General features: G+C 42.1%; 1 long non-coding RNA gene across 1 annotated transcript; it reads right to left on the reverse strand.

Annotated features, from left to right (window-relative positions):
- Positions 1-24,318: 24,318 nt before the first annotated feature.
- On the reverse strand, positions 24,319-32,967 carry LOC149983999 (uncharacterized). The gene is made up of 2 exons (XR_016495233.1): positions 32,710-32,967; positions 24,319-27,419 (listed from the first exon to the last, which is right to left on the reverse strand). It is a non-coding gene; the product is annotated as an uncharacterized LOC149983999 (long non-coding RNA).
- Positions 32,968-72,089: the final 39,122 nt, after the last annotated feature.

Below are 72,089 nucleotides of genomic sequence, written 5' to 3' on the forward strand. Positions count from 1 at the left end.
AGCATCAAAACAGACTGACTATCACGACTCAGGCACAGGCACAGGGAAAAACCCTCTCTCTTCTCTCTGTCTTTGTCTCTCTCACACTCATACTCCCACACACTGAGCCAATATGTGAGAAAGTTGCTTGTTAAAAAGGAACTGTTTTAACTTCTGGTGCCATCAACCTGCCAGAGAGAGTGTTTCCCGGACAATGCTGTCACAGCATGAGATGGCTCCCAACTCTACTTTTCTCTCTCAAATACACACACATACGCATCCTTGATTAAAGATGAGACTGTAAAAAAATAAATAATACAAATACTGAGCTATATTTTATGCAAAAAATATAAACATACTTTGTTAAGCAAGTAATACTTAACTTTTTCACTTTTTTTGGAACAGAGCCTTTTTCTCAAAATGTTTTATGGAGTTTGGAGAACACATTGGGAGGGATCTTAGACCATACAGAATCTTTCCTGGTCCTAGATATCCCTCGTTTGCACTTATAGACTGCCCTCTACAATTCAAACGACAGGTTTTCTATTGGGGTCTGGAGACTGAGATGGCCGTTGCAAAATGTTGATTTTGTAAGCATTTCTTTGTGGATTTTGATGTGTGCTTGGAAGATCCCATTTCGGCCAGGTTTAAGCCTCCTATTGGGTAAACAATGTGATGTCAGGAAAATAATATTCTTGTAAGCGGTGTCTTGCATAGTTTATTAGGTACACCACTCCATTCTAGAAAATTGTTTTCTCCTACAGACATTGAGTCACGTGGCCGTGGTTTGCTATATAAAGCAGGCAGACAGGCATTGGGGAATTCAGTTACTATTCGATTGAACCTTAGAATATGCAAAGAGTGACCCAAGCAACTTTGAGAGTGGTATGATCGCCGGTGCTAGGTGCGCCGGTTCCAGTATCTCAAACGTCCGGCCTCCTGGGCTGTTCACGTGTCTAGCTCGTTGATGAGAGATCGAAGGATAATGGCAAGAAATGTTCAAGCCAACAGGCGGGCCACAAACAGGCAGTACAACAGTGGTGTCCCGAACGACATCTCGGAATGCACAACTCGTCAGCCCTTGTCACGGATGGGCCATTGCAGCAGATGACCACAACGGGTTCCACTCCTATCGGATAAAAACAAGAAGAAGCTGCTCCAGTGGGCACGCTATCACCAACACTGGACAATTGAGGAGCGGAAAAACCTTGCCTGGTCCGAATCCCGGTTACTGTTATGTCATGCTGATGGCAGAATCAGGATTTGTCATAAGCAGCATGAGTCCATGGCCCTATCCTGCCTGGTGTCAACGGTGCAGGCGGGTGGCGGTGGTGTAATGGTGTGGGGAATGTTTTCCTGGCAGAAATTAGGTCCCTTGACACCAATTGCGCAACGTTTCCAAGCCCTGAAGAATTTAGGCTGTTCTGGAGACAAAGAGGGGTCCGACCCAGCACTAGATGGGTATACCTAATAAACTAGTCACTGAGTGTATGTATATCAACTCACTGCCTTCCTGAAGACTAACAATGTATACAAAATGCTTCAGTCTGGTTTTAGACCCCATCATTGCACTGAGACTGCACTCGTGAAGATGGTAAATTACCTTTTAATGGTGTCAGACCAATGCTCTGCATTTGTCCTCGTGCTCCGAGACCTTCGTGCTGCTTTTGATACCATCGATGACCATATTCTTTTGGAAAGATTGGAAACCCAAATTAGTCTACATGGACAAGTTCTGGCCTGGATCAGATCTTATCTGTCTGAAAGATATCAGTTTGTCTCTGTGGATGGTTTGTCCTCTGACAAATCAACTGCAAATGTCGGTGTTCCTCAAGGTTCCGTTTCAGGACCTCTATTGTTTTCACTATATATTTTACCTCTTGGTGATGTCATTCGGAAACATAATGTTAACTTTCACTGCTATGCGGACAATACACAGCTGTACATTTCGATTGAAACATGGTGAAGCCCCAAAATTGCCCTCCCTGGAAGGCTGTGTTTCAGACATAAGGAAGTGGATGGCGGCAGTTTTTTTTACTTTTAAACTCAGGCCAAAACAGAGATGCTAGTTCTAGGCCCCAAGAAACAAAGAGATCTTCTGTTGGATCTGACGATTAATCTTAATGGTTGTACAGTCATATCAAATAAAACTGTAAAGGACCTCAGCGTTACTCTGGACCCTTATCTCTCTTTTGACAAACATATCAAGACTGTTTCAAGGACAGTTTTTTTCCATCTACGCAACATTGCAAAAATCAGAAACTTTCTGTCCAAAAATGTGGCAGCAAAATATATCCATGCTTTTGTCAATTCCGATTAGACAACTGCAATGCTCAACTTTCCGGCTACCCGGATACTTCAGTAAGTGCTAAACACTGCTGACTTGAACCCAAAAATGTGATCATAATACTCCAGTGCTAGCCTCCTGGCTTACTGTTAAGGCTAGGGCTGTCAAGGTTTTACTGCTAACTTACAAAAGCATTACATGGGCTTGCTGCCATCTATCTTTCCTATTTGGTCCTGCCATACATACCTACATGTACGCTATGGTCACAAGACACAGGCTTCCTTATTGTCCCTAAAATTTCTAAGCAAACAGCTGGAGGCAGGGCTTTCTCCTATAGAGCTCCATTTTTATGGAATGGTCTGCCTCTCAATGTGAGAGACGCAGACTTGGTCTTGACCTTTAAGTCTTTATTGAAGATTCATCTATTCAGTAGGTCCTATGATTGAGTGTAGTCTGGCTCAGGGGTGTGAAGGTGAACGGAAAGGCACAGGAGCGACGAACCACCCTTGCTGTCTCTGCCTGGCCGGTTCCCCTCTCTCCACTGGGATTCTCTGCCTCTAACCCTATTACGGGGGCTGCGTCGCTGACTTACTGGTGCTCTTCCATGTCATCCATAGGAGGGATGCGTCACTTGAGTGGGTTGAGTCTGTGACGTGATCTTCCTGTCCGGGTTGACGCCACCCTCGGATTCGTGCCGTGGGGGAGTTCTTCGTGGGCTATACTCGGCCTTGTCTCAGGGTAGTAAATTGGTGGTTGAAGATATCCCTCTAGTGGCGTGGGGGCTGTACTTTGGAAAAGTGGGTGGGGTTATATCCTGCCTGGTTGGCCCTGTCTGGGAGTATAGTCGGATGGTGCCACAGTGTCTCCCGACCCCTCCTGTCCAGGCCTCCAATAATTCTGCTGCAATAGTTTGTGTCAGGGGGCTAGGGTCAGTCTGTTTTATCTGAAGTATTTCTCCAGTCTTATCCGGTGTCCTGTATGATTTGAAGTATGCACCCTCTAATTCTCTCTCGTTCTCTTCTCTCGGGGGACCTGAGCCCTAGGACCATGCCTCAGGACTACCTGGCCTGTTGACTCCTTGCTGTCCCCAGTCCACCTGTTTGTGCTGCTGCTTCAGTTTCAACTGTTGTGCCTGCAGCTATGGAACCCTGACCTGTTCACTGGACGTGCTACCTTGTTCCGGACCTGCTATTTTCAACCCTCTCTCTCTACCGCACCTATATGCTATGTAACATGAGAACATATGAAAGCTGGTGGCTCCTTTTAACATGAGTCTTCAATATTCCCAGGTAAGAAGTTTTAGGTTGTAGTTATTATAGGAATTATAGGACTATTTCCCTCTATACCATTTGTATTTCATTAACCTTTGACTATTAGATGTTCTTATAGGCACTTTAGTATTGCCAGTGTAACAGTATAGCTTCCGTCTCTCTCCTCGCTCCTCCCTGGGCTCAAACCAGCAACACAACGACAACAGTCACCATCGAAGCAGCGTCACCCATGCAGAGCAAGGGGAACAACTAATAGAAGGCTCAGAGCAAGTGACGTTTGAAACGCTATTAGCGCGCGCTAACTAGCTAGCCATTTCACTTCGGTTACACCAGCCTCATCTCGGGAGTTGATAGGCTTGAAGTCATAAACAGCGCAATGCTTGAATCACAACAAAGAGCTGCTGGCAAAACGCACGAAAGTGCTTCTGCCTACCACCGCTCAGTCAGATACTTAGATACTTGTATGCTTGTATGCTCAGTCAGATTATATGCAATGCAGGACACGCTAGATAATATCTAGTAATATCATCAACCATGTGTAGTTAACTAGTGATTATGATTGATTGTTTTTTATAAAGATAAGTTTAATGCTAGCTAGCAACTTACCTTGGCTTACTGCATTCGCGTAACAGGCAGTCTCCTTGTGGAGTGCAACGAGAGAGAGGTAGGTCGTTATTGTGTTGGACTAGTTAACTGTAAGGTTGCAAGATTGGATCCCCCGAGCTGACAAGGTGAACATCTGTCATTCTTCCCCTGAACGAGGCAGTTAACCCACCGTTCCTAGGCCATCATTGAAAATAAGAATGTGTTCTTAACTGACTTGCCTAGTTAAATAAAGGTATAAAAACATATATTTTTTTAAAATTTCATTTTAAAAATCTGCAAATCGGAGCCCAAAAATACCGATTTCCGATTGTTATGAAAACTTGAAATCAGCCCTAATTAATCGTCCATTCCGATTAATCGGTCGACCTCTAGTTTCTGTATAGCACTTTGTGACATTGATTGATGTAAAAAAGGGCTATATAAATTTATTTGATTGATTTAAATAAATTAGATTGAATGTTAGAGAATAGTTTGTGGTGATCTAATGAGGCTTTATCTGATCCATAACTATGTATTCTCTGTGTACACACCCACAGTCATGCATACACGCACATGCACAGACACAAATACAATTGCAGATACAGGTCCCTGGACATTGTATGTCATAACAGCATTATCATCTCTCTGCTCTGGGCAGCTGCGAACACCTAATTAATGCTAGTAGAACTATTCTGGACAAGGTGCACTGTCGGCGTGTGAGTGGCAGTGGTTTAAAGTACTTAAGTAGTTCTTTGGGGTATCTGTACTTTACATATTTTTTACAAGTTTTACTTTTACTTCACTAAATTCCTAAAGAACATGTTGTACTTTTTACTCCATACATTTCCATGACAACCAAACGTACTTGTTACTTAAGTATCAAAGGTTAATGTAATGGCTAAAATATACTTAAGTATATTTAAAACCATGCACTTTTAGCCTTTTACTCAAGTAGTATTTTACTGTTTGACTTGCACATTTAGTTGAGTAACTTTCTATGAAGGTATCTATGCTTTTACTCAAGTCTGACAATTGGGTACTTTTCCACCACTGGTGAGTGAGTGAGTGAGTGAGTGAGTGAGTGAGTGTGCATGTGGTGTGCGTGTGCGTGTGTGTGTGATGAATTACTCAGAGCACTGCGGGCAGGGGCAATGGCAGTGCGGGTCTGAATGAATGAAGACATAATGCTTATGTTATGTTCTGGCTTGTAGCACTGTACTTAAATGGGCTCATTCTTTATAGATAATCCAGCTACACCGCATACCCATCATCCCTTAGGGACAACACTATTGCACACTGAGCAAAAGCGATAACATTAACCACACCACCTGACAACACACACACACAGTCAGTACCCTCAGGAAATGCCACTGTGCAGGCCAATGCTGTAACACTCTCTAAGGTATTCAGTATGAGAAACAACGTTGTTTATCTCAAAGTGAATTTAAACACAGAAACACCATTGACAGCATTTAAGTTGCAAACACTGAACATAAATCCAATCCCTGTTTCCCCAAGTTGAAGCTTAAACTCCTAAACTCCTCTTTTTACCCACTACTAATACTTTCTTTGCAACAGCACTATTTCAACTTCAAGCTACTGCTCATACATTTTTTGGATTACTGTAAATTTAAAAAATTACTGGTAGATAGTTAGATCAGCCTTACCATCCAGTGATCGTGAAGTGCTGTAAATTACCCATGGTGTGAGCTCAGGCTAGATTCTATTTAAAGTATCCACATGAAAAAAATACTACAGTATAATTACTATAGAATACTACAGTACGTACTCTAGAATTCTGTAGTATACTGTTGAATACTACATTACACTGTAGGATCCCTCGATCATGTGTAGTACTTACTATAGAATGTTTTAGTAAATGGTATAGTATTATTAGAAAAAAAACACTGTAGTAAATACTACAGTAATGTTAGCAAAAACACTACAGTCCGCAAAAACACAACACTTTTTAACTGTAGTAAATACTCCAGTATTTAATTTGCACATACCCTGCCCATTCCCCTCCCCCATATCACAGTTTGTGCCACCCATACGTGAGAAACCTGCATGCCAAGTACATGTAATATTGTGTATTCCCTACAGATCATACTAAAGTGAAAAAGTGTTGAAGTATTCATTCAATCCCCAGTTCTACTTTCAAACAACTTATGGAAAATTTGCGGTTTTAGTATTTTTTCAGTAGGTTTTCTGAAGGAGAGAGCCTCCGCTTGTCAAAGATAACAAAAGAAAAACACCACAGGAAATACTACAGTCTGCAAAAACTGCAGTGAGTACTACAGTCTGCAAAAAACACTACAGTAAACACTACAGTATAATAGTCTGCAAAATCACTAATGTAAATACTACAAGTTTTCTTTAACTACAGTGTTTATACTATATGTAATTGTAAATACTACAGTATACTACAATGAACACTACAGAAACAATGACAGTGAATACTACAGTAAAGTCCACAAAAACACAAAACCTCATATAGTATTTATACCATAGTATACTATAGTATTTTTGCATGTGGGTACTTTGATTTCAAAGCTGGCAAAGTGTGAATCTAATAACACACTTTTACACTCCTCTGATCTTCCACACTCATGTAAATACTCTGGATTACAGCCTTCCTGAGCAACACACGCACACACACATATTCCAAGTGGGTGCTTTGACTACGTAGCGATTTGTTCAGGTATCTGGGTTCTCTCATGAGTGAGGTAGAGTGGTAAAGTAGGGGAACAGAAGGAGGTCTGGAAGCGGCTGCAAAAGGATGGAGGAGAGAATCAGAGAAGCAGAGATAAGCTAAATAGGAAAGTTAATACATGCAGTAGGCCTTCCCCATGCAATGGAAGAGAGCTTGAGCTGCGTATCATGGGCTTTTACTTGGGCTGAGAGCTTTGGGCCTAGACCATAAGCCATAGACCATACAAACACACACCATAGTGTGGGTAAAAGCTACCTAAGTATGGTTCCCAATCAGTATGGTTCCCAATCAGAGACAACGATAGACAGCTGTCCCTGATTGAGAACCATACCCGGCCAAAACAAAGAAATACAAAAACATAGAAAAAATAACATAGAATGCCCACCCAAATCACACCCTGACCAAACCAAAATAGAGACCTAAAAAGCTCTAAGGTCAAGGTGTGACTTATACTGTAAATCAGGTCTACCATTGTCAGGAGACACGAAACAAAACTATTGACATGAAATATTTGTTAAGTTATTACACTAAGTTTATGGATCTATACATGGCTTATTCCCCCTGAAATAACAAAATATTTTACAGTCAAGATCACTGATTTAAACACATGTAAAGGCTAATGGATAATGATAAAATCATCTGTAAGAGCATTATGGATATACTTGATCAAATATATCCATAACCCAACTGAACTTCCATTTAAAGAAAAATAAAATCAGCTGTGATTTTTTCCATTCGTCACAAATGTGACAATAAGATATTTCATATACCACGAGCATCATGGATTCAATGTATTGAAAATGAAGGGACATATGTTAACTAGACCCTTTAATTTGTTTTATTTTTATTTCACATTTATTTAACTAGGCGAGTCAGTTAAAAACAAATTCTTATTTACAATGACAGCCTACCAAAAGGCAAAAGGCCTCCTGCAGGGACGGGGGCCTGGGATTAAATAAATCAATACAATATAAATATAGAAAAAAAACACACATCACAACAAGAGAGACACACAACACTACATAAAGAGAGACCTAAGACAACAACAGAACAAGGCAGCAACACATAACACAGCATGGTAGCAACACAACATTGTAGCAGCACAAAAACATGGTAGAAACATTATTGGGCAAAGTCAGCAGCACAAAGGTCAAGAAGGTAGAGACAGCAATAACTCATACAAAGCAGCCATAACTGTCAGAAAGAGTGTCCATGATTGAGTCTTTGAATGAAGAGATTGAGATAAAACTGTCCAGTTTGAGTGTTTGTTGCAGCTCGTTCCAGTCGCTAGCTGCAGCAAACTGAAAAGAGAAGCAACCCAGGGATGTGTGTGCTTTGGGGACCTTTAACAGAATGTGACTGGCAGAACGGGTGTTGTATGTGGAGGATGAGGGCTGCAGTATAAATCTCAGATAGCGGAGAATGAGGCCTAAGAGGATTTTATAAATAAGCATCAACCAGTGGCTCTTGCGATGGGTATACAGAGATGACCAGTTTACAGGGGTGTATAGAGTGCAGTGATGTGTACTATAAGGAGCATTGGTGAAGAATCTGATGGATGAATGGTAAAGAACATCTAGCCGCTCGAGAGTACCCTTACCTGCCAATCTATAATTTTTGTCTCTGTAATCTAGCATGGGTAGGATGGTCATCTGAATCAGGGTTAGTTTGGCAGCTGGGGTGAAAGAGGTGCAATTACAATAGCAGAAACCAAATCTAGATTTAACTTTAGCCTGCAGCTTTGATATGTGCTGAGAGAAGGACAGTGCACTGTCTAGCCATACTCCCAAGTACGTGTATGAGGTGACTACCTCAAGCTCTAAACCCTCAGAGGTAGTAATAACACCTGTGGGAAGAGGGGCATTCGTCTTACCAAACCACATGACCTTTGTTTTGGAGGTGTTCAGAACAAGGTTAAGGGTAGAGAAAGCTTGTTGGACACTAAGAAAGCTTTGTTGTAGAGCATTTAACACAAAATCCAGGGAGGGGTCAGCTGAGTAATAGACTGTGTCATCTGCATATAAATGGATGAGAGAGCTTCCTACTGCCTGAGCTATGTTGTTGATGTAAATTGAGAAGAGTGTGTTGCCTAGGATTGAGCCTGGGGTAATCCCTTGGTGACAGTCAGTGGCTGAGACAGCAGATTCTGACTTTATACACTGCACTCTTTGAGAAAGGTAGTTTGCAAACCAGGCCAAAGACCCCTCAGAGACACCAATACTTCTTAGCTGGCCCACGAGAATGGTATGGTCTACCGTATCAAAAGCTTTGGCCTAGTCAATCAAAATAGAAGCACAATATTGCTTAGAATCAAGGGCAATAGTGACGTCATTGAGGGCCTTTCAGGTTGCCATCCATAACCTGAGCAGAAACCAGATTGCATACCCAAGAGAATACTATAGACCTCAAGACAGCCAGTGAGTTGATTATTGACAAGTATTTCAAACACTTTTGATAAACAGGGCAAAATAGAAATAGGCCTATAACAGTTAGGATCAGCTTGATCGACCCCTTTAAATAAAGGACCAACTGTGGCTGCCTTCCAAGCAATGGGAACCTCCCCAGAAAGGAGAGAGGTTAAAAAGGTTGGCAATAGGCTTTTTAATTTCAGCAATGTATTTGTTGCTGTTGAATACAGACTTCTGTTGTCAAATTAATCTGTAAAAGTACACTTGAGATTTATTCTTGTGGTTTTGTGACTGTAATATTGAGATTATATGAAACTTCTCTGAATCATACTAGACACCATAATAATACATAATATTTGACACATTTGTTTTTACAAGTACAACTTTAACTTCTTTAGCCTGTGAAGTACAAAAGTGTTTTTTCTCACTATTGTGACTGATGGGATTAAATGGGTTAACCATCAATTGGTTTATATTGACTTTCATGCTGTGATCCATAGGTTATGTTCAGGAGGCGTGGCTTACTAGGGGTGAGGCATTAAGATATGTCTTTTTTGTCACCCGAGAGAGTAAACATCAGTCTTGTTCATCATTTTTAGTTGGTACAATGGAAATGTCAATTTTCATTAAATATGTTTGCACATTACATACCAATGTTATTATTATATCAGACTACTACATATTTCAAAGAAACTTACCCAAAACAGCAAATCAGAACACCCCAAAATGTACTTTTAGAAATGGCAAAGCTCTCAGTATAATGATGTACGTCTTTAGATGTTTTACACATGAAGTGGAGTCATTCCATCATTCCAAACTTAATCATCAATGTCGTATTAACTTTTGCGCAACTCGAGCCATCTCGAGTGGTTCCATTTTCCATGTAGCCTGCTGCTACAATTAACTGCCAAAATAAATGAAACACCAACAAATGGTGTCTGAATAGGGCATTGGGCCACCACAAACCGCCAGAACAGCTTCAATGTGCCTTGGCATAGATTCTACAAGTGTCTGGAACTTCCTGTGTGAAAGCACCCCATGCTTTCAATATATACTTACAAAATATAAATGCAACATGTAAAGTGTTGGTCCCACGTTTCATTAGCAGAAATAAACGATCCCAGAAATGTTCCATATGCACGTTAAGCTTATTTCTCTCAAATATTTGTTGGCAAATGCGTTAACATTCTTGTTAGTGAGCATTTCTGCTTTGCCAAGTTAATCCATCGACCTGACAGGTGTGGCATATCAATAAGCTGATTAAACAGCATGATCATTACGCAAGTGCACCTTTTGCTGGGGACAATAAAAGGCCACTCCAAAATGTGCAGTTTTGTCACACAATACAGTGCCACAGATGACTCAAGTTGAGGGAGCATGCAATTGGCATTCTGACTGCAGGAATGTCCACTAGAGCTGTTGCCAGAGAATTGAATGTTCATTTATCTACCATAAGGCCCCTCCAACATCGTTTCAGAGAATTTGGCAGTACGTCCAACCGGCCTCATAACTGCAGACCATGTTTAACTACACCAGCCCAGGACCTCCTCATCCAACTTCTTCACCTGCAGGAGCGTCTGAAACTATCCACCCCGGACAGCCGATGAAACTGTGGGTTCATAGAACCAAAGAATTTATGCACAACGTGTCAGAAACTGTCTCAGGGAAGCTCATCTGTGTGCTCTTGGTCCTCACAAGGGTCTTGATCTGACTGCAGTTCGGCATCAATACTCACCTTTGATACCCACTGGCAGGCTGGAGAAGTGTCCTCTTCATGGATGAATCCCGGTTTCAACTGTACCGGGCAGATGGCAGATAACGTGTTTGGCTTCATGTGTGTGAGTGGTTTCCTGATGTCAACATTGTGAACAGAGTTCCCCAGGGTGGCCGTGGGGTTATGGTATGGGCTGGCATAAGCTAAGGACAATGAACACAATTGCATTTTATAGATGGCAATTTGAATGCACAAAGATACCTTGACAAGACCCTGAGGCCCATTGTCGTGCCATTCATCCTCCGCCATCACCTCATCTTTCAGCGTGATGAGGATCTGTACACAATTCCTGGAAGCTGAAAATGTCCCAGTTCTTGCATGGCCTGCATACTCACCAGACATGTCACCCATTGACATGTTTGGGATGCTTTGGATTGACGTGTATGACAAGGTGTTCCAGTTCCCGCAAATATCTAGCAGCTTCGCATTGAAGAGGAGTTTGACAACCTTCCACAGGCCACAATCAGCAGCCTGATCAACTCTATGGAAAGGAGATGTGTCGCGCTGCTTGAGGCAAATGGTGTGCACACCAGATACTGAACAGTTTTCTGTTATTTTTTTTTAATGTATCTGCTACCAGCATATCTGTATTCCCAGTCATGTGAAATCCATAGATTAGGGCCTAATGGATTCATTTAATTGACTGATTTCCTTATTTGAACTGTAACTCAGTTAAATCTTTGATATTGTTGCATGTTGCGTTGATATTTTTGTTCAGTGTACTTTGTAGCCTTCCTTTACTTAAAACTTCTTAGGGCTGAAATCCCGTTAACGGGATCGATATGACAACAGCCAGTGAAAGTGCAGGGCGCCAATTTCAAAACATCAAAAATCTCATAATTAAAATTCCTCAAACATACTGTACATGTATTTTATACCATTTTAAAGGTTCTTGTTGTTAATCCCACCACAGTGTCCGATTTCAACTATTCTTTACAGCAAAAGCACCACAAACGATTATGTTAGGTCACCACCAACAATAAACACAGCCATTTTTTCCAGACAAAGAGAGCAGTCACAAAAAGCACAAATAGAGATAAAATGAATCACTAACCTTTGATGATCTTCATCAGATGACACTCATAGGACTTCATGTTACACAACACATGTATGTTTTGTTCGATATAGTTCATATTTATATCAAAATATGAGTTTACATTGGCGCGTTACATTCCCTAGTTCCAAAAACATCAGTGATTTTGCATAGCCACATCATTCAACAGAAATACTCATCATAAATGTAGATGATAATACAAGTTAAACACATGGAATTATAGATATACCTCTCCTTAATGCAAAACTTTAAAGAATAAGCTAACCATGCAATAATCTGAGACGGCGCTCAGAAAAATAGTAAAAATAGCCGCCATGTTGGCGTCAACATAAACAAGAAATTACATGATAAATATTCCCTTACCTTTGATGATCTACATCAGAAAGCACTCCAGGAATCTCAGGTCCACAATAAATGTTTGTTTTGTTCGATAATGTCCGTTATTTATGTCCAAATACCTCCTTTTGTTAGCGCGTTTGGTATACATATCCAAACGCTCATTCTGGTCAGCGTTACGTCGGACAAAAACTTCAAAATGTTTTATTACAGGTCGAAGAAACATTTCAAACTAAGTACAGAATCAATCGTTCAGATGTTTTTAACATTTAGCTTCAATAAAGTTCCAACCGGAGTATTTCTTTGTGTCTTGATGAGCAATGGAATGCAAGTGGATACCATGAGGAATGCGCGTGATCAGAAAATGTCTGACTGCCAGTCACCTGATAGATTCCCACAACACAGTAGAAGTGTAATTCAAATTTCTATAGACGGTGGACATCTAGTGGAAGCCCTAGGAAGTGCAACATCATTAATATCTCAAGGGGATTTCAATGGGAACTGTGGTGATTACATACCAAGCTCAGATTTCTCAGTTCCTGTTTTGATTTCTCCTCAGGATTTTGCCTGCTATATGAGTTCTGTTGTACTCACAGACATCATTCAAACAGTTTTAGAAACTTTAGAGTGTTTTCTATCCAATACTAATAATAATATGCATATATTAGCAACTGAGACTGAGGAGCAGGCCTTTTACTTTGGGAAACTTATTAATCCAAGCTACTCAATACTGCCCCCCAGCCATAAGAAGTTAAGTGTTTCCTTTATTTTGGCAGTTACCTGTAAAATGGATGGAGAGGTATCGCTCAAGTCACAACGAAATGGAATATAACATTGAGGATAAAGTTTGGAATGACACAATTTCACGTGTACAACATCTAAAGACCTGTATCACTATACCTTTGCTGTTTTTAAAATGATCTATTTGGGTGTTTTTGGAGCCTTTGTTCATGTTTTTTCAGGGCCCCCATACTACACAATGAGGATGAGGAAGTGACTTGCTGATTAGGGTAAGTTTCTCTAAAACATGAATTCACAAAAAAACGTGTCTGGACCCTTCTACAATATTCTATTTGCAGTACATCACGTTTTTATTTTAGTTGTGCTTCTGATTAAATCTCCATTGGAGCCTACCAGAGATGAGGACATTCATTTTTTCTCTCATATCTTAATATGAGGGTGGTAGGTTACTAGTGTTGGACTAGTAACCGGAAGGTTGCAAAATCAAATCCCTGAGCTGACAAGGTAAACAAAACTCTGTTGTTCTGCCCCTGAACAAGGCAGTGAACCCACTGTTTGTAGGCTGTCATTGAAAATAATAATTTGTTCTTTATTGATTTTCCTAGTTAAATAAAAAGGTAAAAAAAACAACAACCTCATCATCAACAACCCAACCATGCTCTTTTTAAAGAAAACAACTCAACTAAGTGATCCAACACCTGCAACCCAGTCTTCTAAATAACCAAGCATTTTTTTGTGTACGCCCTCTCCTTCCCAAATACATACTTCCTTATTCCTTCTCCCCAAGAGAAACCTGAAGAAATTAACCAAACATACAAAATATTCAAATGCATGCATACGGTAACAGCTTTTGCTTATAAAGACAGCTTTAAATATGCTAATAGTGTTGGGTGTTAGAAGCATGAAACAGAGAGCCTGGAGAAGAGAAAAGAGCAGATTTACTCTCACACTCTACATCCAACCCATACAGTACATAGCTGGATGGGCCTGTATGTGTGTGTGTGCGCGTGCGCGTGTGTGTTGACATGTGCGAGTGCTTGTGTATGTGCCTGCAAGCATGTGTTCATGTGTGTTGCTCTTACCCTATGGTATACCAAAGTGGCACGAAGGCAGGATTTGAGCTTCTCCCTGCATGATTATAAATAATCAATTACCACGGGAGTTCAATATTTTCATCTCTGTGAGACCTATAGAATAGTGTAAGTCCCAAATGGCACCCTGTTCCCCATATAGTGCACTACCTTTGACTAGGGCCCATAGGGTGCCGTTTGGGGGACACAGCCTTGACTCCTCAACTGATTGAGACGTAGGAGACGTTATTAAACATAGTGATTGGCATTTCCAAATGTTAGCATGCCCTTAATAATGTATAACCTAATATATGTGCTACGTGGGACTGTGAAACGACACTCATATCCAATTATATTAGAGACAGTATTTCCTACGCCTCAAATCAACCTGAATCACAGCTAATAAATGCCTTGACTGATGAGAGCTTAATCTCGTTAATAATAAGAGGTACACTGTAAATCCCAATGTCTTGTTATTAATCAAAACTTTTGAAGAAACCCATTGCACTTAATGCATCTGAGCACAGTTACTTAGTGATTTTGTAGTCATTGCTCAAACCGAGAGTCACTGTGACATTTTTGAGTAGCTCCTCCCACTAAACCACGCCTCCAATATCATTTCTCAGTGTTCCTTGCCTTTGAGTGAATTGTAGAGTTACCACCCACAACTGTATTTGTTAGTGAAAGGATTGTTGAACTTGGTTTCAAGTCAATTCCTACAGAAGGTGAATTTTATAATTCTAATTAAAGTCTTTATAACCTGTAAAGCCCGGGGTGTAGTGGAGGAAGAAGTCAGGCGCAGGAAGCAGAGTTCAGGGTAGCGCTACTTTCAATACACCACGACGCCAACCAAAAACAAACGCCCCAAACACGGGGAACTTACACAGTTCAGCAAAATACACACACACTGACAACCGTGACCTACAGTCGTATACAACCGTACACTGAAAATAATCCCGCACAACCAGCAGGCGGGCCGGCTGGTAAATAAAGCCCAAACAATTATCCTACCTAAACACAGGTGCAACTAATAAACAGAAAGATTGGAAAAGGGATCAGTGGCAGCTAGTAGGCCGGGGACGACGACCGCCGAGCGCCACCTGATCAGGAATGGGAGCCACCTTCGGTAGGAGTCGTAACATAACCCTACATTACATATCTCATGAGGCCTTGCTTTAACACTCCTGTTGTGTTCTGGTCAAATTGGACTGATTACAAGTTCTCTCTGAAAAATTGAATTTATTTAATCTGATTGTCATAATGTTCCATGGCATTGTCCACACAGGGCATCTGAACACACATTTAGATGATTTATTAAATTCATTTTTATTTAACTTTTGTTCACCTGTGGTGTTCCCGGTCAAAAACTACCGGTCATTACAAATTAATGGGGTGAGACTACAATTAGTGTATAAAATTCAGTTCAAGAAAATGCCCATTCATCAGATGGACACACTTCCTCCCCCAGACCCCCACATGCATGTGTGTTTGAGCACACACACACACCTCACTCCCCTTCTTGGCTTCCATGGCAACCCCCATGGGAACCTTTCCCCAATATAATATTTTCCCCACGGGAACCACACCTGTTGGCATTCTCACAAACAATCGCAACAGATAATGCTTATTTGGTTAAAACAGCCTTTCCACAGCAGGGGTATAGTAAGTGATCCTGTAAGAGGCCATTACATGGGCTCTTTACCTGCTACAGGTTGTTAGTGTATGTTTACAGAGGGTCTTTACCTGCTTGATGTGAGGCAGTCTGGCAGTCAGATGTTTCTTTAAGGACTGCCCGGAAGATAAACAAAGAAGAAAACCTTCTTTCTGGGAACAGAGAATAAATGAAAAGGGCAAATCGCTGGAAACACGCTGCAATTGAATTTGATATTGAAGTGGGGAAACAATTTTTGCCTCGATACCAATGTTACACATTGTGGTGGCACACACGGTGCTCCACAGTAGGTTGGAAGAGTTTTGATTCTGTGTGCTGTGATATTTGATGTAACAAGAGCACTTCTTGGTGAGGGAGATGAGGAAGGAAGCAGAGCAGGGGAGAGAGAATGAGAGAAACATCAATAAACGACAGAGTGAGATTTCACAAAAAAGCACTTTCACTAGGACCAGAACACAGTCAGACTGTCAGTGACAACAACACACAGCATCAACACTGACGAGCATTCGAAGAGGGGTGGATGCTACTGTGTGTGTGTGTGTGTGTGTGTGTGTGTTTCTGTTTCTGTTTGTGCAGGGGTGTTGGGGAGGGGGGGTTCTCATGTTTCCTGTAATCGCAATAACTCACTGTAACTTACTGTGACTATATGTCGCTCTCTCTCCGTCTCTCTTTCTCGCTGAATCTCTGACTGTGTATGTGTGTATACAAGGTTGTGTAGGTTACTTTCTAAATGTAGTCCATTACAGTTACTAGTTACCTGGCCAACATTGTAATCAGTGATTTAACTTTTGGATTACCCAAATTTAGTTACGCACTTTAGTAACGCACAGGTGTAGACCTTGTTTGCTTGAATATTGGGTCTGAAATGCAGAAGTACACCTATTTTTGTAACTTTTGGTAACGCACTCTAAGCAAACTAAGTAACAAAGTAAAAAATCCCTATTGAAATCTGTCAGTTTAACCTTGTTTTATTGCATGGGCAGCTTCTCAGTCAAATGTTGTTTAGTTACTTGTTCCTCAACTTGTTTTTCTAACTTTATTGCAAGTCAAGCTAGCTTGCACTGCAGAACAGCTAGCTAGCTAGCTAAAAGCCACTGTAGCTAGCAACCTCCACCTAACAAATATCATCAAAAACATATGTCATTACCATCATAATAAACTTAAACGGCAGGCAACAGTCACATAATATAATTGGCTTAACAGCCAATGTGTATTATTTTGTCACGACTCCTACCGAAGGTGGCTCCCCTTCCTGTTTGAGTGGCGCTCGGCAGTCGTCGTCACCGGCCTACTAGCTGCCACTGATCTTTTTCTCCCCCTCCTTGTCTGTTTATTAGTTACACCTGTGTTTAGTTAGGTTAATTAGTTGGGCTTCATTATCCAGCCGGCCAGCCTGTTGGGTGTGCGGGATTGTTTTATGTGTGCACGCCTGTAAGTCACAGTTGTTCGTGCATGTGAGTTATTCGGAACTGTTTAGTTCCCCTGTGTTTTGGGGCATTTGTTTGAGTGGCGTCGTTTTCACCTGTGTGGTGAATAAAGAAGTAGCGCTACTCTGAACTCTCTGTTTCCTGCATCTGACTTCTTCCTCCACTACACCCCGGACATTACATATTTAACATTACCATTAAAATACTACTCACTTACAGGAATGGGTAATTGTTTAAAGTTGCTAGCTATCCCATAAAGCCATCACCGAAAACCATATATTTTCATCTTCTTCTCTGTTTTTGTAACTTCCTGTTCTTTAACAGACGCCGGCTGACTGAAGTTCAACCAAAGTCTGAACACAGTATGCAATATTCGTCTCGCAACAGAGCCTTCAACCACAAGGTGCGTTGCTTTTTCACTCAGTTGTGTACGTCTCCATGAAAGTGTAACATTTGGCGTAACATAACGCAGTGCTTATGGGTAATGTCAACGATTTTGTCAGCCTTCCACATCTGCGGTGGAAGGTGGACGAGCTACAGAGGTGTTTGGCAGACCATCAGAAATCCCGAAAATCAGTCTTCTCATGAAAATGTTTGTAGCGTCCGAACCGTTTGGGTTCAAAATAATATAACCCACTGTGGAAAGGGGAGACTTTCACGAACTCTCAGTTTTGCTCTATGAAGGCTCTCATCTAAAGGTAACCCATATAAATGAATGGAAGTATGGAGGTAATTTTGTGACAACAAAAATAAGGGGTTAAATATGTGTCCAAAAAAACACATATTTCCTGAGATTTCTAATATCTCCTAGCTATAGGACAGACACTTAAAAACCTTATTTCTTGTAATGTATTTTTTGACGGTCCTCTCCTCTTCTATCTCTGCTTTCACTTCATACTGCCCTCTCTCCAGAAATCAATGCAAAGATACTTCATTTCCATCACAAGGTGATTTACAGTGTAAGTCATACATAAAACACGGTATTCCTCCTGAGGTCCATTTAAAATGTTGGATCCAATGTGGTAAATTATTACTCTAAATGATTAACACAGCAGTTCATAAAGCTTCATTTGGAAGGGATATAAATACAGCACTAATTTAGATTTTATTAAAAAAAGGCAAGGAGGCCATCTAATGCTCTCAGTATCACCCCCTATCTTTGATAAGTACCATCTGTTGTCCTGTACGAACACTCACTTACCCAAATTGGAATATTGGACCAAAGCGGGTTTGTTAAAAAACTAATATCCTCAGATAACCTCCATCATCTATTGCACACCTTACATACATCTTAGGGCTAGGCCCCTTTTTTCTAAATTTCCGCTTGAATGACATGCCCAAAGTAATCTGCCTGTAGCTCAGGCCCTGAAGTCAGGATATGCATATAATTGGTACCATTGGAAAGAAAAGCCATTGAAGGTGGTAGGAATGTTAATTCTTATGGATCATTGGGACGCTAGCGTCTCACCTCGACAACATCCGAGGAAATTGCAGTGCGCGAAATTCAAATTACAGAAATCGTAATATGAAACATTCATGAAAATACAAGTACCATTTAACATCTTAACTTCTTGTTAAAACTTCTTAGGGATAGGGGGCAGCATTTCCACTTTTGGATAAATAGCGTGCACAATTTCAACTTCCTGCTACTCATGCCAGGAATATATTATATGCATGTGATTCATAGGTGTGGATAGAAAACAATCTGACGTTTCTAAAACTGGTTCAATCATGTCTGTGACTATAACAGAACTTACGTAGCAGGCAAAACCCAGAGGAAAAACTGTTCAGAATTATTATTTTTTTTCCTCTGACCGTTCCCTCAGTTGTCTTTGCCAAGGGGAATTTGATAGCGACCATTCTACAGTTCCTACGACTTCCACAGGATGTCACCAGTCTTTGGAATTGGGTTGAAGTTAATCATTGGTGAAACAAAGAAGAGGCACATCCTGGAACAACGTTACACTGTTGATAGTTACGCAAGAGGGAAAATGGTGCATGTTTTGTTTACTTGCTTTATTGAATACAGATTGCTACAATTTGATCGATTATTAACGTTTAAAAATACCTAAAGTTGCATTACAAAAGTAGTTTGAAATATTTTGGCAAAGTTTATAGGCTACTTTTGAAATGTTTTGTAGTGACGTTGTGTTTTGGAAAGCAGTTTTTTTCCGGAACAAACCTGCTTTATAAATTGACATTTTGGGTATACATGGACGGAATTAATCGAGAAAAAAAAAGACCAATTGTGATGTTTATGGGACACATTGGAGTGCCAACAAAGAAGCTCGTCAAAGGTAATGCATGTTTTATATTTTATTTCAGCGTTTTGTGTAGCGCCTGCTACGTTAGTTCTTTTGTTTACAACTGGTTCAGGTGGTTCGGGTGGGTGCATGCTATCAGATAATAGCTTCTCATGCTTTCGCCGAAAAACATATTTAAAATCTGACATGTTGGCTGGATTCACAACGAGTGTAGCTTTAATTGAGTACCCTGCCATGGAAGCCAAGAAGGGGAGTGAGGTTTGTGTTTTATTTGAATTTGGCGCTCTGCATTTCCCGAGGCTATTGGCCACTTGAGACGCTAGCGTCTCACTATCCCCAAGAGGGATAGTGAATCCAGCCGTTTTGTCCGATTTCAAAAAGGCTTTACGGCAAAAGCACACCGTGCAATTATCTGAGGACAGCGCCCCGCACACAAAATCATTACATACATTTTCCAACCAAGCAGCGAAGTCACGAAAGTCAGAAATAGCAATAAAATAAATCACTTACCTTTGAAGATCTTCATCTGGTTGCAATCACAAGGGTACCAGCTACATAACAAACAGTCCTTTTGTTTGATAAAAACTTTATATCCCCAAAAAACTTTATATCCCCAAAAAGTCTGTTTCATTGGCGCGCTAGACTCAGTAATCCACCGGTTTCCCTCGTTCAAAATGCATACAAATGAATCCCGTAAGTTACCAATAAACTTCTTCCAAACATATCAAACAACGTTTATAATCAATCCTCAGGTACACTAACATGTAAATAAATGATAACATTTTAGACAGAGAATACCGGAGACCATTACCGGAGATAAATAACGAAGTACGCGCACTCACCGGAACACACTACTGCCAAAATGGGAGCCACTTACTAAAACTACAAATTCTAGCTCATTTTTCAAAAGACAAGCCTGAATATCTTTCTAAAGACTGTTGACATCTAGTGGAAGCCCTAGGAACTGTAATCTGGGAGATTTTCATTTTATATTCCCATTGACAGCCATAGTAATCAAGGGTGAGCTGGAAACAAAAATTCTGGATGGATTGTCCTCGGGTTTTCACCTGCCATATCAGTTGTGTTATACTCACAGACATTATTCAGTTTTGGAAACTTTGGAGTGTTTTCTATCCAATAGTACATTATATGCATATCCTAGCTTCTGGGCCTGAGTAACAGGCAGTTTACTTTGGGCACCTCATTCATCCAAACTTCAGAATACTGCCCCCTAGCCGGAAGAAGTTTACATAATGTAGGAGAATATAACACAGTAGATATGGAAGGAGGGAATACAAAGAAAAACCAACCAGAAACCAACCATCCTCTTAGAAAAGCAAGTAAACGGTCATATTGAATATATGCGTTTAATTCCTATGGCTTCCACAGGGTGTCAGCAGTCTATGTTCAAGATTTCAGGCATGTAACTTCAAAAACTAATAAGAAATATCAGTTTTAGAAATTCGGGTATGCGTGCTCACGCCCTGACGACAGTACACACCTGTTAAAATCAGTTTCCTATTGAACACTTCTTTCCGTAAGAAATATTATAGTTTGATTACATTTCAGGGTATCTGAGGAGTAAATAGAAACGTATTTTGACTTGTTGAAACAAAGTTTAGGGGTATATTTTCGGATTCCTTTCTCTGCATGTTGAATAAGTGGATTACTCAAATTGATGGTGCCAACTGACAGACTTTTTGGGATATAAAGAAGGATTTTATCTAACAAAACCTCCTCCAGTTTCACCGGAAGTTGTCCGCTTGCGGGACGCCTATCCCTAAGAAGTCAGAAACCAAAGGTACTTGGGCAGTTCTATCTCTTGACACAGAAAAAGATTTTGATAGACTAGAATGGTCATATCTTTGGTCAGTTTTGGAACATATGGTACCAATTTCATTAATACGATTACAATACTATATGCCAATCCCTTAGCCATAGTAATACCAGGCAATACCTGCTCTGCTCCATTCAGAATAAGTAGAAGTAGCAGGAGAGGTGAACCTATTTCACCGATTGCTAGCTAGCTACAATAGTTGGCTAGCTAGCTACAGTAATTTTATTTAACTAACGTTATCTAGCTAGCCACTGTAACTGTTATTGTAGCTTTCTGTTTGTATGTAGCTTGCACTTCAATGGCATCCCTCTGAGATTTTCTTTTATCTTTTCAAGCAAGCGAGGTACTACGAAGGCACTACTTATCTCAACAAGAGTTGCAACACTCAGAGAAATTCAAAATTCAGGCTAACGTTAAGCAGTTAACTTCTATTAGATAACTGGACGGATTTAGCTACAGTTGAGGTCAGAAGTTTACATACACCTACTACATTTAAACTCCGTTTTTCACAAATCCTGGCATTTAATCCTAGTAAAAATGCCCTGTCTTAGGTCAGTTAGGATCACCACTTTATTTTAAGAATGTGGGATGTCAGAATAATAGTAGAGAGAATGATTTATTTCAGCTTTCATTTCATTCACCACATGCCCAGTGGGTCAGAAGTTTACATACACTCAATTAGTATTTGGTAGCATTGCCTTTAAATTGTTTCACTTGGGTCAAACATTTCAGGAAGCCTTCCACAAGCTTCTTCACAAGGTCCTTTGCTGTTGTGCTGAGATTGATTTGCACTCTTCGCACCAAAGTACGTTCATCTCTAGGAGACAGAATGCGTCTCCTTCCTGAGCAGTGTGATAGCTGTGTGGTCCCATGGTGTTTATACTTGCATACTATTGTTTGTACAGATGAACATGGTACCTTCAGGCATTTAGAAATTGCTCCCAAGGATGAACCAGACTTTTGGGGGTCTACAATTATTTTCCTGTGGTCTTGGCTGATTTCCTTTCATTTTCCCATGATATCAAGCAAAGACGCACTGAGTTTGATGGTTGGCCTTGAAATACATCCACAGGTACACCTACAATTGACTCAAATTATGTCAATTAGCCTTTCAGAAGCTTCTAAAGCCATTACATCATTTTAAGGGAATTTTCCAAGCTGTTTATAGGCACAGTCAACTTAGTGTATATCATTTATGACACAACTCTTATTGTGATACAGTGAATTATAAGTGAAATAATCTGTCTGAAAAATTACTTGTGTCATGCACAAAGTAGATGTCCTAACTAACTTGACAAAACTATAGTTTGTTATTAACAAGACATTTGTGACGTGGTTGAAAAATGAGTTTGAATGACTCCAACCTAAGTGTATGTAAACTTCTGACTTCAACTGTACCTACAGGGGAAGAATGGCCCTAAGGAGAAGAAAGAGGCAGTGCTGACCGAGATGCATGCTGGCCATTTCGGAGTGAAGTGCATGATTGCCAAAATCTACCTACGCTTCTTCTGACAGGAAAATGTCCAGGAGGTGGACAGCTGGGCAAGTGAAATAACCTTTTGTTTATCAATCACATTCTATTATATCTGAAACTATTGAGATAAGAATGAATGTCATATAAGAGAGCACACAATGTTTAAATGTGTCACTTTATGCTTTAAAGGTCAGTACCCTGTCTAGCCTGCCAGACGTTTGAGAGGGTGAAGACTGTGGCACCGTAGTTGAAGCCCATCAAAGTTGTTTCACCATGGCACATGATCACAAAGTGACCACATCAGAGTTCAATATTGTAGAATTAGTGTGTGTGTCAGTATCCTTACAAATATGAAAATCTGCAGACTGTATGACACAGATACGGTAAGAATAAAGTATTCTTCCCTCTAACGCTTTAAATGTTAGGGGTGGGCCTCATTGGGCCATTCATGAAATCCAAGAATGGCAACAGCTGGTGTCAGACGGCAACCAATCACTTTACCAAGTGGGTGGAGGCAATTGCCATTAAGGTCAGTAAAGTAAGAGTACGTGCTTAACTCTAAATTCCCTCATGTAAACCCATTAAAAAGGTGGTTTGAAACCAAAAATAGATTTTCATTTTGTATGATACCCATCAAGGGAGAGACTGGCAAGGCCACCTCCAAGGCGATAATGGACATCTTCAACACCCATGGTTCTCCTGAGGTCATCTTGAGTGACCGAAGTCAAGAATGCTGGAACAAGGTATGGATGCTATAAGTTAAATTCTGTCTCCAATTGTTTGTTTAATTTTATTTTTTACCGTTTGTTTTTATTTTTCCGTGGTACATGATCAGACATATTTCAATATCTTACATTGTAAATAGATGGCTTTCCTACACCCTCCCACAGGTTTGGTGAATGGACCAACCAGACCGTCAAGACTGCCTTGATTGGTACCAGGAAGTGTGGGAGAACAACCTGAAGGTAATTATCTTTGCACACAACAACAATATCCAGGCCTCCACTGAGTACAGACAGGAGCCGCAGCTGTTGACTGAGGTAACAAAGTGCAATTGTATCTACAATTATTGCTGTTTTTGTATAACATACATTCAGATTCCTGAAACCCCACCTGATGTGGTGGTATGTCGCGCCCTGACCTTAGAGAGCCGTTTTATTTCTGTATTTGGTTAGGTGAGGGTGTGATGTGGGGTGGGCATTCTATTTTTTTGTTTTCTATGTTTCTTTATTTCTATGTTTTGGCCAGGTATGGTTCTCAATCAGGGACAGCTGTCTATCGTTGTCTCTGATTGGGAATCATACTTAGGTAGCCCTTTCCCTACTTTCAGTGGGGATAGTTACGTTTTTTGTGGCACTTAGCCATTGTTGTGGAAATTTCCTTTAATTACCAAATGATGAGAGAGCAAATCACACACGAGTCAGAGTTATGCTTAATCTTCACCTTTAATAATAATTAAGCGTTTATGCAATAGCATTTTTACTTTCAACAGTTCAGTATCTCTAATGAAAAGTTGAGAGTGCTCAACATAATGGCAAATGGGTTCCTTTATAGCAAAGATCCACCCCCTCTCAAGACGATATGACAAAACACAGGTCTTAGGAACTTACACAAAGAAAAGACTTTACAACTGAGAGGAGTATCCCCAAAGAAGACAGAGTTGGCTATAAATTATCGTTCAGTTGGTCTCCTAAACAAAGCTCTTATCTTGTCCTTGGTGCAAAATGGTACCAAGACATTACCCCCACCCTATGATATATATCAAATTGTCATTTAGATACAACCAATCCTAAATACAACCAATCCTGGACAAACTCACGGAGAGGAGAGTGACCCTATAGGTCAACAAAGAGGGAGTATAGAATGATTCCCGACACTGCCATCCTCCTTTCTCCGATGGGAAAAGTAGGGAGTGACTGACACACAGACACAGTGGAGCAAAAGAGCAGAATATATGTTTACACATGATGACCCCTTGACCTCTCCCCTCTCTGCGGCCCATGCAACTTAGTCTTGACATAGAACAGATAACTGCCAATGGCCACCACTATAGTACAACAAATTACATTCTAATGAGAAATAATTCATAAGCATATCGTGAAAATAAAACATCTTATCTATGTTACCCAACTAATTCTGATTATTCCCCAACATTCCCCTCTCAAAGGACTCAGTCCCTTCTGAAGAATCAGAATAGTAACATGGCACCTTACTAACAGTAGTTGCAGAGTATATAATACAATTAAAAAATCCATAATCAAAATTTGAAGATAATAAAGAATCAAATCCCTTCAATGTAAGTATTCACCCGTCAGAAACTGAGTTTACAATGTTTATACCATAGTACAGACTTGCACCTGTTTAAACATATAGAATAATACATTTGTTGAGTAAAAATAAAAATAACAAAACATATAAATGCTCCCAAAATTACACGAGAACCCATGTCTAAACACAGGCATCATTACATCCTATAGGACAGTCATCCCTCTAAGTCCTAATGCTTAGAATTGGGTTCCCCACTATCAGAGATATAGTCAGGAATAGGGAATGGGTCAGGGAAATCATTCATATACAGTGAACCCTCTCTATCTACACTGTCCAGTGAGAATATTTCACTGTGTTCACCTGATTGTTCTCCATCAATCTCAGATTCCTCCTCCACACCTACTTCATTTGCAATCAAGGGCATAGTAAGAACAACATCAACCACTTTATTAAACAATTTCTTCACACAAATGATAATTAGCAACAGAGCAATCAGTAATATTAGACCATAGATGAACCAACAAAATTGTCGCAGCCCAAGCACCAAACACTGACTGAACCCATCCTAACGGATTCCAGTTGATGTCAGGCTGGTGTTCCCTTTCGAGAACACCCCTTAGCTCTTTCAAATGTTCCACTACAATAGTAAAATTGTCATCTCCCTGGGGTATACATGTACAACCGTGATCTCCTATAATTTGACACACCCCTCCTTCACGTGCTAGCAACATGTCAAGTGCCACCCTATTTTGTGTTGCCATGAGTTGAGTGGCTTGTAATTCTGGTCTTATCATAGAAAACCCTGCAGTGGTCAAATTTACCAGGGATTCCAAATGATATCCTAGCCTATCCAACTCATGTGCATTCTCCGATGCCCCATACCAGGGGATTAAACCACGCCAGAACTTTTCCAATTTAGAGGATCGTCGAGAGTCACTAGGGACATTATTGTATTGCGAGATGTCCCTCTTAATTAGTCTTAACCTGCTTGGAATAGAGGAATTAGTTGTATGCATTACCACAAGGGAGATGTTTAGTTTACCAAAAATACAGCACCCTGTCCAATTTGTGGGTAGGTAGAGATAAGCTTTATCACCACAAATCCAATAATGATCAGTAAATGTTGCCGAGCCAAATTGATGAGGAGAACGATTGTCAGTTTCAGCATCAATAATGGTGTGTCCCACCCTCAGTGTAATGGGGTATCCAGAGCTTCTTCCAGCCACATCCTATTGGGAAAACACTATAATTGACACATGTTGACATTCCCAGATAGGATTCATTCAGTTGTGGTATGGAAACATTGCTTGGATTGTGACAATGACAGGTCCTAAATGGGGGTTTGCCGGGGTTGGACTTTAATAGGTTCTGGTACACGGGATCTAGGTTCTAAGATTATTCTACTACACCAATGTGAACAATCAAATCCCCCCCGTAAATCTTTTGTTGATGACAAATTACCATTAATGCATTTATCCCTCAGTGTTCTACCTAGTGAAGGTTGACCCCATGTGTTCTCATTGGACAAGAGCGCCTCTAGTGCACATAGAGTATCCTTAATGCTGACCTCTACTGAATACTGTAAGAATGGGGAGATCGCTGAATGTGGAAACAAGCTGCATACATAACAGGAGGTATTTCCTAACATCAGTTCAGTCTTTACTGTATAGTTAAGCAGTGACCACCAAGTGTTTCCCTCGTGATTCCTACTGTGATGCTCATCCAGTGGATGCATGGACCTTCTTCTTCTTTCGATATGGGAGCGGCTATTGTTTGCCGAACTCCTGTCCTGAGTCTGCCGTTGGCTCGAGCTGGAGTGGCTGTTGTTATTCAAGTCCCGCAGTGGGACTGAACGGTTATCAGTCGAGTCCGTACCATGTTGTCTTTCCAGGACCGGTTGTCCTTGAGTCACTGTCCATATGGCGACTGTAATGAGAAGGCTCAAGACCAGAGCAAGAAACATGATGCGTAGAGTCTGGGCCTGATCCTCCCATCTAGTCGGTGACTTCCGGCGTCTCTGGTCCTCCATCCTCAGGGTCTGGTGGGCAGTATGGCACCTTCCTGCAGTGATTGGCGTGGATCCAAGTAGACCTCTCAGCTACGCGAACATCAGTGGGGGTAATCAGCATCACCTGGTATGGTCCAGTCCACCTCTGCTGGTTCCAATGCTTTCGTCTCAGTTCTTTCACCACCACCCAGTCACCTGGTTGCAGTTTGTGCAGGATCCCCACCAGTGGCTGGGGTAGAACCGCTTTCACCCTGGGGAAAATAGCCTTCAGAACATTGTTTAGAGCAGTACAATAACTTACCATGTCATTGTCGCAGCCCATCAGTGTCAGCTTGTTCTGTGGGAAGGGAGAATTAATCATCCTCATTGGTCTACCTGTCAGAACCTCATGAGGAGCCAATCCAGTGGTTCTGTGGGGCCTCCCTCACATGAACATCAGAGCCAGGGGGATCACAGTGACCCAAGAAAGCCCCGTCTCTGCCATAAGCTTCACCATCTTAGATTTCAGCGTTTGATTAACGCGTTCAATTAAACCCCCGGATTGCGGCCTATAGCTACAATGGGTCCTGAGGTCTATCTGCAGACTCTCAGACAAGTTCTGTATCACCAGGTTTACAAAGTGGGAGCCATTGTCACTGGTTAATTTAGATGCTAACCCCCACCTTGGGATGATCTCCCTAAGGAGATTCTTGGCTACTGCCATAGCAGTGGAATGTCGACATGGGAATGCCTCTACCCACTTGGAGAAGGCATCCACTATCACCAGACAATATTTGTAACCTTGACAAGGAGAGAGTTCAATAAAATCCATCATTATGTGTTCAAATGGTCCTTCAGGGTTCGAATGAGCCGACAGTGGCATGGGAATACCTCTTCCCATGTTGTTAGTCATACAAATCACACATTTTGCACAAAATTGTTCAGCAAACACAGAAAACCCAGGTGCAAACCAAAATGTATTTACAAAATCAACAACTCCCCCCTTTGACACATGATCTCTTCCATGTGACAACTTAGCTAAGTAGGGGAAACATGAACGTGGTAAGACTGGTAGCCCAGCCGGGCCCAGCCAGAGTTTCTGCACCTGGTCATATGTACATATTCGTTTCCACTTCCTCAACTCAACAGGACCTACAGAGGATTGTAAGTCAGAGATATCAGTGGGAGAGAAGAGGTTACTATCAGGAAGTAAAACCATCTGTAACACAGGGGCCTCCAAGGAGACAGCTGCTGCCTTAGCTGCCAAGTCAGCCATAGCATTACCTTTGGAGACAGGGTCGGAAGAGTTAGCATGAGCAAGGCACTTACAAACAGCAATTTCAGAAGGGAGCAAAATACAGTGCCTTGCGAAAGTATTCGGCCCCCTTGAACTTTGCGACCTTTAGCCACATTTCAGGCTTCAAACATAAAGATATAAAACTGTATTTTTTTGTGAAGAATCAACAACAAGTGGGACACAATCATGAAGTGGAACGACATTTATTGGATATTTCAAACTTTTTTAACAAATCAAAAACTGAAAAATTGGGCGTGCAAAATTATTCAGCCCCTTTACTTTCAGTGCAGCAAACTCTCTCCAGAAGTTCAGTGAGGATCTCTGAATGATCCAATGTTGACCTAAATGACTAATGATGATAAATACAATCCACCTGTGTGTAATCAAGTCTCCGTATAAATGCAACTGCACTGTGATAGTCTCAGAGGTCCGTTAAAAGCGCAGAGAGCATCATGAAGAACAAGGAACACACCAGGCAGGTCCGAGATACTGTTGTGAAGAAGTTTAAAGCCGGATTGGATACAAAAAGATTTCCCAAGCTTTAAACATCCCAAGGAGCACTGTGCAAGTGATAATATTTAAATGGAAGGAGTATCAGACCACTGCAAATCTACCAAGACCTGGCTGTCCCTCTAAACTTTCAGCTCATACAAGGAGAAGACTGATCAGAGATGCAGCCAAGAGGCCCATGATCACTCTGGATGATCTACAGCTGAGGTGGGAGACTCTGTCCATAGGAGAACAATCAGTCGTATATTGCACAAATCTGGCCTTTATGGAAGAGTGGCAAGAAGAAAGCCATTTCTTAAAGATATCCATAAAAAGTGTTGTTTAAAGTTTGCCACAAGCCACCTGGGACACACACCAAACGTGTGGAAGAAGGTGCTCTGGTCAGATGAAACCAAAATTTAACTTTTTGGCAACAATGCAAAACGTTATGTTTGGCGTAAAAGCAACACAGCTCATCACCCTGAACACCCTATCCCCACTGTCAAACATGGTGGTGGCAGCATCATGGTTTGGGCCCGCTTTTCTTCAGCAGGGACAGGGAAGATGGTTAAAATTGATGGGAAGATGGATGGAGCCAAATACAGGACCATTCTGGAAGAAAACCTGATGGTCTGCAAAAGACCTGAGACTGGGACGGAGATTTGTCTTCCAACAAGACAATGATCCAAAACATAAAGCAAAATCTACAATGGAATGGTTCAAAAATAAACATATCCAGGTGTTAGAATGGCCAAGTCAAAGTCCAGACCTGAATCAAATCGAGAATCTGTGGAAAGAACTGAAAACTGCTGTTCACAAATGCTCTCCATCCAACCTCACTGAGCTCGAGCTGTTTTGCAAGGAGGAATGGGAAAAAAATTCAGTCTCTCGATGTGCAAAACTGATAGAGACATACCCCAAGCGACTTACAGCTGTAATCGCAGCAAAAGGTGGCGCTACAAAGTATTAACTTAAGGGGGCTGAATCATTTTGCACGCCCAATTTTTCAGTTTTTGATTTGTTAAAAAAGTTTGAAATATCCAATAAATGTCGTTCCACTTCATGATTGTGTCCCACTTGTTGTTGATTCTTCACAAAAAAATACAGTTTTATATCTTTATGTTTGAAGCCTGAAATGTGGCAAAAGGTCGCAAAGTTCAAGGGGTCCGAATACTTTCGCAAGGCACTGTAGCTTTTAGCAAGTTATCAACACGTTTTGAATGAGAGATCGCCTTACCAGAGGAAGTCCACAGAGTACCAAAATCATGTACCACACCAAAGGCATATCTGCTATCTGTATAGATTGTAGCAGACTGGCCTTTAGCTAATATGCAAGCTCTAGTGAGTGCAAAGAGTTCTGCTGCTTGAGCAGAAAGGTGGGAGGGTAATTTAGCACTTTCCAGTGTGGTTGAGGCAGTAGTAACCGCATACGCAACCAATGGTTCTCCTTTCTCAGAACGCTGAGCAGAGCCATCTATAAACAGTTCCAAATGTGCATTTTGCAAAGGGACATCAGTTAAATCCGACCTTGGTTTAGAGACAAGCTCCAACAGTTCAGCACAGTCGTGCGGCTCTCCATCATCCTCGGTGGGCAACAAAGTAGCAGGATTTAACACAGTGCACCTCTTCAGGGTCACATGACACATTCTCAGAAGAACATTCTGACAATGGAGCAGTCGAGCTGGTGTTAGATGGGCCTTCTTTGCCTGTGAAATAAGAGCATGTACAGCATGAGGAACGTGTACAGTGAGTTCACACATGGCAACAATGTCTGCACAAGCCAACACAGCTTTAGTAGCAGCAGCCACAGCTCTCAAACAACAAACCAGACCTCTGGCCACACTGTCCAGCTGTTTGGAATAATACCCAACTGGGCGCTGCTTTCCTCCATGTTCCTGTGTTAAAACAGATGACATAAAACCATTTTTCTCACAAACAAAGAGGTTAAAAGGTTTAGAATGGTCAGGGAGCCCCAAACAGGGAGATGTAGTCATGAGTTGTTTCAGTTTGGTCAGAGCATTCAGTCCCTCTGGTGTCCACTTAATTTTGTCACTCATAGCCATTTTGTGGCCATAAATAAGGTCAGCAAGCGGATGCACCACCTCAGCATAGTCAGGTAACCACACCCTACAATACCCTGCCATACCAGTCAATGACATCATGTGTCGTTTAGTGACCGGCTGTGGGACAGAGAGAATAGCCTGTATCCTCTCTTTACCCAGCTGCCTGCCATTGGGAGAGATGTCATGACCCAAATACCTCACTGCCTGTGAAACCAACTGTAACTTCTTCTTTGAAACTTTGTGGCCATTCTCAGCGAGAAATATCAACAGAGCCCGAGTATCAGTTTCACAAGTTTCCACTGAGCTGGAGCACAACAACAAATCATCCACATGCTGAATCAAATTGCGGCGGATTCCACGTAACCCATTGGAGCGACGGTCCAAGTAAAATGCTTTCCTAGAAACGTGAAAGCAAACCAGAACTGAGATTCTGGTGCCACTGGAATACTGAAAAATGCATTTGTCAAATCAATCACAGAGAACCACTCTGCTGTGGGTGGTACCGCCCCCAACAGTGTAGTAACATTAGGAACCACCGGGGCACGGGCAAAAACTGCATCGTTCACAGGCCTTAAGTCCTGGACAAATCTCCAATCACCTGAAGGTTTTCCAACAGGCAAGATAGGGGTGTTACAGGGTGATTCTGGACAGGGAATTAAAGCACCATTAGCTAACAAGGATGCATGAACAGGTGTAATACCTGCTATTGCCTCCTTACTGAGTGGATACTGTGCTCCAGACGGGCGCCTGGTATCTTTAGGAGTGACTACCATTGGCTCAGCTCCCTTTATTCTCCCAAAATCATACTTGTCCCTTGCCCATAGGCATTCAGGGACCCCTCTCAGGAGGGGTGAGTCTTCACTCAACAACATGATATTGGTAGAAAAAGAAACCTGATCAACACCATGCACACCCCAACTCCCCAACTGAGTGGGTAACAACTCGTCAGTGTGCTGGGTGAATAAGTTGACCCATCAGGGCGCATCTCCCAGTCTGTAGCATCAACCAAGCATTTCATCCAAATTCCAGTATCCACCCATTCTACTCTGTCTGATTTTGCCAGGGACACATGTGGTGTGCTATCCTCAAACAGGTAGAGCTCTTTCTGTGCAGGGGTTAGATTAACCCCTAAAGCACAGAAATCACTGCTACAGTATATACCCTCACACTGCACTGACTCATTCTGTAATGTAGCACACAGCCATTGTTTCTCATAATGGAGATCTCTTGTCAATGGTGAAAAATGGGAGGTGCAATGTAAGCCTGCTTCAGACATGAAACTGCCCTCGTGGCCCCAATGGGTTTTGGCCATTGAGAAAACACGAGCAATATTGGGCACCTCATCATCAACATCCCATGCATAATACCAGTCACAACACTCAGACATTAACAACAATTGCTCCCCCTCTTCCTCCTCTTCCTCATGAATAACAGTTAAACTGGTTCGGCCACATGTTATGTTGATGCCCAGTTTACACAGGAGGTCCCTGCCCATCAGATTGACAGGACAGTGGTCAGAGTAGAGAAATTGATGTTGACACTTCTCCTCACAAAAGGAGACAGGCAGAGGCATAGTTACCTGCTCTCTGAGTGGGAGGCCTGAAGCCCCTATAGTTTTGACTATTTCATTAGACATGGGAGGTTTTATCATAGCCTTGCAGTTAAAGACAGACATAGTCGCCCCAGTATCAACAAGAAATATTAATGACTCACCATTGACGCAAGCCTCCACTGTTGGCTCTACTCTCGGAAGGGTGTGACACTTTAAAAACAAATGCTCTTGTTGCTCTGAGGATTTTAGCACAACTGTCCCTGTCTTCTCATCATGTCAATACTCCTCCTCCTGTCCCTGTCCTGGATTGTACAGGGTCGTCTGTGCCGGCGGCCCCGTCTGCCAGGCTCCAGTTTGTCCTCTGCCTGGAGGGACTCTGCCATTGCTTGGGAGGTGGCTGCCACGGCTGTTGTTGGAATGGGGCTGTCCATGCATGTGCTCCTTTTCCTCCTCTTCTTACCCCCTCCTCTCGGGCCCCTCTTCTCGGTCCGCCCCTGTCTTTGTTCCTCTGTGGATTCGTTGGCTCAGAGCAGTCAGCAGCAAAATGACCCGGCTTCCCACAGTTGTAGCACCTGCACACTCCAGCCCCTCGTCCTGTCCCTGCTGGGGCTGCTCCCTGGTAAAACGTCATCTGGGAAGCCTGTAGTTTCTGTGTCTTTACTTTTTCTTCCTTTATTTTTTCTTCCTTCTGAGTACTCTGTTGTCTCTCAGCATGCTTGCAGTGCTGTACCACCGTTGCTAATGGCTCAGTCTCCCAACTGATGCAGGTAGTCCTCACAGCTTTCTCCAGGCCCAGTGTCAGACCCCTCACTAGGGCGTCTTTCAGCATATCCCCATATGCATGTTCGTTTGGTCTGATACCGCTGTGTAGCCTGAACAGGTCTCAAGTCTCTTTCTGAAAGCCTCCAGGCCCTCATCTTTCTTCATAGTGCATTCTCTGATAGCAGTCCAGTCAGTCTTAGTTGGATACATCTCCACAATCCTGGCCAGCAGCGCCGTTATCTGGTCCTGATATACGCCATTCTCAGCCCACAGGTAGTTGCAATCAAACTGTCCCTGTACATCCGCCCACCTGAGTCCCAGTTTCTTTTTACAGATATGGGCTATCTAAGCAGCAGATGGTTTGTACTGACCCACTAATACCCTCATCTCTGCTGAATATTTCACAGCGTCCTTACTTGGGTCTGGTAGGTCCGCTACAATGTCTTTGATTTCATCATGTCTCCATGTCCTCTGGACATATACAATGGGGTTCCATGCTGCGGCGGCAGCAGCATTAGCATCATCAGGTCGAGGCTGAGGGTTAGGACAGGCCATCAGAGGGTATTGATGATACATGTCTGATGCTGGGTCGTATTGGAAGGGGGTAGAGACACGCCTCTCCGTCCTGGTCCGTAGACGGTCCTTCAACGTCGGAGTCAGCTGGGGTGCCCCTCCGTCCTCACTTTCCTCACTGGAGCTGAGTGGAGGAGCCTTGAGAAAAGGATTGTTGATTTTTTTTCCCTTCTGGCGTGCTCCCCCCACTGCGCCTCCAGTGAGACTGGCCGGAGTCACTCCAGACCCTGTCAGGACTTCAGCCAGGCTCCGTGCCAGACGATCAATCACCGTGGTGTTGGGAGAGACACGGGGTGGGGTTGCATGTTGTAGTGGTCTTGCATCCAGCGGATCAGCAGGAGGCGCCTGAGGAGGAGAGAGGTCCGGCAACACTGGGTAGAAAGTTTGAGGAGTACAGTAGGGAGGGGGACAGTCTCTGTCATCATCATCCTTCCTATTCCTTCTCACTGTTTCATCTTTCCCCTTCTTTTCTCCTTCCTCAGTCTAAACTACCATATTCTGACAGGGTTTTCCCCGAAATGTGTCCTGTCTTTTCTTTCGTTTGTCAGCTTCCCTTTCCCATTTCCTGAATTTCACCCAGTCAATTTGATCCTTTTTTCTCTACCAATCTCTGTCTTATCTCATCTAACAGCGTCACACTTAGTGTCCCTGTCAAAGGAAAACCACCCTCTCTATGCCATAGAAGTACCTGTTCCAGAATATCCCTACCCCATTTATCTACCATAACCTTCAAGGCTCCAGTAGGAGGGTCCGGAATGCCTGGTTTTTTGCACTCACGCGCACCCATGGCTCCTTAGTCTCACACACACAATCTCACTCCCCCTCTCTCACACACACATACACACACAGGGAGAGAAAAAAAATGTAAACAGGAATTCCTTAAGTACTTCACACAGAATTTTACTGATAACCCACACAGGATTGGTCAGATGCTCACACAGAACTGGTCAGATGTCCACACAGAACATCAGAACATAAAAAGGTAACCCACACAGAGTCAACCTACCGCGCCCACACAGAACGCTCCTACAAAATACTCACACAAAGTAACCCAGGGCATACCTGGCTAGCACATTTAAAATAATTGGAATTCACCACCTCTGAGAGTCACTTAGACAATCACACAGATACACAGAATGAGGTCCTTCTTCCACTAGGGATTCACCAAGCACTAAGTCCTATCCAACTCAACTTCAAATGTGGTTTGCTCATCTCACCTCTTTTTTTTAAATATTTTTTTACTATGTTTGGGATGTGGTATCCACTCGGCTCGCTGCCTCTCCGATCTTAGGTTGGTCCATCTGCTCCGTTCCCGAAGTGTGGTCTCCCTGAGATCCCGAGTTTGAGGGATCCCTTGTGCACGATTACCTAGGTCATCAGGAGCGGTCACCGAGTGAAGATTCACACCCCATCCTCGTCGCCAAATGTCGTGCAAATTTCCTTAATTACCAAATGATGAGAGAGCAAATCACACACGAGTCAGAGTTATGCTTAATCTTCACCTTTAATAATAATTAAGCTTTTGCAATAGCATTTTTACTTTCAACAGTTCAGTATCTCTAATGAAAAGTTGAGAGTGCTCAACATAATGGCAAATGGGTTCCTTTATAGCAAAGATCCACCCCCTCTCAAGACGACATGACAAAACACAGGTCTTAGGAACTTACACAAAGAAAATACTTTACAACTGAGAGGAGTATCCCCAAAGAAGACAGAGTTGGCTATAAATTATCGTTCAGTTTGGTCTCCTAAACAAAGCTCTTATCTCGTCCTTGGTACAAAATGGTACCAAGACATTACCCCCACCCTATGATATATATCAAATTGTCATTTAGATACAACCAATCCTAAATACAACCAATCCTGGACAAACTCACGGAGAGGAGAGTGACCCTATAGGTCAACAAAGAGGGAGCATAGAATGATTCCAGACACTGCCATCCTCCTTTCCCCGATGGGAAAAGTAGGGAGTGACTGGCACACAGACACAGTGGAGCAAAAGAGCAAAATATATGTTTACACATGATGACCCCTTGACCTCTCCCCTCTCTGCGGCCCATGCAACTTAGTCTTGACATAGAACAGATAACTGCCAATGGCCACCACTATAGTACAACAAAATACATTCTTATGAGAAATAATTCATATGCTTATCATGAAAATAAAACATCTTATCTATGTTACCCAACTAATTCTGATTATTCTCCAACACCATGTAAGCGGCACGGTTGTTGTCGTCATTTAAAAAATAAAATAAACTGTACGCTCACCATGTTGCACTTTGGTCTACTTCCAATGGCACCCGTGACATGGAAGTTGTCGAACCAGATCACAGTGCTTTCGAGGACCAACTTCAGGCACAGACTGAGAAGGATGTGGAGGTTTTTGACCAGATAAATTATTGTCCTCTGTTCATTTATTTTCTTGCCCTCCAAGAGATATGTAAGAAATGTATTTGTAATATGAAATATAATTGCATGTATTCCTGTTACTAATCAAGGTGAGACTGAACATTGACAAATTGCAAGAGAAACAGAAGGACAGCTACCGGAGCAGAATCAATAAGGGGAGCAAAAGCTGCGACATCGGGGTGACTTACTTGGTTTGGAAGAAGGACGAAAGAAAGGCGAGACCTGGGAATACCTCATTGCTCTTTCGCTCCTAGTTGGGGTCACCATCTGTTAAGGTGAAAATAAGAAATCTCCATAACTATTTGCATTTGCACACAAAATAACCGGAAGCTAGTTTAATTTTCACTAACACTGATATTTTTATTTTTGTCTTCCTAGGGTTACCTCGGTGGAAGCCAACAATCTACTCCAGCTTGAGCAGTTGGGCGGTCGACCACTGAATGCACTGACGCCCTTACACTTCAGTGAAGCCCAATAGACAAAGTATGATAATCTTTGGTTGATATTTGAAAAAGCAAGAAAGTGTATATGTGCTGAGCATTTAAAAATATCCGCTTCAATTTACCCCGCCAAATAACTTTCCAAAAAACTTAAGACCATCAACTGTCCGAGCCCCCCAGGAGGTATCCCATCCAACAGAACCAGTTTGTTCGGCTCAGTCTGATTCTCTGTGCTCTGAGTCGACGGGGGACCAGCTTGAGGTAGGCTGTACCTTCCAAAAATTTTGAAAAGTACATGTCTCCCATTTATAACAGTGCACTAATCCATTACATTATCTCACAGCAAAGTGTAACCTGTTTGCTTGTTTACATCCATGTCTCCTACCCTGTTCCTTTTAACTCTGCTCTGCTCCCAGATGTGGATCCACCTGATGTCCTCCATTACCAACCAACTTTTCATTACATGAACTGTACTCCCTATTCACCCACAACTGTGGCCATGCACACCTCCAACTCAATCATCAAGTTTGCAGACGACACAACAGTAGTGGGCTTGATTACAAACAACGACGAGACAGCCTACAGGGAGGAGGTGATGGCACTTGGAGTGGGGTGTCAGGAAACTCAACTTCAACAAAGGAGTTGATCGTGGCCCTATGGAAACAGCAGAGGGAGCACCCCCCTATCCACATCGAAGGGACAGCAGTGGAGAAGGTGGAAGGTTTTATATTCCTTCGCGTACACATCACAGACCAACTGAAATGGTCCACTCACACAGACAGTGTGGTGAAGAAGGCGCAACAGCGCCTCTTCAACTTCAGCTGGCTGAAGAAATTTGGCATGTCACCTAAACCCTGACAATTTTTACAGATGCACTATCGAGAACATCCTGTCAGGCTGTATCACAGCCTGGTATGGCAACTGCACCGCCCCCTCAACCGCAAGGCTCTCCAGAGGGTGGCGCGGTCTGCACAATGCATCACCGGGGGCAAACTACCTGCCCTCCATGACACCTTCAGCACCCGATGTCACAGGAAGGCCAAAAAAATCATCACGGACATCATATTAGGTAGTTGTTGGGGAATTGTTAGATATTACTGTACTGTCGGCACTAGAAGCAGAAGCATTTCGCTGCATTCACATTAACATCTGCCAACCATGTATGTGACAAATACAATTTGATTACATCTACAGCTAGTGTTATTGTTATGTCCTTATCTGCTAAGGTATTCTTGCACGATCATACTGTGAACATAATGTGATACACAGTTGAACTAAACACAAGCACTGCAAACTCTTAGCACAATGAAAGGAGCAGTGCCTGTACTTTGCAGTCTCTCTCTTCAAGGCCCTCTTCTGAGACTGGCTGCCTGTTGAGAACAAGCGACAGGCAGAACCTCTCACCCACACAACAACCATCTCAATATTCCACACACCGATGTTCAGTATTTTAATCTATGATTGCCGTGTGTGTACAAAAAAAATCTGGAAATAAACTGCACCAAAAAAAATCTACGTTGATGTATTATTAAAATCTGAAATATTTCAGGTTGGGTTTTCACAGCTGTTTTACAAGGTGTTCATTATTGTAAGGGAACCTTTGATGATAGTCATTGTATCATAGGATCTACAATAGCAACATATGTTCAACCACAACGGTGTACTAATGAGCTATGAGAAATAATTAATGATAATTTAGGACTACTGACATTATATTATTTAATTGTAGGGAAGGGCAGGTTAAAATAATATGACAGCCAGACAAGCCTGTGTATGAATCAAACTGATATGCATATGAATGGATTGGAAATGAGCTGACTTCGTGCTCTGTAAGTAACTTTAAATGTGTCAAGCTGATTACACGTTTTCTTTGCCATTTCTGCAACGTTTAACCTCTCTGGGATATGTGGGATGCTAGCCCCACCTGGCCAAAAGCCAGTGAAAATTCAGAGCGCCAAAAAATGCAGAGCTACAAAAATCTAACTTTCATTAAATCACACGTAAGATACCAAATTAAAGCTACACTTGTTGTGAATCCAACCAACATGTCAGATTTCAAAAAGGCTTTTCGGCAAAAGCACACGATGCTATTATCTGAGGATAGCACCTCCGCAAACACAGAGAGGAAAGCATATTTCAACCCTGCAAGCGCGACACAACGCATAAATAAAAATATAATTCATGCCTTTGAGCTTTTGTTGGCACTCCAATATGTCCCATAAACATCACAAATGGTCCTTTTGTACGATTAATTCTGTCTATATATACAAAATGTCAATTTATTTGGCGCGTTTGATCCAGAAAAACACTGGTTCCAACTTGAGCAATGTGACTACAAAATTTCTCAAAAGTTACCTGTAAACTTTGCCAAAACATTTCAAACAACTTTTGTAATACAACTTTAGGTATTTTTTAACGTAAATAATCTGGTTACGCGCCTCTAACAGTACACTTGAACAAGGCTACTTCTTCATTACACAAAGGAAAAACCTCAACCAATTTCTAAAGACTGGTGACATCCAGTGGAAGCGGTAGGAACTACAAGAAGGTCTCTTAGAAATCTGGATTTCCAATGAAATCCATTGAAAAGAGAGTGACCTAAAAAAACAACAATCTGAATGGTTTGTCCTCAGGGTTTCACCTGCTGAATAAGTTCTGTTATACTCACAGACATGATTCAAACAGTTTTAGAAACTTCAGAGTGTCTACAAATCTACTAATTATGTGCATATCTTATCTTCTGAGTAGCAGGCAGTTGAATTTGGGCATGCATTTCATCCGGACGTGAAAATACTGCCCCCTGTCACCAAGAAGTTAAGACATGGATTTAATGTTGTAATGTTAACAAGGTACCCAAAAGTAGTTTGAAGTAATGTTTTCATTTTATTAGCTATACAAAACGTATTTAAACAGCGAAATCGTTATGGAAGTTCTTTAGGATAGCCACATTAGCAGCTAATTAGCGTTTACTTTTTGTGGGGTAATTGCATGCAAATATATTGATAAAAGTAACCTTGTCCTAGAGAGATTTACACGGTAGGGTAAGCCTACACGAAACACAGCCCTCTGTATTATTGGCCAATGTGCAATCATTGGAAAACTAGACTATCCTACCAACGGGACATTAAAAACTGTAGCTTGGCTGAACGGATAATATAGAGCTGGCCTGATTCTGTTTTTCGGCAGGACACAGCAGCTACATCTGGTAAGACGAGGGGTAGAGGTGTGTGTCTATTTGTCAATAACTGCTGGTGCGCAATGTATAGCATTAAAGAAGTCTCGAGGTATTGCTTTTTTGAGGGAGAATACCTCATGAAAAGCTGTAGACCACACTATCTACCAAGAGAGTTCACATCTATTTTGTTTGTAGCAGTATATTTACCACCTCAAACCGATGCCGGCAGTAAGACCGCACTCAACAAGCTTTATAAGGCCATAACCAAACAAGAAAATGCTCATTCAGAAGCGGCACTCCTAGTGGCCGGGGATTGGAGGCAAACATAAATCCGTTTTACCTCATTTCTATCATCATGCCACATGTGTAACTAAAGAAAAAAAACTATAGACCACCTTTACTCCACACACATAGATTAATATAAAGTTCTCCCTCACCCTCCATTTGGTAAATCTGACCATAAATGTATCCTCCTGATTCCTGCTTACAAGCATAAACTAAAGCAGGAAGTACCAGTGACTCGCTCAATACAGAAGTGGTCAGATGACGCGGAAGCTACTCTACAGGACTGTTTTGTTAGCACAGACTGGAATATGTTCCGGGACTCATCCAATAGCATTGAGGAGTATATCACCTCAGTCACCGGCTTCATCAACAAGTGCATCGGCAACGTTGTGCCCACAGTGATCGTATGTACATTTCCAAACCAGAAGCCATGGATTACAGGCAACAGTCGCATAGCTAGAGTTTCCGCCTTCAAGGTTCGGGACAATAATCCAAATGCTTATAAGTAATCCCGCTATGCCCTCAGACAAACCATCAAAAAGGCTAAGTGTCAATACAGGACTAAGATTGAATCCTATTATACCGATTATACCGCTCGTCGGATGTGGCAGGGCTTGAAAACTATTACGGACTACAAAGGGAAACCCAGTCTTGAGCTGCCCAGCGATGCGAGACCACCAGACGAGCTAAATGCCTTTTATGCTTGTTTTGAGGCAAGAAACACTGAAACATGCAGGAAAAACCAGCTGTTCCGGACAATCTCACGTCTGTAGCCATGGAGTGCTTTGAAAGGATGTTAATGGCTCAATTCAACACCATCATGCCAGACACCCTAGACCCACTCTAATTCGCATAACACCCCAACAGATCCACAGATGACGTAATCTCTATTGCACTCCACACTGCCCTTTCCCATCTGGACATAAGGAGCACCTGTATGAGAATGCTGTTCATTGACTACTGGTCAACATTCATCACCGTAGTGCCCACAAAGCTCATCACTAAGCTAATGACCCTGGGACTGAACACCTCCCTCTGCAACTGGATCCTGGACTTCCTGACGGGCCGCACCCAGGTGGTAAGCATAGTTAACAACACATCCGCCACACTAATCCTCAACATAGGGGCCCCTCAGGGGTGTGTGCTCAGTCCCCTCATGTACTCCCTGTTCATCCATGACTGCATGGCCAAGCACGACTCCAACACCATCATTAAGTTTTCTGACAACACCACAGTGGTAGGCCTGATCACCGACAATGATGAGACAGCCTATAGGGAGGATGTGAGAGACCTGGCAGTGTGGTGTCAGGACAACAACCTTTCTCTCAATGTGAACAAAACAAAGGAGGTGATTGTGGGCTAATCGAAAATTAGCGAGTCGAGAGTTTCAAATTTGTTGATGTCCACATCACCAAAAAATCATCATGGTCCAAACACACCAAGACAGTTGTGAAGAGGGCACAACACATTTTCCCCCCCAGGAGACCAAAAATATTTGGCATGGGTCCCCAGATCCTCAAAAGGTTCACAACAGCTTCACTATCGAGAGCATCCGGCCTGGTATGGCAACTGCTCGACATTTGACTGGAAGGCGCTACAGAGGGTAATGCGTATGGCCCAGTATATCACTGGGACCAAGCTTCCTGATATCCAGGACCTATATACTAGGCGGTGTCAGAGGAAGGTCCACTTTACAAATGACCTTGATTAACCTGTACCCTCGCACATTTACTCGGTACCGGTACCCACTGTATATAGCCTCGTTGTTGTTATGTACATTTCTTGTTTTACCTATTGATTGATTAGATTTTTTAACTTGAGTTTATTTAGTAAATATTTAATTAACTATATTTCTTGAACTGCATTGTTGGTTAAGGGCTTGTAAGTAAGCATTTCACTGTAAGGTCTACACTGGTTGTATTCAGCGCATGTGACTAATAACATTTGATTTCAAGTGTTTCTAAAGTCTCCTATGGGAAAATGAATGGTGAAAATATTATTGGAACCATTTCCTTCCGCAAAAATATTAATCTATGCAACTGGGAAACTAAATGGCATGCCCAGACTCCAATATTTAACAATAATGCATTGCGATCGGGAGGATGGTCTTTCATATTGCCCCAATGGTCCAAGGGTACGGTGTCCGTACCCTTGGCAATATAATGGATAGTAATGGTTTGAGGTCTTCCCAATATCTGATGTGGGAGTCCTCTGCAGTTAAATGCTTTTGGGACAAAGTCACAAAATTAAAGAGCATGAATGTAATTATTCAATGCTTCCATGTGTTTGATGCATTTTATACTATTCCACCAATTCCACTCCAGCAATTACCACGAGCACATCCTCCCCAATGAAGGTGCCACCAACCTCCTGTGCTCTTCACCATATCACCCCCTTCCTGCCCTCTATCTTATCCTCTCCACTCCGCTCTCTCTCCATCTCTCTCTGCTCCCCCTCTACTGTATATACAGTATCTCTCTGCTCTCTCTCTCTCTCTATCCCACCCCCTCCTATCTCTCTACCCCACCCCCTCTCACTGCTATATTTTTATCTCTCTCTTTCTCTCTGCACTCCTCTCTCTCTGCTGTTTGTAGTTCTCTGAAGTCCCAGCAGACTAGCAGTAGTAGTGCTGTAGCTTAGCCGTTCTGTCTCAACACTCAGCTCTCTGCTTTCTGCTCTCATGCTCTCTCACTTATTCATACTTGGTGTCTATTGAGCCAAAGCGCTGCCCGTGTTCACCCTGCCCTCAAAGTCACCTAGCATTTTGTTCTGCTTTGTACTGGGGAACGGAACTAGAGGCTGTACCTGATCCTTGAACTGCTACTTCTGTGTGTGTGTTTGTGCATGTGTAGTATTGAGGGCCTTATTACAGAGGAACCACCTAACCCTTGAACTGACCAGCCAGTAATCCTCTGCCTCAGAGGTGGACAGTGAGCAGGCAGATTGCTCAAGATTGACTTTTGGACTTCTGTCCATGTCGTGAGGATGTCGGAAAATGCCTTCAATACCAGCCACTAGGGGCAACAGTGAGTGCTATTACCATCAAGTATGCTTGTGTTTTGCTAGGGCATTGTGGACTAGGGTGGTGATCCCATGACTCTGGATCAGAAAGCCACATGTTCAACAATCCCAGTGGTAGACACTCATTATTTGTTTTATTTAACCTTAACCCTGAACTTAACCATTCGTAATGAATACCTAAACTTAGTGGCCTGATTGCAATAAAGACGCGGAGCCTGTGGGCTATCTGCATGTTACCGCTAGATTTCTAAGCACGTTACTAACGGGATATTACATGGAGGTCCCAGCTAAAATAACCCTGGTTGCAACAAAAAAAAACAGCAGAATAAAACTACTAGACCAGCTGACACTGTTATGGTGTCAAACTGGCTTAATTCTAGACAGCGGAAATGGCATGGGAAATGGTCATTGTCTGCCTTCACTACTCCCAACCCAATGAAGAAATTGAAATTTAACAAAGATAATTGGAGGAATGTGACATTACATCTGAGATAAAAATGATTTGACTGGAAATGTAGCCAACTGTATGTCAATGACGATAATTATAATTTTGGGAAAATAAAATGATTGAAGACCAACTTTTTATTGATTAGCCTTCCACATTGTAAATTAAAGTTATATGGATTGCAGCTATGTGTGTGATGATTTAAACATAAATCAAAGCCCTTTGCATCCGCTTCACTTTGCATCTGCATATACCACGCTAACATATGGATTGTTTTAAGATGGTCAAACAGTACCATGGATCAATTAGCTATTTGAGTTTGAATTTTAGTATCCCTTTAGCTATTCCCCCAAAATATAAAAAAAGCTATTTGATAAAATGTTTAATTTGGCCTTTAAAAAAAAAAAAATTATTTCAACTTTATTTAACCAGGTATGCTGGTTGAGAACAAGTTCTCATTTACAATTGCGACCTGGCCAAGATAAAGCAAAGCAGTTCGACACATACAACAACACAGAGTTAGGCTTGGAGTAAAACAAACATACAGTCAATAATATAGTAGAAACAAGTCTATATACGATGTGAGCAAATGAGGTGAGATAAGGGAGGTAAAGGCAAAAAAGGCCATGGTTGCAAAGTAAATACAATATAGCAAGTAAAACACTGGAATGGTAGATTTGCAGTGGAAGAATGGGCAAAGTAGAAATAAAAATAATGGGGTGCAAAGGAGCAAAATAAATAAATAAATTGAAGTAAATACAATAGGGAAAGAGGTAGTTGTTTGGGCTAAATTATAGGTGGGCTATGTACAGATGCAGTAATCTGTGCGCTGCTCTGACAGCTGGTGCTGAAAGCTAGTGAGGGAGATAAGTGTTTCCAGTTTGGGGGTGACCAGAGAGATATACCTGCTGGAGCCGTGCTACAGGTGGGTGATGCTATGGTGACCAGCGAGCTGAGATAAGGAGGGACTTTACCTAGCAGGGTCTTGTAGATGACATGGAGCCATTGGGTTTGGTGACGAGTATGAAGCGAGGGCCAGCCAATGAGAGCGTACAGGTCGCAATGGTGGGTAGTATATGGGGCTTTGGTGACAAAAACGCATGGCACTGTGATAGACTGCATTCAATTTGTTGAGTAGGGTATTGGAGGCTATTTTGTAAATGACATCGCTGAAGTCGAGGATTGGTAGGATGGTCAGTTTTACAAGGGTATGTTTGGCAGCATGAGTGAAGGATGCTTTGTTGCGAGGAAGCCAATTCTAGATTTAACTTTGGATTGGAGATGTTTGATGTGGGTCTGGAAGGAGAGTTTACAGTCTAAGGTATTTGTAGTTTGCTTTACTCCTATAGCCCATAGAAAAGCACTGAATAACACATTCACAAATGGCAAACAAATGCAGTAAAGAAAGTTAGCATAAGGTTTTGAAGTGTCTGTCCTAGAATATTCAACAACCGTCCATTCACCTGTATCCCAGGTATGAAATTGTCTGAGTTGCTTTCCCTGGACTGAATAACTCACTAGCAGTAACATGTTTGAAATCTTTCAAGAAGGATAGTTTGCATGTACAGCATTTGTTTCATGTAAGATTGTGTATATGGAGCATTGTCTTAATTCATTTTAAAGTGGATTTAATTGTAATACAACACAATATGTGTAAAAAAATATATACACACATTTTTTAACACATCCTTGTGTCTAGTTAGGAATGACACATGTTGTGTTGAAAAGTGTACACAAATCAAAATGTGCCAACATAGTGATTGTGTTAAAAGTAACACAACATGTCTTATTTTTTACACATCTGTTCTAAGAGTGTAGATGTATGATGATTTATGATGTCACCCTTAACTACACACACGGATGTGTTAAAAAATAAATCATATTTTCTAAGAGTGTAGTTTTATCACAATCACCCCAGAGCGTCCCTCACTCATTTACATCGCTGAGAAAGAGAGGAAGTAAGAGAGGGGGGAGAAAGACAGAGATAGGAAGAGTGATATAGAGAGGGAGAAAGAGTGAGAACCAGAGAGAGAGAAAGATAGGGAGAGAGAGACGGAGATAGTTGGATAGAGGTATAAGGAGTGAAATGGAGATAGAAAGAGAGAGATACTGGAACAAATCACACACTCTGATTATTTAATCACCACGGTAACCCATCACCAGACAGGGGTTAGACTGCTCTATGAAAATGAAGGGGGAGTGTCGGACCATAACAAAGAAGATGAAAATACAAAGCAATGCCCCCCTCCCTGATTTGATGTGCAATGCGGCTTAAAAATAAAGCTGAAAAGCCTAGCGGGAATGTCACTTAGGTTTCGCTCTTTCTCTCTCACTCCTTTACACACATGCGCACAGGCAGGCACGCACACACACACAAACACACAAAGATATGCACTTGACAGTCTGTGTTATTACGAATGACGGACAATTTCACCCCCTCTCCCCACCACACACACACAGCTGTGTGGTTTGTGACTGTGTTTCCTACTGCTGTCTTGTTTTCTTTAGTAGAACGATGACAACAGCAGCACTGATGCTAAGCCTCTGTCAGCCTGCCTCTGCCTGGGCTAATCAAAGTCTTTGGAATTACACACAGAAACTCACACACACGCACACACACACACGCACGCACGCACGCACGCACGCACGCACACACACACACACACACACACACACACTCATAATATGCTGTTGCTACGGTGCTCTTTATTTTACTCTTATTATTATCTATCCTGATGCCTAGTCATTTTGCCCCTGCCTTTATGTACATACACTGCCTTCAGATAGCCCTTCACAGTCTGAACATGATTTTAGAAATATGTGCAAATGTATTGAAAATGAAATAAAGACATATCTGATTTACACACAGTACCAGTCAAAAGTTTGGACACACCTACTCATTCCATGTTTTTTCTTTATTTGTACTATTTTCTACATTGTAGAAAAGTAATGAAGACATCAAAACTATGAAATAACATATCATGTAATATCATGGAATCATGTAGTAACCAAAAAAGTATTTAACAAATCAAAATATATTTTATATTTGAGATTCTTCAAAGTAGCCACCCTTTGCCACAGCTTTGTAACCTCTTGGCATTCTCTCAGCAAGCTTCATGAGGCAGTCATCTAGAATGCATTTCAGTTAACAGATGTGCCTTGTTAAAATGCCATCAGATTGCCACCAATGCACCTTATAGGACACATCACTGCACTCTATACTCCTCTGTAAACTGGTCATCTCCGTATACCCATACCAAGATCCACTGTAGATGCGTATTTATAAAACCCTCTTGGGCCACACTCCCTCCTATCTGAGATATCTACTGCAGCCCTCATCCTCCACATACAACACCCGTTCTGCCAGTCACATTCCGTCAAAGGTCCCCAAAGCACACACATCCCTGGGTCGCTCCTCTTTTCAGTTCGCTGCAGCTAGCGACTGTGGCTGCTTTGTGTGAAGTATTGTTGTCTCTACCTTCTTGCCCTTTGTGTTGTTGTCTGTGTCCAATAATGCATTGCTACCATGTTGTTGTTATGTTGTTTTGCATCCATGCTGTGTTGTCATGTGTTGCTGCCTTGCTATGTTGTTTTCTTAGGTCTTTCTATATGTAGTGTTGTGTTGTCTCTCTTGTTGTGATGTGTGTTTTGTCCTATATTTATATTGTATTTATTTATTTATTTTAGTCCCCCAAGAGGCCTTTTGCCTTTTGGTATGCCGTCATTGTAAATAAGAATTTGTTCTTAACTGACTTGTCTAGTTAAATAAAGGTTAAATAAATAAATAAAAAGTTAATTTCTTTCTTTCTTAATGCGTTTGAGCCAATCAGTTGTGTTGTACGGGTGGTATACAGAAGATATAGCCCTGTTTGGTAAAATACCAAGTCCATATTATGGCAAGAACAGCTCAAATAAGCAAAGAGAAAAGACAAGACATTATTACTTTAAGACATGAAGATCAGTAAATTTGAAAAGTTTCAAGAACTTTTAAAGTTTCTTGAAGTGCAGTTGCAAAAACCATCAAGCACTATGATGAAACTAGCTTTCATGAGGATAGCCCCGGGAAAGGCAGTCCTCGGGAAAGGCAGCAGAGATGCCTCTGCTGCAGAGGATACGTTCATTACAGTTACCAGACTCAGAAATTGCAACCCAAATAAATGCTTCACAGAGTTCAAGAAGCAAATTACATCTACTAAACCACTACTAAAGGACACCAATAGGAAGAAGAGATTTGCTTGGGCCAAGACACATGAGCAATGGACATTAGACTGGTGGAAATCTGTCCTTGGTCTGATGAGTCCAAATTTGAGATGATTGGTTACTACCGCCGTGTCTTTGTGAGACACAGAGTAGGTTAACAGATGTTCTCCACATGTGTGGTTCCCACCGTGAAGCATGGAGGAGGGGGTGTGATGGTGTGGGGGTGCTTTGCTGGCGACACTGTCAGTTTTTTATTTAGAATTCAAGGCCCACAGCATGGCTACCACAGCATTCTGCAGCAATATGCAATCCCATCTGGTTTGCGCTTAGTGGGACTATCATTTGTTTTTTTCAACAGGACAATAACCTAACACACCTCCAGGCTGTGTAAAGGCTATTCAACCAAGAAGGAGAGTGATGGAGTCCTGCATCAGATGACCTGGCCTCCACAATCACCCAACCTCAACCCAATTGTGATGGTTTGGGATAAATTGGAACTCAGACTGAAGGAAAAGCAGCCAGCAAGTGCTCCGCATATGTGGGAACTACTTCAAGACTGTTGGAAAAGCATTCCGGGTGAAGCTGGTTGAGAGAATTCCAAGAGTGTTCAAAGCTGTCATCAAGGCAAATTACTCCTTTCAATGGTGTTCTGTACCTAAGCACAAAGCAAGATACAGGTCTTTCCCAAGTTTCCCTCCAATCTGAAGACACACAAAAAACATCAGTCCACTTCGGGTTACCTTCAATGACTCAACAGCACCCACCATCTTTTCCACCCAACCTGAAACTTCCCATGGATCAGCCAAACTGCCTGGTTCCACCCTCTTCAAAAGTCGCACTCCCATTGGATCAAACTTATTTTTTTTCATAACCATGTCTGTAAATAAAAGGCTTAGACTCTGAGCGCCTCACAATACCATATACCCCTTCCATTTCCCCTCCAGAACTCAAACTGGCATCTGGCTCACTCTGTTTGAATTTGACACCAATCTTCCTTGACATACCCTCTCCCTTGTTATTGCTAGCTTCAACATATTCAATCCTATGCTCTGCCTCCTTCAGTCTTTTCAACCTCCTCTCTCTTTCCCTCCAATCCTCCTCCCTTAACCAATTACCCAGCTCCTTCAAGAAACTTTTCCGAGCTGAAATTTCATTTCAATCTCATTTCAGCCTCCTTGAGACAAGCCTTGTCCTCCCCCACTTCAAACTCAATAAAGCATCCTACCCCTTCAGGTCTCCACAATCTTGGGAACATTAAGCCATTCAAACTGGAACAACCATTTTAGTAATGAGTGGAAAATATCTAACTAATTGATTGGTTTAGTTTAGAAAAAGGTGTGTTCCTTATCTTTGTGTACATTAATGTACACACAAAAACACACATTAATTAACTGCTGTAGAGCATGCTGGGAAAAATGTGGTTTTGGGTCGAAGTCATGTGTATGAGTTTCAGGCCCCTGTATTGGGTAAAGGGCTTGCAATTGTTTTTAAATTTTACGCATGGATTTCGACCTTTGTCTCTCCTGAGCCCAAGATAGCGTCCTCCGAAACACAACCCATCCAAGCCAAGCCGCTTCTTAACACAGTGTGCATCCAAGCCAGCCGCACCAATGTGTCGGAGGAAACACCGTGCACCTGGCTACCTGGTTAGCACGCACTGCGCCCGGCCCACCACAGGAGTCGCTAGTGCGTGATGAGACAAGGATATCCCTGCCACCCAAGCCCTCCCTAACCCGGACGACGCTAGGTCAATTGTGCATCGCCCCACGAACCTCCCGGTCGCGACAGAGCCTGGGCGCGAACCCAGAGTCTCTGGTGGCACAGCTAGCACTGCAGTGCCCTAGACCACTGCACCGCCCGGAGATCCAAGGGCTTGAAATGTAAGCATTTCACTGTACTTGTGCATGTGACAAATAAAACTTGAAACTTTCATGTAAGACTCAGTGTTCTTTTACTCAAAGCGAGCATAAAAGGCAAATTTGGGTGGTCTGCATCACTGCGTATCTCATGGCTGAGTTTCCCTTTATAATCTGCTATCCTCTGCAAACCCTGCCACATCCAATGAGGGCCAGAGGGGCTTTAATAGGATTCCATCTTCCTCCTATAACGTCCCTTTTCATGGTTGATGGCACGTTCAAGTTCGTAGCGGGGCTATCTTGTATGCATCCATGTCCGTGTTCCGTTCCATGTAAACTGCAGCTCATGCCTTCAGCGCAGCTTGGATACTGCCTGTAATTCATTGTTTTTAGGTTGGATACGTTCATATGGTCACTGTGTGGACAACATCGTCTATGGACTTATTGATGAAGCCAGTGACTGATGTGATCAACTCATCAATGCTATTGGATGAATCCCAGAACATATCCAAGTGTCACGACTTCTGCCAAAGTTGGTGCCTCTTCTTGTTCGGGTGGCGTTCGGCCCTCGTCGTCACCTCACCTATACACCACTGACGCTGACAGAATCACGCACCATATTATGGAGTCAGCAGGTGCACCCAGTCCTCCAGTACAAGTGGAGGAACAAGTCCAGCAGCACGCAACGATGCTTCAACATCTTGGCAGAGCCATGGATCGCATGCTGATCAACATGGAGCGATGGGAAAGAGGGGGTTTTCCTATAACCTCATCAACTTCTCTCCAACCAACACAACAACCCACACTGCTGTTCACCCCTCCATCATCTGGACCCCAGTGTGATTCGGCTCTCGCTCCCGAGCGCATATGATGGGACGGTTGCCGGGTGCCAGGGGTTCCTGCTCCAGTTGGAACGAGAGCGTGTCTGCCCTCATCTCCTGTCTGTCTGGGAAGGCGCTTGAGTGGGCCAACGCTGAATGGGGAAGTATCGATGCAGCGTCGGTCCGCTATGAGGATTTCACCCGCCGCTTTCGAGGGTCTTCGATCATCCACCTGAGGGGAGAGCGGTGGGGGGTACGCTTGTTCCATCTCAGACAGGGTATGAGGACCGCACAGGAATTCTCACTGGACTTCAGGACCCTGGCTGCCAGCACGGGATGGAATGAGAGGGTCGACCATTACAGATGTAGTCTACGTGAGGACGTTCGTCGGGAGCTGGCCTGCAGGGATGCCACCCTTACCCTCGACCACCCGCGGACGTCCTGATCGGGGTCCGTTGATTCCATCCCACAACACCTCCATAGATACACCTATGGAGCTCGGAGGTGCTGCTCTAAGGTTGATCGGAGGGAGGGCTGTCTCCTTCACTACCTGTGGCCGCAGAGGACACACTACTGGTCGGTGCTGGAGAGGTTTCCCAGGAAGTCGAGATAGTAGGCAGGAAACTGGTGGATCATCCCAGGTGAGTATGCACCCAACTCACCCAGAGCCTCCAGTTGCGCACATGTTTATATCTATAGAATTTCCTGAGTTTTCCCCGCATTCTCAGCATATGGCGCTAGTAGATTCAGGCGCAGCTGGGAACTTTATTGCATTTAGATTAGGGATCCCTATTGTTCCTGTTGATGTGCCCTTCCCTGTACATGCCTTAGATATTCGTCCTTTAGGGTCGGGTCATGGCTTTAGGGAGGTCACGGCTCCACTATGTATGATAATGCAGGAGGGTCATGAGGAAAGGATTTGTCTAATCCTTGGCGCTTCCCTGGTTGGCCTATCATGACTCCACTATTTCGTAGCAACAGAGGGCTCTCAAGGGATGGTCACATCAGTGTTCAGGGAGGTGTATAGGTGTTTCCATAGGTGCAACCACGGTGGAAAGTTCAAACCAGGTCTCTACCATGCACATCCACCCTGAATATGCCGATTTGGCTCTCGCCTTCTGTAAAAAGAAGGCGACTCAACTACCACCCCATCGACGGGTGGATTGTGCGATAAATCTCCAGGTAGACGCAGCACTTCCCAGGAGTCACGTGTATCCTCTGTCACAAAAGGAGACGGCGGCTATGGAAACAGATGTCACCAAATCTCTGGGACAGGGATACATTCAGCCTTCCACTTCACCTGCCTACTCAAGTTTCTTTTTTGTGAAGAAGAAGGATGGTGGTTTACGCCCGTGCATTGACTATAGGGATTTAAATCAGATCACAGTGAAGTATAGTTAACCTTTGCCTCTCATAGCCAGTGTGACCGAGTCATTGCATGGGGCGTGCTTCTTCGCCAAATTGGATCTCAGGAGTGCTTACAACCTGGTGCGTATCCGGGAGGGGGATGAGTGGAAGGCTGCGATTAGTACCACCTCTGGGCACTATGAGTACATCGTCATGCCGTACAGGTTGATGAATGCTCTATCTGTCTTCCAATCCTTTGTAGACAAGATTTTCAACACCCTTTTCTCATTTTGACTGACCACTGCAATCTGGAGTACATCCGGGCGGCGAAGAGAATGAATCCTCGCCAGGCAAGGTGGGCCATGTTTTTCACCCGTTTTGTGTTCACTATCATACAGACCAGATTCCCAGAAAGCTAAGGCATATGCACTCTCTCTGATGTATGACACAGAGGAGAGGTCCACAGATCCTACTGCCATACTTCTTCTTGCCTGGTGGCACCGGTGGTATGGGAGGTTGACGCGTACAACCTCCCATACGGGCGTTACGTGCGTAGCCCTCACCCACCCAGTGTCCAGTTGGACGTAAGTATGTTCCGTCGGATGTTCGTGATCGATTGATTTGTTGGGCTCATACGTCACCTTCCTCTGGTCATCCTGGCATTGGTCGGACACTGCGCTGTCTTAGTGGGAAGTACTGGGGGCCCACTTTAGCTAAGGATGTGAGGGTGCATGTTTCCTCCTGCTTGGTGTGTGCTCAGTGCAGGGCACCTAGACACCTACCCCGAGGAAAATTACAACCCCTACCCATTCCACAACGGCCGTGGTCACACCTATCGGTGGATTTCGTGACGGATCTTCCTCAGTCACAAGGGAACACCACGATTCTGGATGTTGTGGATCGGTTTTCTAAGTCCTGCCGTCTCATTCCTTTGCCCGGTCTCCCTACGGCCCTACAGACTGCGAAGACCCTGTTTACACACGTCTTCCAGCACTACGGGGTGCCTGAGGATATAGTGTCTGATCGGTGTCCCCAGTTCACATCAAGGGTCTGGAGTGGTTTCATGGAACGTCTGGGGGTCTCGGTCAGTCTTACCTCAGGTTGTCACCCCGAAAGTAATGGGCAGGTGGAGAGAGTTAACCAGGATGTGGGTAGGTTTCTGTGGTCTTATTGCCAGTACCGGCCGGTCGGTTTTCATCCCCTGGGCAGAGATGGCCCAAAACTCTCTCCGCCACTCCTCTACTAACCTGTCTCCGTTTCAGTGTATACTAGGTTATCAGCCGGTTCTGGCACCATGGCATCAGAGCCAGATCGAGGAACCTGCGGTGGATGATTGGTTTCGGCACTCGGAGGCAACCTGGGACGCATGTACGCCTCCAACGGGCCATCAGGCGACAGAAGGCGAGCGCCGACCGCCACCACAGTGAGGCTCCGGTGTATGCACCGGTAGACCGGGTCTGGCCCACGATCCAAAACCTGCCTCTTCACCTGCCCTGCCGGAAGCTGGGTCCGCGGTTTGTGGGGCCATTTAAAGACCTGAGGAGACTGAACGGGGTACGTTATAGGTTACAACTTCCCCCTGATTATCGTATTAACCCCTCATTCCTCAGGCCGGTGGTGGCTGGTCCGCTCCAGCAGTCCGAGGTGCGGGAGGATCCTCCGCCCCTCTGGACATCGAGGGGGTCCCGGCGTAAACTGTGCGGGCCATCATGGACTCTTGGCGTCGGGCGAGGGGCCTTCAGTACCTTGTGGAGTGGGAGGGGTACGGTCCGGAGGAGAGATGCTGGGTGCCGGTGGAGGACATCCTGGACCCTTCCTTACTACAAGAATTCCATCGTCTCCACCCAGATCGCCCTGCACCTCGTCCTCCGGGTCGTCCCCGAGGCTGGTGTCGGTGCGCTGCTGGAGCCGTGCGTGAAGGGGGGGCACTGTCACGACTTCCACCGAAGTTGGTGCCCCTCCTTGTTCGGGCGGCGTTCGGCGCTCGTCGTTACCGGCTTTCTAGCTTCCACCAATCCACATTTATTTTTCCATTTGTTATGTCTTGATTGTACACACCTGGTTCCCATTACGTTATTATTATTTCCCTACTTAACCCTCTGGTTCTCATTATGTTTTGTGCGTGATTGTTCCTGTTTTGTGTTAGTTTTGTGTGTTAGGGTTTGTTATCCCTACGTGGATTTATTGTACTGTTTATTTTTCCCAAGTAAAGTACGTTATTTTTACTCAGTTCTGTTTCCTGCGCTTGACTCAGTCCTCACCTATACACCACTGACGCTGACACCAAGTCCGTACTAGCAAAACGGGCTTGTAGCTTCACATTTGCTAAATCTGACCACTTCCATATTGATAGTTTCAATGGTACATCCTGTTTCAGCTTTTGTTTGTAAACAGGAAGCAGGAGGATAGAGTCGTGGTCTGATTTGCCAAAGGGAGCGATAAGGAGGGCCTTGTATACGTTTCTGTGGGTAGAATAAAAGTGGTCTGGAGTTTTTGCACACCTTGTGGTAAAGGAGATGTGTTGGTAGAGAGGTGGTAGAATAGTTTGATGTTTCCCTGCGCTAAAGTCTGCACCTACAAGAAATGCTGCCTCTGGTTTTGCAATTTCTTGTTTGTTTACAGGCCCATTCAGTTTGAGTGCCAAAGTGACGTTGGCTTGTGGTGAGATGTAGACATCCTTGATAATTACGGATGAGAACTCTCATGGTAGATAAAAAGATTAACAGCTTACCATGAGGTATTCTATGGGTGAGCAAAAGCTTGAGATTTCATTCACACTGGAAACAGCGCAACAGTTGTTGTTTATGACAAGGCACACTCCTCCCTCTTTGGACTTACCCGAGGCTGCTGTCCGATCATGTTGCTGCATATAGAAACAGATGTTTCTGATATACACTGATGTGTATATCCATAAATTCTATCAGCCAAGTTTCTGCAAAGCATAGAATATTGCAGTTTTTCAAGTCTCTTTGATAAGAGACTCTCAAACTAAACTAATCCATCTTATTATTGATTGATTGGACATTTGCCACTAAAACGTTGGGGAGTGCCAGTCGATTTTCTCTTTGTCTCAGTCTCAGCAGGATGCCAGCCTGTCTTCCGTGTCTATTCCTGCTGGGTTTTGGGTGCCCAAACAAAATAATAGGGTCCAGTATAATCAAGGGAACAGCTGGGTTGCAGTTGAAGTCAGATTTGAAGTCGGAATGAAGATTAGCAACATCTGGGAGCTCATTAGATGTTGACCTTCTCCTCGGTGCCATCTTGTCAAAAGATTGAACACAGCGCAAAAAATAATAATAAAAAGCAATAGTAAAACACGATGAAAGACCAAAAACAAAATAATAAACATAGCTTTGACACTGAAAGGCATTGTCAAAATTTGAGTTGATCTCACCACCACTTTACCGGCCACCCTACACCCACTTCAGTTTGCATACCGCCCCAACAGGTCCACAGAAAACGCAATCACCATCACACTGCATTATCCCATCTGGACAAAAATAATACCTATGCAAGAATGCTGTTCATTGACTACAGCTCAGTATTCAACACCATAGTACCCTCCAAGCTCATCATCAAGCTGGAGGCCCTGGGTCTGAACCCTGCCCTGTGCAACTGAGTCCTGGACTTTCTGTTGGGCTGCCGCCAGGTGGTAAAGGTAGGAAACATCTTCACTTCGCTGACTGGGGCCCCACAAGGGTGTGTGCTCAGCCCTCTCCTGTACTCCCTGTTCACCCACGACTGTGTGGCCATGCACGTCTCCAACTCAATTATCAAGTTTGCAGACGACACAACAGTAGTGGGCTTGATCACCAAAAATGATGAGACAGCCTACATGGAGGAGGTGAGGGCCTTCAGAGTGTGGTGTCAGGAAACAACCTCTCACTCAACATCAACATAAAAAAGGAGATGAGCGTGGACTTCAGGAAACAGCGGAGGGAGCACCCTCCTATCCACTTCAAAGGGAGAGCAGTGGAGAAGGTGGAAAGCTTTAAGTTCCTGGGCGTACACATCACAGACAAACTGAAAAGGTCAGTACGGTGAAGAAGGTGCACAGCACCTCTTCAACCAGGGCGCTGAATAAATTTGGCTTGTCACCTAAAACCCTGACTAACTTTTACAGATGTACTATCAAGAACATCCTGTCAGTCTGTATCACAGCCTGGTACGGCAATTACACCGCCCTCAGCCACAAGGCTCTCCAGAGTGTGGTGCGGTCTGCACAACACATCATCAGGGGCATCCTACCTGCCCTTCATGACACCTTCAGCACCCGATGTCACAAGAAGGCCAAAAAGATAATCAAGGACAACAACCACCCGAGCCATGTGGTAACCATGTGTATGTAACAAATAAGATTTGATTTGATTTTAATTATATGCATTTTAGAAGGTTACTTTTAAAAAAATGGTATCCAATAGTCACATGCTAATTTCTAACCGCTAGGTAGCTTAGTGATATGTGATACTTAGCCTTCTATTTCATCCTATGTAGCTATTTTAATATTCTGTTATTGTTAGCTGTCCATTGATTTTTGTTACAAATAGTACCCAGGGCTAAATAGATTTTAATGTGTTTGAAAATGTGTGATTGTGTTTGCTACTGGAAAGAATGTAAACAGCTACTTTTCTACAAATAGATGGCTTTGAATTAGGGCTGTCAGAGTTAATCAGTTAACTTAAATTCACTTCTTATAATTTTAGTACACAATTGTTTTTAATCAAGATTCATTGTATGGTCTGAAAGCATTTGAAATACACTGACAACATACAAAATATATCCAACAAATGTAAATGCCTGGAGTTTGCTAAATGGCATTGGGACTTTGATTGGAACCAGTGCTATGGCAAGACGAAATTAAAATAGAGCTCTTTGGCCACGCACACCAGTGGTCGGTTTGGCGTTGAAAAACAGAAGCATATGTAGAAAATTACTTCCACTGGCCCTGGGGCCCTTGGTAAGGTCAATGGCATCATGAAAGTACCATGTCATTTTAGTCAAAAACATGGTTGCCACATCCAGGAGCAAGATTAATTGTCTTGTAAAGACATGGATATTACAGCTAGCGGGATTTATGCTGCACAGGCAAGATAGAACAGCACACGGGGGGGGGGGGGGGGGGTCTGTGCATATTTGTAAACAACAGCTGGTGCACAAATCTAAGTCTCTAGATTTTGCTCACCTGAAGTAGAGTACATTGTGATAAATTGCAGGCCACAATACTTGCCTGGCGAATTTTCAGCTACCCTTTTCGTGGCTGTTTATTTTTCACCACAGACAGATGCTGGCACTAAGACTGCACTCAGTCAGCTGTATAAGGAAATAAGCAAACAGGAAACCACTCACCCAGCGGCGGTGCTCCTAGTGGCCGGAGACTTTAATGCAGGAAATCTTAAATCAGTTCTACCAAATTTCTATCAACATGTTAAATGTGCAACCAGAGGGGAACAAATTCTAGATCACCTGTACTCCACACACAGAGACTCTCCCTTGCCCTCCATTTGGTAAATCCAACCACAACTCTATCATCCTATCTTACAAGCAAAAATTAAAGCAGGAAGCACCAGTGACACGGTCTACAAAAAAAGTAATCAGATGAAGCAGATGCTAAACTACAGGACTGTTTTGCTATCATAGACTGGAACATGTTCCGGGATTCTTCCGATGGCATTGAGGAGTACACCACATCAGTCACTGGCTTTATCAATAAGTGCATCGAGGACGTCGTCCCTACAGTGACTGTACGTACATACCCTAATGAGAAGTTATGGGTTACAGGCAACATTCACACTGGGCTAAAGGGTAGAGCTGACGCTTTCAAGGTGTGGGACTCGAACCCGGAAGCTTACAAAAAAATCCTGCTATGCTCTGCGACGAACCAACAAACAGGCAAAGCATCAATACAGGGCTAAGATTGAATCATACTGCACCGGCTCTGACACTCGTCTTATGTGGCAGGGCTTGCAAACTATTACAGACTACAAAGAGAAGGACAGCTGTGAGCTGCCCAGTGACATGAGCCTACCAGACAAGCTAAATAACTTCTATGCTCGCTTCGAGGCAAGCAACACTGAGGCAGAGCGTCAATACAGGGCTAAGATTGAATCATACTGCACCGGCTCTGACACTCGTCTTATGTGGCAGGGCTTGCAAACTATTACAGACTACAAAGAGAAGGACAGCTGTGAGCTGCCCAGTGACATGAGCCTACCAGACAAGCTAAATAACTTCTAAGCTCGCTTCGAGGCAAGCAACACTGAGGCATGCATGAGAGCATCAGCTGTTCCAGACGACTGTGTGATCACGCTCTCCATAGCCGACGTGAGTAAGACCTTTAAACAGGTCAACATACACAAGGCTGCGGGGCCAGACGGATTACCAGGACGTGTGATCCGGTCATGTGCTGACCAACTGGCAGGTGTCTTCACTGACATTTTCAGCATGTCCCTGATTGAGTCTGTAATACCAACATGTTTCAAGCAGACCACCATAGTCCCTGTGCCCAAGAACACAATGGCATCCTACCTAAATGACTACAGACAAGTAGCACTCGTAATTGCTCATATCAACACCATTTTCCCAGAAACCCTAGACCAACTCCAATTTGCATACAGCCCAAACTGATCCACATATGATGCAATCTCTATTGCACTCCACCCTGCACTTTCCCACCTGGACAAAAGGAACACTTGAACAGAATGCTATTCATTGACAACAGCTCAGCATTCAACACCATAGTGCCCTCAAAGCTCATCACTATGCTAAGGATCCTGGGACTAACACCTCCCTCTGCAACTGGATCCTGGACTTCCTGACGGGTCGCCCCCAGGTGGCGAGGGTAGGTAGCAACACATCTGCCACGCTGATCCTCAACACTGGAGCTCCCTAGGGGTGTGTGCTCAGTCCTCTCTTGTACTCCCTGTTCACCCACGACTGCATGGCCAGGCATGACTCCAACACTATCATTAAGTTTGCAGATGACACAACAGTGCTATGCCTGATCACCAACAATGACGAGACAGCCTATAGGGAGGAAATCAGAGACCTGGCCGGGTGGTGCCAGAATAACAGCCTATCCCTGAACATAACCTAGACTAATGAGATTGACTACAGGAAAAGGAGGACCGAGCATGCCCCCATTCTCATCGACGGGGCTGTAGTGGAGCAGGTTGAGAGCTTCAAGTTCCTTGGTGTCCACATCAACAACAAACTAGAATGGTCCAAACACACAAAGACAGTCATGAAGAGGGAACGACAAAGCCTATTCCCCCTCAGGAAACTAAAAGGATTTGGCGTGGGTCCTGAGATCCTCAAAAGGTTCTACAGCTGCAACATCGAGAGCATCCTGACTGGTTGCATCACTGCCTGGTACAGCAATTGCTTGATCTCTGACCGCAAGGCACTACAGAGGGTAATGCGTACAGCCCAGTACATCACTGGGGCTAAGCTGCCTGCCATCCAGGACCTCTACACCAGGCGGTGTCAGAGGAAGGCCCTAAAAATTGTCAAAGACCCCAGCCACCCCAGTCATAGACTGTTCTCTCTACTACAGCATGGCAAGCGTTACCGGAGTGCCAAGTCTAGGACAAAAGGCTTCTCAACAGTTTTTACCCTCAAGCCATAAGACTCCTGAACAGGTAATCAAATAACTACCCAGACTATTTGCATTGTGTGCCCTCCCCCAACCCCTCTTTTACGCTGCTGCTACTCTGTTTATCAAATATGCATAGTCACTTTAACTATACACACATGTAAATACTACCTCAATTGGGCCGACCAACCAGTGCTCCCGCACATTGGCTAACCGGGCTATCTACATTGTGTCCCGCCACCCGCAACCCACCACTTACGCTACTGCTATTTTCTGTTCATCATATATGCATAGTCACTTTAACCATATCTACATGTACATACTACCTCAATCAGAATGATTAACCGGTGTCTGAATGTAGCCTCACTACATTTGTAGCCTCGCTACTGTATATAGCCTGTCTGTTTACTCTTGTTTTATTTCTTTACTTACCTATTGTTCACCTAATACCTTTTTATGCATTATTAGTCAGAGCCTGTAACTAAGCATTTCACTGTTGTATTTGGCGTATGTGACAAATAAACTTTATTTTAATTTCATTTGACGTCACCCGATCTTCACCGGGGATCACCGGAATGGTCTTCCCTGTTCTGAATTGTCTCTTTTCCAACTGACGCAGGTACTTGAACAGATGTGTATACTAGAACATGGTACATTGTGGAAGGCAACCCATCTTTCTAGACTCTAGAGGGACGAAATAGCTGCTCATAGGGATGCACAAGCTAGGCCTGTTTGAAACATTGCCATCTCCTGGCAGCATTTACTTCCAAATTCAGAAGCTTGAAAACCTCTTTAGAGAAATAAGTTTGAAAACCCCATTCGTTTCATGCCCAAAGTTTAGAAGATAAAAATTTTTAACTGAACATGAACATTTATTATTACATTTATTTTATTTTATTTTGATTTTGAGTCAATTATAATAGTTTCAGTGTAGTTTGTGTTTTTCAGACGGGTTTCTTAATTTTATTTCCGTTTACTAAATTGTTTTAGTTTCAGTTTTTGTCTATTAAAAAACCTTGGCCGGGAGGCTGACAATTGGCCTCAAGTGGATCTTCCAGCAAGACAATAACCCCAAGAACTATTCAAAATCCACAAAGAAATTATTAATTTACCACAATATAAATGTTTTGCAATGACCATCTCAGTCTCCGGAATTGAACCCCATTGAAAACCTGTGGTTTAAATTGATGAGAGCAGTCCATAACATCAGATGAAGGATCTGGAAAGATTCTAAGGTCTAAGATCCCTCCCAACGTGTTCACTCTGCCTCAGTTGGAAATGGCAAGGGGCGTTGCACTCCAGACTGGGACTCATCAACGCAAACAGCAGGGCCAAGAGGGGTGAAATGGCTGGTTCCAGCTACCACAGAACCCCTGTACTTCATCCTCTGTCGGTCTGCCTCCATCACCACCAGCATCTTCAAAGGGACCTGGGACTTTGTCAGTGGACAAGGGATCCTTAGATTCAGGGTTATCAATGGCTACAAGGTTGAGGGGCAGCTCCTCACTGTCAGAATCTGATTCCTGACTTTCATACTCAGACTCATTGTCAGAATTTTTAAAAATCTCCAGAATTTCCACATTCGTGAGTTGCCTCCTTTTGAAAGACATTGCTAATGCTACAGCTTAGCTCACTAGCTACATACATAAACAACAACACTGAATGGCTCAGAGTGGGAGTGAGCGAATACGTGATTGACTTCCGGCACGCACCACTTGTATCAATAAATCACTATCAGAAAATATTTTGTGTGGTAATTATTTATATATTTAGTGTTGTAGTCATGTTTTCAATTAGGATGACAAATCATGCATTCCGATTCTTGCATAGATTGAAATGGGCACATAATATGTGTGTAAAACACTTTTTTGAAGGTTGTACTGATTATGAGCGAAGCTAATTCCAGCTGTGTGTAGCCATGTTTGTTGACATACAATGCATTCTGGGTATCACGTAATCATCTGTTGGACCAAAGATGTTTTAACATAATGAGGTGAGTAAGGGTTCACTCATTTTTTGAGGGAAATTAATGATGGGATGTGAACGATGGAAGACGACACCCCCTATGAACATGCATACTATAAACATACCAAACTCATCTTGTCTCCTCTTATTATCTTTGGTTTTTGTGAGGGGAAAAAAAGCATGGCAGAGCACTGAAACTACCCATAGTCGGATTACTTTCAATTTCTAGAGAGTTTTTTACTCAATTATTTCGATCAATGGTGAGTTCACCCGTGATGTGATTAATTATACATTTCTATTAGCTAATTCATATTGTAGTTTGACAGCAAGAGTTATTCAAATATGTCAGCTTGTGTTACGTCAATATTTCCTCAGTTAGCGCTAGGATAAATGTAGCCAAATATTTCCAGTTTGGATGATTATGTTTAGCTGTAGCTACTTCTGTGAATGTCTAAACATTGCATCCAAAAATCTTGATCTTTGCGTCATTCAAAACAGACCGTTCTATATAAGCGTTCTAATCACACCGGTTTGATCATATGCTACAGGGACCACTGAAATGTTTACTTTTTCAAATTACAAAAGTATTGCACTATTAAGGGGCTATCTGAAGGCACAACTATTACCATTCACTTTGTAACTTTCACTGGTCTCATATCGGTTTCTAGGACTCTCTTCCCAATAGAAATACCCTCTCAATCACTACTGCTAATACACACGAATCACTCTCAAACAATGTTCCGGTTTAACCCCTGTTGTAAAGTTTAAAAACAAAAAAAGACAATAACTTTCTCCTTATTGGAAGGCATTGTTTTTATTTTAGTCTACCCTAACAATGTTACTCTTAATATTTATTACCAATTTCTGTTGGATATTGTCACGCCCTGGTCTAAGTATTTTGTGTTTTCTTTATAATTTTGGTCAGGCCAGGGTGTGACATGGGTTTATTATGTGGTGTATTTAGTCTTGTTTTTTTGTAGGTATTGGGATTGTGGTATAGTGGGGTTTTCTAGAAAAGTCTATGGTGGCCTGAAGTGGTTCTCAATCAGAGGCAGGTGTTTTTCGTTGTCTCTGATTGGCAACCATATTTAGGCAACCATATTCTTTGAGTGTTTTGTGGGTGATTGTTCCTGTCTCTGTGTTTGTTTTGCACCAGTATAGGCTGTTAGGGTTTCTCGTTACGTTTATTGTTTTTGTACTGTTCGTGTTTCATCTTTAAACATGTATCAGAATAACCACACTGCATTTTGGTCCGCCTCTCCTTCATCGGAAGAAAACCCTAACAGATATTCACTTTCTGCTTCATACTTATTAAATGTATATTATTCAAAGATTAACATGAAATTCGCAGAATTTATAAAAATTCAGAAGAGAAACTTTCTGGGCTCTACATGTATTGTAACTGTGCTGGCACTGCCTATCGGGTACACTGTAGATGGAGTTCTCTGTCCATAATAAGTCTGGCACCCGAGACAGGATAGACTGTGGTACAGAGCCAGTTTCCAACTCCGTCTCGGGGAGTTGTTAAATTTTCCTACTCACGAATGGTTTAGAATGTCATAATTTGGGATTTCAATGAAAACGCCACTGGGAGTACAATAACTTGTAGCCTTAAGTTTAGTTAACAAGTCTCTACATGTTCCACATTCATTGGTTCTATTTAACAGTGCGTGGGTTTTGTTTCAAAATGTATTACCGGGGTGGAAGAAATCTCAGAAGCATTTATAATTTTATTGGTTAGGGGTAAATCAAGTCCTCTACATTTACCATATGTGGATATGTGGCAGTCTGTCTGAGACTTTATTTCCCCCCACCATTTAGACAATCATACAACGCTTTAACCTTATATTTATCAAATGATCCATAAAGGGACAATATATATATATCTCTCTCTCTCTCTATATATATATATATATATATGTATATGTGTGTGTGTATATATATATATATATATATATATATATATATATATATATGTATGTGTGGTTCGAATTCAGGCTGTATCACATCTTAATGTGATTGGGAGTGCCATAGGGTGGCGCACAATTGGCCCAGTGGGTTTAGCCGGGGTAGGCCTTCATTGGCCGGGGTAGGCTGGTGCTGAAAATATAGCTAGCTTGTTAAACAAGTGTTGCACACCAACAGATGGAGAAAACCTACACCAGTCAAGCAAATCATTTCAACAATAATCTTCATTTAAATGTTACTTTACAAACAACAAGAGGGCTTAATTGGAGTCTATTTCTTCGGAGTCGAGACCTATATAAAATTACTTAACTGGCTGAGGTAGGCTATGAGGCTTTATTAGGTCTACTTACAATTGCAACTGGTCAAAAATGTAGCATCCTACAAAAAACAATAATTTAAAGAAAAGAAGTCTGCACATTCAATCTTAACAATGTAATTAATAATTAAAAACCTTTTGATGCACCCATCCCGTTAGCGGGATCATTTTCATGAAATCACAAGTGCAATATAGCAAAACACAGCTTAGCTTGTTGTTAACCTGTTAGATCTCTAGGGGCGCTATTTCATTTTTGGATAAAAAACGTTCCCGTTTTAAGCGCGATATTTTGTCATGAAAAGATGCTCGACTATGCATAGTTTTGGAAAGAAAACACTCTGAAGTTTCAGAATCTGCAAAGATTTTGTCTGTAAGTGCCCCAGAACTCATTCTACAGGCGAAAACAAGATGATGCATCAACCAGGAAATTAGCAGAATTTCTGAAGCTCTGTTTTCCATTGTCTCCTTATATGGCTGTGATTGCGCAAGGAATGAGCCTACACTTTCTGTCGTTCGCCCAAGGTCTTAGCAGCATTGTGACGTATTTGTAGGCATATCATTGGAAGATTGACCATAAGAGACTACATTTTCCAAGTGTCCGCCTGGTGTCCTGCATGGAATTCGGTGCGCAATTGCCAGCTGCTTGTACTTTTCCATTTGATATAGGGGAGAAACCATGTGTCCAAGAACGATATATCAATGAAGAGATATGTGAAAAACACCTTGATGATTGATTCTAAACAACGTTTGCCATGTTTTCAGTCGATATTATGGAGTTAATTTGGAAAAAAGTTCGCGTTTTGAGGACTGAATTTTCGTTTTTTTTTTGGTAGCCAAATGTGATGTATAAAGCGGAGCTATTTCTAATACACAAATAATCTTTTTGGAAAAACTGAGCATCTGCTATCTAACTGAGAGTATCCTCATTGAAAACATCAGAAGTTCTTCAAAGGTAAATGATTTTATTTGAAGGCTTTTATGTTTTTGTTGAAATGTTGCGTGCTGGATGCTAACGCTAATGCTAACGCTTAATGCTAATGCTAAATGCTAATGCTAGCTAGCTACTTTTACACAAATGATTGTTTTCCTATGGTTGAGAAGCATATTTTGAAAATCTGAGATGACAATGTTGTTTACAAAAGGCTAAGCTTGAGAGATGGCATATTTATTTCATTTCATTTGCGATTTTCATGAATAGTTAACGTTGTGTTATGCTAATGAGCTTGCTGATAGATTTACACAATCCTGGATACAGGGGTTTTTTCATAGCTAAACGTGACGCAGAAAACGGAGCGATTTGTCCTAAACAAATAATCTTTCAGGAAAAACTGAACATTTGCTATCTGAGAGTCTCCTCATTGAAAACATCTGAAGTTCTTCAAAGGTAAATTATTTTATTTGAATGCTTTTCTGTTTTTTTGTGTAAATGTTGCCAGCTGAATGCTAATGCTAAATGCTACGTTAGCCATCAATACTGTTACACAAATGCTTGTTTTGCAATGGTTGAGAAGCATATTTTGAAAATCTGAGATGACAGTGTTGTTAACAAAAGGCTAAGCTTGAGAGCTAGCATATTTATTTCATTTCATTTGCGATTTTCATGAATAGTTAACGTTGCGTTATGGTAATGAGCTTGAGTCTGTATTCACGATCCCGGATCCGGGATGGGGAGATCAGAAAGGTTAATCCACCTGACGTGTCAGATTTCAATAAAGCTTTTCGACGAAAGCATACCAAGCGTTTACGTAAGGACACCTCTCTCAGTAGATTATAAAATATTACAAACAGCTAGCAGCCAAGTAGATTGGTCACGAAAGTCAGAAAAGCAATAAAATGAATCGCTTACCTTTGATGATCTTCGGATGTTTGTTCTCACGAGACTCCCATTTACACAATAAATATTCCTTTTGTTCTATAAAGATTATTTTATATCCAAAATATCTCCATGTGGTTGGCGCATTATGTTCAGAAATCCACAGGATCGAGCAGTCAAGACATCGCAGACGAAAATTCCAAATAGTATCCGTAATGTTCGTAGAAACATGTCAAACGTTTTTTATAATCAATCCTCAGGTTGTTTTTACAATATATAATCGATAATATTTCAACCGGGACTGTAGCTTCGTCAATGGGAGAGAGAGAGAAATATCTGCTCCACTCTGTTGGCGCATGCAAAACGCTGCTGGCACCCAGCCATACATTGACGCAATGTGATCTTTCTCGCTCATTTTTCAAAATAAAAGCCTGAAACTATGTCTAAAGACTATTCATGCCATGGGGAAGCCACAGGAAAAGCAATCTGGTTGATATCCCTTTAAATGGAGCGAAGGCAGGCTATGGAACAGAGAGCTTTCAGGAAAAACAACACTTCCGGGTTGGATTTTCCTCAGGTTTTAATGGACAACAAGAGGCATTTTGAAAACAGGTTTTCAAACATTTGTTTTTCACAACTGTAGCAGGTGTAGCCCATCATGCAAATGTTTCCTATTAACAGGACAATGTAGTTTTTATAACCATTCTACTGCTGTGAAAATCCCCCAACTTCCCCCAACTTAAATACTATCTTTATGCCATCTTTATGCTTTGTTAATAAAATAAAATAATGAGAAATAAGACATTCAAATGCAGATGTTGACAAAAAATACATTTTTGTCGCACTTCCACCCAGCTTTACGACCACAGGTAAAACCTTAATGAGATGATCAATTTGTTGCATTGTTGTATTGTCAATTTCTCTAGCCGAAACATCTTGATGGCCTTGACCAGTTCATCTTTGCTTGTCGGCTTGGCAGAGTTACGGATACATTTTTTCAGTTGATGCCAAACAAGTTCGATCGGGTTTAAATCAGGAGACCTACATGTAGAGACGAACAAAAATATTTTTAGATATACAGTAGGCCTACCGAAAGTGTTGTAGGTCTTTTATTTCTTTTTTTTACCTTTTATTTTACTACATAAAGGTCTACTGACCCAGTTTCTGCCCTCATTTGCAATGCAAACCCGGGCGGCATTGTGTTTTGGGTCAATGTCTGCATTTGAAGAAAAAAAAAATACATTTAGACTGACAGCCAAAATTGGGTACAATAATGGAAATAAACTTGTAAATATGCCTAAATGTAACAAAATATTGCTATAATCCTACCTTGAAAGAAACAATGTGTTCCCAGAAACACCTGTCCAACATTGGGTCCAGCATATCTCTTGATGTTTTCTTCCTCAAAGAAATCTCGAGCCATAATACCTGAAAAAGGAGGGAAGGATGAATTATTGTGGAACACATAACAGTCCATGAGGTGTAAGCTACAATATTTTATGTACCTTTTGCTTTGTAAATAGCCAAACTTACCATCAAAAATCACATTTGGGCCTGGTCCCTGGCGAAAAATTGCCCCCAACACATGGAGTTTGAGTGGATGCTTGGGACTCGGCTTGCTTGATCTTCTTCCTTTTTTGTAGCAATTTTGAGCAAATTGGTCCACGGTTGTTTTGTATGTCAAGATTACATTATTGAATGTCTCGCCAGCTTTGATCCATACCTGGGCCTGCAGGACAGAAAGTTATTTGTTTGTCAGACGAATCATTGGGTCGAAACTACAAAACAGCACAAAACAAGTGAACATACATGGTAATTGTTCTGATCATTTAAAAATATAGACAATATATATATATATATATATATATATATATATATATATATATATATATATATATATATATATATATATATATATATATATATATATATATACATATACAGTTGAAGTGAAAGTTTACATACACTTAGGTTGGAGTCATTAAAACTTGAAAGCATAAAGAGCATAAAAGCATATAGATTAAAAGCATATACGGTACAGTACTGTATTTCTTCATCAGAATCTTTATGCTTTCATTAATAAAATAATGATAAATATACACTTTCAAAATGCTGATGTTTATTTAGTTATGGGTCCATAATGAATTACTTGTTCAAATATGTCATGATATTCTTGAGCTATGTCTTGACTGAATATAAACAAGTGATTTTGCCTAATTCTCGCTCACTCTAGGTTAAATGAAAACGAAATCTCCAAAATATTGTTACTTTTTAAACAAAGTGCTTACTTTTATTAATTAATTTAGAATTATATAAAAGCCCCTTGTGATCTGTGAGGACATCTAAACGGAAAATGCCCCTTATATTATCTATTAATTTAGAGTCCTCCAATCTTCTAAATGTAATTATTGTCAGAGAGCCACGTCCACGAAAAAATATTTTTCGATATACTGTAGGCCTACCATAGGCGAAATGAGTCTCACTAGTGTTGAGTAATGTCTAATGAAGGCAAACAATTTAGAATCTTCCAATCCTGTAGCCTACTCTTGATGTCGTGTTGTACTGGCTTAATTTACAAATGAGTGAGGAATGTCTCACCTCATGTTCAAGAATTGCCTTATTCTCGCTCACTCTAGGTTAAATGAAAACAAAATCTCCAAAATATTGTTATTTTTAAACAAAGTGATTATTATTATTAATTAATTTAGAATTATATAAAAGCCCCTTAGAAATTCTCAGATATCCTCACATATCCTAACAAAAAATGTCCCATAGATATTAATTTAGAGTCCTCCAGTCCTATAAATGTAATTATTGGCATAAAAAAAGAAAGAATCAATATACTGTAGGCCTACCATAGGCAAAATGAGTCTCACTAGTGTTGCGTAATGTCTAATGTTTAATTATGTAGTATGAAAAATGAAATAACACATATGGAATCACATTGTACATCGCCATATTTTCCGTTCCATTCTAACAGAAACCCAGAGGGTTTTTTGTTTTTCATGGAAAAGAAACACCGTAATATTAATCAAATTAATTAAGCAAGTAGCAGTCAAAAGTTTGGACACACCTACACATTCCAGGATGTTTCTTTGTTTTTACTATTTTCTACATTGTAGAATAATAATGAAGACATCAAAACTATGAAATTACACACATGGAATCATGTAGTAACCAAAAAAGTGTTAAAAACAAATCAAAATATATTTTAGATTTTAGATTCTTCAAAGTAGCCAACCTTTGCCTTGATGACAGCTTTGCACACGCTTGGCATTCTCTCAACCTGCTTCACCTGGAATACTTTAATAAGTATTGAAGGAGTTCCCTCATATGCTGAGCACTTGTGTGCTGCTTTTCCTGGTCCAACTCATCCCAAATAATCTCAATTGGGTTGAGGTCAGGTGATTGTGGAGGCCAGGTGATCTGTTGCAGCACTTCATCACTCTCCTTCTCGATCAAATAACCCTTATAAAGCCTGGAGGTGTGTTGGGTCATTGCCCTGTTGAAATACAAATTATAGTCCCACTAAGTGCAAACCAGATGGGATGGTATATCGCTGCAGAATGCTGTGGTAGCCATGCTGGTTAATTTTGCCTTGAATTAAAAAACAATCGCTGACAGTGTCACCAGCAAAGCACCCCAACACCATCCCACCTCCTCTTCCATGCTTCACAGTGGGAACTACACATGTGGAGATCATCCGTTCACGTACTCTGTGTCTCAATGAGACACGGAGGTTGGAACCAAAAATCTCAAATTTGGACTCATCAGACTAAAAGATAAATTTACACCAGTCTCCATTATTTCATAGTTCTGATGTCTTCACTATTATTCTACAATGAAGAAAATTGTAAAAATAAAGAAAAACCCTGGAATGAGTAGTTCAAGGCTCTACAGTTGCTATAGTCCCTACAGCATCTATAGTCCCTCAGCATGTAGTCTCAATAGTTTATATAGTCATAAAGGCTATAGTCACAAAGGCTCTATAGTCTTTCCACCTCCCATACATATAGAATAACACCTTGTGCTATTATTTCAGATTAGTGGTGCCCTCCTTCATTTTTATGTTCAGCTTTATAGGTTTTATTATTGCTATTGTTATTATTATTATGTGGAAACAGAGACTAGGGGCAAAAGTGAGAGCTTTTACCTTCAAGTAGATTTTGGTTTTGCTAGGGTGCAAGCATCTGCCTTTGATTCCAAAGGTTGCAAGTTTGTATCCAGCAATGTAACGTTTGTTTTTTAAATATTTTTTTAAGCATCCCAAACCTTAACACTTACCTTAACCATTCAGAGTTAATGACTAACCTACACATTTGGAGTTCATGCCTACACTTAACCATAAAGACTTTGAAATTTGTTGTTTGAGAAACATGGATGAACGTCTAATTCTGACGTGAGACTGTGAGAGCTAGTAGTGGATGTTGATAGACAGACTGGTGTTATCATTATATTATTCTCTCCTATTACTCTCCAAATCTCCTCCAATAACAGGCTATGGTCCTCTGTCTATGTGTCAGTCTGTCTGTCTGTCTCCATGTGTCCTTTGTGTCACAAACATCCCACATGATGATTGACAGCTATTATTCTTCCCTTGCTCTCCACCTCTCCTCCACTAACTGGCTGAGTTATTTTGCTCAATGCTCTGTCTCTGCACAGTCAGTATGAAACCATAGTTACCATATTAATCATATATATAGAAGGAATATTTCTCTAAGACTCTCTAAGAGTTTGTGAGTTTCTTTATTGATTAATTTCAGCAAAGTTTGAATAGTCTTGATCCAATGAGTTAATGTGAGCAGTGTCTACTTTTACTTCTGCACCTGGGTTGGACTTGTTCTATGTGTGTGTGTGTGTGTGTGTGTGTGTGTGTGCTTGCATGTGTGCGTGTTTGTCCTAATACAGTAGCTGTGTTGGTCTATTACTTTCAAACAATGTGTATGCAGGTTGCACAGGATTCACAACTTCTCAAACAGCCTGATTCATACTCTTAGAGGAGATGCTCCCACAATAATGTGATTTGTACTGCAAACAAGTTAAAGTATTGGATTCTTCTAACACCACACTAATCCAATTCCATCCTATTCCACTACCTTTATTTATTTATATGAAAAAATGCTTTGCTTTTATACTTACAAGACCATCATGCTTAATTGAGCAAGCTGTTTTGTCTTTGTCACGCCCTGACCATAGAGAGCTGTTTATTCTCTGTTGGTTGGGGCGTGATAGTGACTAGGGTGGGTCATCTAGGTGATTAATGGTTTATGTTGGCCTGGTATGGTTCCCAATCAGAGACAGCTGTTTATCGTTGTCTCTGATTGGGGATCTATTTTCCTCATTGTGCTGTGTTGGATCTTGTCTACGGATTTTATTGATTTTATAGATTTTTTATTTTATTTATTTTATTGATTATTTTTACCAAAAAAGCACACCATGCAATAATCTGAGTACAGCGCTCAGACAACAAAACAAGCCATACAGATATCCACCATGTTGTGGAGTCAACAGAAGTCAGAAAGAGCATTATAAATATTCACTTACCTTTGATGATTTTCATCAGAATGCACTCCCAGGAATCCCAATTCTACAAAAAATGTTTGATTTGTTCGATAAAGTCCATCATTTATGTCCAAATACCTCCTTTTTGTTCACGTATTTAGCCCATTGGTCCACCCACACAGACAACATCATGAAGAAGGCGCAGCAGTGCCTCTTCAACCTCAGGAGGCTGAAGAAATTTGGCTTGTCACCAAAAGCACTCACAAACTTCTACAGATGCACAATCGAGAGCATCCTTTCGGGCTGTATCACCGCCTGGTACGGGAACTGCTCCGCCCACAACCGTAAGGCTCTCCAGAGGGTAGTGAGGTCTGCACATCGCATCACCGGTGCAAACGACCTGCCCTCCAGGACACCTACACCACCCGATGTCACAGGAAGGCCATAAAGATCATCAAGGACATCAACCACCCGAGCCACTGCCTGTTCACCCCGCTATCATCCAGAAGGCGAGGTCAGTACAGGTGCATCAAAGCTGGGACCGAGAGACTGAAAAACAGCTTCTATCTCAAGGCCATCAGACTGTTAAACAGTTACATTGAGTGGCTGCTGCCAACACACTGACTCAACTCCAGCCACTTTAATAATGGGAATTGATGGGAAAATGTAAAATATATCACTAGCCACTTTAAACAATGCTACCTAATATAATGTTTACATACCCTACATTATTCATCTCATATGTATACAGTGCCTTGTGAATGTATTCGGCCCCCTTGAACTTTGCAACCTTTTGCCACATTTCAGGCTTCAAACATAAACATATAAACTGTATTTTTTTGTGAAGAATCAACAACAAGTGGGACACAATCATGAAGTGGAATGACATTTATTGGATATTTCAAACTTTTTTAACAAATCAAAAACTGAAAAATTGGGCGTGCAAAATTATATACTGTACTCTATATCATCTACTGCATCTTTATGTAATACATGTATCACTAGCCACTTTAACTATGCCACTTTGTTTACATACTCATCTCATATGTA

Source organism: Oncorhynchus mykiss, chromosome 4 (assembly GCF_057628025.1).
Source record: "Oncorhynchus mykiss isolate SJ-2025 chromosome 4, ASM5762802v1, whole genome shotgun sequence".
NCBI classification, from domain to species: Eukaryota; Metazoa; Chordata; class Actinopteri; order Salmoniformes; family Salmonidae; genus Oncorhynchus; species Oncorhynchus mykiss.